Source organism: Saccostrea cucullata, unplaced genomic scaffold (assembly GCF_032062105.1).
Source record: "Saccostrea cucullata isolate Sc308-1 unplaced genomic scaffold, CSIRO_AGI_Scuc_v1 ctg749, whole genome shotgun sequence".
Lineage (NCBI taxonomy): Eukaryota > Metazoa > Mollusca > Bivalvia > Ostreida > Ostreidae > Saccostrea > Saccostrea cuccullata.
The window spans coordinates 120,001-184,273 of record NW_026921244.1 but is presented as its reverse complement, the minus strand read 5'-3'; the positions used below and the strand labels follow the sequence as shown (position 1 = coordinate 184,273).

General features: G+C 33.9%; 3 protein-coding genes across 11 annotated transcripts in view; 1 reads left to right on the top strand and 2 right to left on the bottom strand.

The window, feature by feature from the left end:
* Nucleotides 1-10,149: 10,149 nt before the first annotated feature.
* Nucleotides 10,150-14,984, bottom strand: LOC134259562 (uncharacterized). Of its 2 annotated transcripts, none has more exons than XM_062742148.1 (5): nucleotides 14,881-14,984; nucleotides 11,708-12,358; nucleotides 11,169-11,231; nucleotides 10,421-10,529; nucleotides 10,150-10,354 (listed from the first exon to the last, which is right to left on the bottom strand). In XM_062742148.1, exons 1-4 carry the CDS (start codon nucleotides 14,929-14,931, stop codon nucleotides 10,434-10,436), a joined length of 861 nt encoding a protein of 286 aa, XP_062598132.1. In that variant the 5' UTR covers nucleotides 14,932-14,984; the 3' UTR covers nucleotides 10,150-10,354; nucleotides 10,421-10,433. The 2 variants fall into 2 exon arrangements, with proteins under 2 accessions (XP_062598132.1, XP_062598133.1); XM_062742149.1 differs by lacking the exon at nucleotides 14,881-14,984 and adding an exon at nucleotides 13,354-13,437.
* Nucleotides 14,985-20,265: 5,281 nt separating this feature from the next.
* Nucleotides 20,266-47,694, bottom strand: LOC134259569 (uncharacterized). 7 transcript variants are annotated; one of them, XM_062742172.1, is made up of 20 exons: nucleotides 47,542-47,694; nucleotides 44,057-44,268; nucleotides 42,949-43,549; nucleotides 42,430-42,519; nucleotides 41,081-41,269; nucleotides 40,465-40,744; nucleotides 40,103-40,228; nucleotides 39,344-39,564; nucleotides 38,445-38,878; nucleotides 36,128-36,338; nucleotides 35,467-35,526; nucleotides 31,327-31,402; nucleotides 29,935-30,165; nucleotides 29,075-29,159; nucleotides 28,343-28,442; nucleotides 27,454-27,626; nucleotides 26,763-26,863; nucleotides 26,038-26,087; nucleotides 22,867-22,970; nucleotides 22,051-22,191 (listed from the first exon to the last, which is right to left on the bottom strand). In XM_062742172.1, exons 1-20 carry the CDS (start codon nucleotides 47,556-47,558, stop codon nucleotides 22,181-22,183), a joined length of 3,372 nt encoding a protein of 1,123 aa, XP_062598156.1. In that variant the 5' UTR covers nucleotides 47,559-47,694; the 3' UTR covers nucleotides 22,051-22,180. The 7 variants fall into 7 exon arrangements, with proteins under 7 accessions (XP_062598155.1, XP_062598159.1, XP_062598156.1 ...); XM_062742170.1 differs by lacking the exon at nucleotides 47,542-47,694 and adding an exon at nucleotides 45,977-46,135; XM_062742173.1 differs by lacking the exons at nucleotides 35,467-35,526; nucleotides 47,542-47,694 and adding an exon at nucleotides 45,977-46,134.
* A 6,198-nt stretch (nucleotides 47,695-53,892) lies between these two features.
* The window catches only part of LOC134259570 (uncharacterized), a 15,884-nt gene continuing 5,503 nt past the window's right edge, over nucleotides 53,893-64,273 (top strand). The window contains exons 1-9 of one of the 2 annotated variants that reach the window (XM_062742177.1): nucleotides 53,893-53,963; nucleotides 55,063-55,235; nucleotides 55,629-57,283; nucleotides 59,027-59,154; nucleotides 59,369-59,519; nucleotides 60,246-60,304; nucleotides 60,749-60,839; nucleotides 63,126-63,187; nucleotides 63,716-63,763. In XM_062742177.1, coding sequence (XP_062598161.1) covers nucleotides 55,093-55,235; nucleotides 55,629-57,283; nucleotides 59,027-59,154; nucleotides 59,369-59,519; nucleotides 60,246-60,304; nucleotides 60,749-60,839; nucleotides 63,126-63,187; nucleotides 63,716-63,763 — 2,337 coding nt within the window. In that variant the 5' untranslated portion in view covers nucleotides 53,893-53,963; nucleotides 55,063-55,092. Of the gene's footprint in view, nucleotides 53,964-55,054; nucleotides 55,236-55,628; nucleotides 57,284-59,026; nucleotides 59,155-59,368; nucleotides 59,520-60,245; nucleotides 60,305-60,748; nucleotides 60,840-63,125; nucleotides 63,188-63,715; nucleotides 63,764-64,273 lie in introns of those variants that run through there. The other variant, XM_062742178.1, reaches the window with a different exon arrangement.

Genomic DNA, 64,273 nt, shown 5'->3' with positions numbered 1-64,273 from the left:
AAGATGGCTTTTATATTTCAAACAACATTTCGAGACCGAGGAGGTTATTCTGCATCATTCACGACAACAAGGACTTTATTTCTATTCTACCAAGGGTGATAAATACGGCCGATTGTTTCCTCTTTCTTTAGCCCATTTTAGGAGTTAGGAAATATTTCTGCTGCGTGCTAATAGTTGGACTAGTAGCGGGAATATTTAAGGAATAACTGTCTTATTTTTCGAATTCATGAAGTGATCAATGGATTGGCTTGTGTGATAATTTGCATAAACGCCGAAGGCAGTTATTCCTTATATTTACATGCTTTGATTCCGCCAATCCACGGGCTCCAAGCCTGCTTCTCTATAGGTGTTGTCCCGCCCTGCACGTGGTTTTTTTTTTGGAACCGCGCCAAAACATTCATGAGGAAATCAATTACATTTACAATTGGTAATTTTATCTCAAACAAAGACATTGGAAATGTAAATATTTATTTGTAAATTAATTATAAGTCATTTATAGAGAGCCTTTACGTTTTATTTTGGTCGGGGGAATTTCTGCTTAAATCATAAATTACTGGAAATAGTGCCAGTTGCCCAGTTACTAGTATATCAGTAGTTGTACTGATTTTGCCTTTTGTTTCAAGGGTTGAGACTTGTGAATTTCAAACACTGTTATTTATTTTCGCTGTTGTATTACTGAATAAAATTATAAAACTTTACATCGGAGTTTTTGTTCTCAACACAAGGAAGGCGTTCCGAAGCGTTACAAGTGTATAACCATGGGAAAGTAATCTTTTTACAAGTCTTAAGATAGGACACAATAGATAGGCCAAATTTTTCCTCAAATTCAATTTGTCTGAAACTTTGATATTTTGTTCTAGGATACAAAATCTCTATTAATATATAATATGAACGAAATTCAACCGCACATATTTTGCCTACATTGTCTGAAATATGGCCTATCGGACCCCTGTAAGAAGATTGTTAAATCAGACACTCGACTTGAGAATGCGCCTTTTTTTAGAATAATCAATTGATCTATTGCAAGTTTGTGTTATAATTTTGATAAATATAACCTTTTTGTTACTTTAACTTAGTAAGTCATATTGATACTGGACCATTAATTTGAGAAAAATACTAAGTAAAAATAGAACATACATAGCGTCGGAATTGAAAATTTACATGTAAATATCCTACACTTAAAGTTTTCTAAAGAAAAAATGTATAATTCAATTTTTGCAAAAAATTAACAGAATGATTAAAATGGCTCCCATAATAAAATGTGTAAAAATAAAGAAAACTGAGTCGGTAGTGTCTGATATTTTATCGATTAAAACAATTAAAATGGCAAAAAATTAAGAGATTCAGTAGATGACGTCACAATATTTGACCTCTTGATATGACCTTGACCTTAATAGTACAGAAAGAGAGGAGACTCCTTTATATGTGTGTTCAAATATCAGCCCTCTACTATTTATTGAACAAAAGTTACACTGCATTATATATCAGAATGTTACACGCTTGTTAATTGCACTTAGATAGCGTAAACGCACTCCAAAATGTTAACTCCAAAGTGATCAACATATAGGATTCTCTGATTTTTTTTCATGAAATATGACGCAATCATGCCAAAGCTTGTTATTTTTCTTACAGGGGTCATCCATTGTTGTCAATTTAGTAATATTATACTTTTTTCTCCAGTATTTTAAAGAAATTATTAAAAATAGAATCCGGGGGTGTTTTGTACTACCTTAAGGCATTGAACAGATATTTTTTTTTTTGAAATACGAATGCCAATGGACATGTACTTTTACCTTGTTTCAAAACGAGAATATTGTTTTGTACCGTTACCCTCATTGTGATAAATTTTGCCTAGTCCCTAAAAGATGCCCTTATTTTTTTTCAAATCACAATAATCTCCTCTTTAAAGAGGGCGTAGCCCTTCCTTTGAAGAATCTTGAATCCCTTTTATTCAAGGATACTTTGTGGCAAGTTTGGTTGGAATTGGAAAAGTGGTTCCTGAGAAGAAGATGAAAATGTGAAAAGTTTACGACGACGACAACGACAGACAGCGGACAAATTTTGACTAGAAAAAAAAATCACTTGAGCCTTTGGTTCCGGTGAGCTAAAAAATTGTGATTTTTCGAAACATTTCATTTTTAATTTAAACTATTTCAAAACATGTAGATTGTTTTGTTAATTGTAGCGACCATTTACTTTTTTGTAATGACTTTAAACAAAACTGTGGATATCCTTGTACATTCAACTTATTTCCCAAGAGCCTGTGTCGTTTAAGAAGTTACACGTGCATAGAGTATGTTTTCGCATATCAAGTCAACTGTGAAACATACACTCAATAATTTGATGTGATGTTGGTATTAGCATTTCTTTGGGGGAAAATAATCGATCAAAACTTTTAAATACAAAACTTGAAATTTTATAAAGAACTGATAGTTTTTGAGAGTTATCTCTCTCAGAGGGTAAATGCATGAACCTGTCTAATTAAAATCAGACTTCTCCGATCCGCGCCGTTATCACTCTGTGTAAAGTATCAGTCACATTATCCAGCGATGGGGTATTCGATGAAAAACTGATGCGTTTTTTGATAAAAATGGCGTGGTTGCCGGCCGGACACCTATAGTTATCGGACGGTGACTGAGGAAATTTGGCAAATCGGTGGGGGTCTTCGGTAGAAAATAAGTTGTCGTTAAAAATCAGCGATGTCTCCACCAATGCCCCACATCGCTCCTCATCGGCAATCCATTATTAACGTTATGAAAATTATGAAAATTATAACCATTATGAAAAATCCAATCTTTCAAGGATTGGCCGATGTATTGCCGAGCATCGTCCAGTGTCCGTTGAATCTGAGGTCATCGGGTGGTTGATCATGGTTTATGCAAGCTATTCCCACTTTCTGAAAATCAGGTACAAAAAGGTGAAATTTCATGTGGGAGTAGGTGGAATTTTGTGTAAACAAATAATTAACTATGTTCTTAAATTTAGGTATTAAGTTGCTATTTCTTGTAAGATCTTTTTATTATTTCAATAATCCGAAATAAATCATATTTTTTCATTGATAAATTCATTATTTTCGGTCTTTAAATGTACAAAATACAGGTAAATCTAAACATCCATTGTTATTTGCAAGTGGGAATAGGTGGAATTGCGATTTCAAAAAGTGGGAATAGCTAGAAGACACCGTTGATCATGAGTGGTGGGCAATATACATCGGCCGATCATCGGCCAATTTCCCAGGAACATCGTTTTATGATTAGCAATGAATCGCTGGGCCTTTGTTAGTCCGGCGGCAACCACGCCATTTCTTATCATAAAACGCATTGGTTGCCCATCGTATACCCCATCGCTGAATAATGTGACTGATGAAGTGGACCGATGTTGGGACCGATATCGCTCACACGATGGATTTTCACCGATTACCGTCCGATGTTTGGGGCATCGCTCATACCACGAATTACCACCAATTACCACCGGTCTACGGCCACCGGCCGAGAAATGTGACTAAGGCATAAAGTATTAGTCACATTATCCAGCGATGGGTTACACGATGAGAAACCGATGCGTTTATAATAAAAATAGCATGGTTGCCGCCCGGACACCTATAGTTATCGGTCGGTGACTGAGGACATTTAACGAATCGATGGGAGTCATCGGTAGAAAATATAGTTAAAAAATCAGCGATGTCTCCACCGATGCCCCACATCGCTCCTCATCGGCAACCCATCATTTACACATCTTTCAACGATTGGCCGATGTATGACCGAACGTCGTCAAGTGTATACGTTGAATCTGAGGTCATCGGTGAGTTGTGGGCAACAGACATCGGACGATCATCGGTCGATGTTCGTACGTGGCCCATAGTCGACCAACGTACGAACGATGTTCACACATGTATAAGCGATGTAATATACATCGACCAATTACCCTGGAACATCGTTTTATGATGAGCAATGCATCGCTGGGCCTTTGTAAGTCCGGCCTGCAAACCACGCCATTTTTATAAAAAAAAAAAAAAAAAAAAACGCATTGGTTACCCATCGTATACCCCATTATTGTAAAGTATCAGTCACATTATCCAGCGATGGGGTATACAATGAGAAACCGATGCGTTTTTTGATGAAAATGGCGTGGTTGCCGACCGGGCACCACTAGTGATCGGACGGTGACTGAGGCCATTTTGCGAATCGGTGGGGTCATCGGTAGGGAATAATTCGTAGTTAAAATTCAGCGATGTCTCCAACGATGCCTCATATCGCTCCTCATCGGCAACCCATCGCTTACACATCTTTCAAGGATCGGCCGATGAATGGCCGAGCATCGTCAAGAGTCCGTTGAATCTGAGGTCATCGCTGGGTTGAGTGGTGTTCAACAGATAACGGCCGATCATCGGTCGATGTTCTACCAAACATTGTCCCATAGTCGACCGATGTTCCCCAATGTATGTGCGATGTAATATACATCGGCCGATTACCCTGAAACATCGTTTTATGATTAGCAATGCATCGCTGGGCCTTTGTAAGTCCGGCGGACAACCACGACAATTTTATCATAAAACGCATTTGGTTGCCCATTGTATACCCATCGCTGGATAATGTGACTGATACTTTTAGGACTACTTGGCCGATGTGGACCGATGTTGGAGCATCGTTAACACCACGGATTACCACCGGTCTACGGCTATCGGCCGGGAAATGTGACCTAGGCATAACTGATACTTTAAGGACTACTAGGCCGATGTGGACCGATGTTGGGGCATCGCTCACACGACGGATTACCACCGATCTACGGCCACCGGCCGGGAAATGTAACTTAGGCATAAGACGCATAGTGTATGCGGCGCGGATCTAAGAAGTCTGATTTCAATTAAATTGTACATGAACCCAAAGATATGCCTTTTTTTTAGACAGAAAGTGAACAATTTTCTTTATCTACCTATTGATCAAAAAGGTGTATTGCCAAGGGGAAATAAGTTTTTATTGTGGGTTCTTTTAAGAGAAAGCAAAAGACAGATAATGTAAAACTATATAGTTTATTCAAAAAATAATCATAATAATTTCATGTAACTATTTTATAATAATCAAAATATTTACAAGTAATTAAAGCATGCAGGACCAACTCTTAATGGCCACTTAGTTCAAAGTCAAACCAATCCAGTTTCAAAGGAAAATTAAAAAAAACATTTGGTGCCAAAATAATAAAGATAAAATCAAGATATAATAATAATTATAGAGACAAAAATCAAAATGATCCGAATGAATAGCACACAGTGCCTACTGTAGCTGTCTGCCAAAAAGATAAAATCAAGATATAACTAGTGCTAATTGTAACGGGAACCGTTACAGATGTTCCCCAAACGCTCCCCAGCTTCATTTTGGTGCCTCATTCCCTCTAAGCTTCAGCAAATAAACTCTATACATCTTAAACTTAAACAACGTTTTTTTTCTGAAATATACCAAGTATATAGCAAATTTTTGCATTATACGTGCGCACACTTGAAAGCATATGCGGAATGACCATATCATTGTATCTTCACTATTAATTCATTTAAATGTACTTAATATCAAGGCATCTAATCAAAAAGTATTCGAAAATACGCTAAATCAAGTGCGTTTGTAATTATACGTATTGCACGTGCATGCATATGCATGATGACCATAATCTCTTGTAAGGGTCTATTAAGACTATCTATGTTTTAAATCCAACCCTGTTTGGCTGAAAATCAAGGGAGTTACAGCCATTTAAAGTTTAAGCCAATCAGATTGCAGCACACGTGCATGCACGCGATTTCAGGAAAATTATTTTATATCATAACGTAGGATATCTTAATGCATGACTATGTTTTAAATTTCATCGTATTTCGTCTAAAAACGAATAAAATATTGAGATTTTTCTTTCAGCCAATCAGAGCGAAGCCCACGTGCATGCGCGTGAGTTCATGATAATTTGACCATGTCCTCTTGTCTATAATACTAATTTATTCTTATTTTCTGAGTTTCAACACATTTCATCAAAAAATAGAAAAGTTACGGCTATATCTATTATATTGGTCATTTCACGTGTTGCACGTGCGCGCTCTTGCAAGCACGTGCGCGCAAAATGACCTTGATTCCGCAAATCTACATGACATGTCTACTTACCCTAAAAAGGTTTTACCTACATCAGATGTACAGTTTACAAGATCATTCGCGGACAAATAAGTACCCAGGAAGAAGAAAAATAATAACTAGAAAGTCTGCTATTGCAAGCAATAGCATATGTCGCCCCGTACTGGACAAGACTTTCATTTTTATCATCACTAAAACAATGGTCCATTAGCTAAGCTTGGACAACCATCGAGTCGTATCAGTCCTTTCCGTTGGAAACGGAAGACCTTAATTGGGTACATCCCATTTTATTTTTAGAATCGGTAGGAGAAGAAAGTAGTGCAGGAAAAAATTACAAGTTCCTAAATTTGCAGACTTGCATAAAAGAAGTTGGGCAGATGTACTGAACTGAGCCTCATACTTGTTAATTGGCAGTATCTTTCCTACCAAAAAAGCTTGGCAAATGTATTTTTTTAAGAAGATCAGCCGAATCATTTTGTGTATTATAACGCCAGTTAGAACTCTGAAATTTCACTTTCATTTTTAGAGGTTCTGTCGGAAAACGAATCTGACATGCCACCTTCAATTCGAGCATTTCTGCATCGTACAGGGCTGATGTTTCTTATGAGATGATAAATCATGTGTAAACTTTCTCAGTTTAGCGGAATCGTGAACATTTTCGGCGAGATGAATGTTTTGTTTACAGTAGTGATCAAGGCTTAGCGCACTTGTAGGAGCGGATCCTAGGATTTATGAATGAATAAAAACTATGGAAATAACGTACCAATTTTCTAATTTATACTTGCACTATCTAATGAAATTAATAATATACAAGTTATAGATATACAAAAAAATGCGAAATGCTAATAAATGCAGTTGACAATCATTATTTTATATATAGATAAAATAAAATAATTATAAAATCTAGAGACAAGACAGAAGAAGAATGAAGGTTGGCAAACTATGAAATCACATCAGGAGAACTGAATTTTATGAATGAAACTTTTAAAACGTTACTTGTAAGTTGTATATGTTAGATATGTGTATTCTAACTGGCAGTGCGCTTCAAAAGGGGGGGGGGGGTCGTCTTGAACATAGTACCTTACGTTTGAACAGTAAGGGCTAGGGCTTTCGTATTTCAAATATGTAATCCTTGTGAAAAGAACTTTTATTGGACACGAAGAACTTTGACCCTTTGACCTAGACCTTGGAGAACACATGTGTACATCTTAACCTTTTTTCTGTTTCGTTTCTATGACAACTGTGAGCGACTCATTACAATTATTTTAAAAGTAAAAATCACTTTGACACATTGCAAGGAATTAACATTGAAAGTTTCATAACGATTGCTTGAGTAGTTATTGAGAAAATCGAAATTAAAGAATTTTAACATTCCCCTGGTTTCCATGGCAATAATCGAGTATTTGAAAATTTTAAATGCAAGGCGCACAACTACAGATACTAATCATTAAAATAAAAAGAGTTTCATTACGAACGTTTAAGGGACCAGAGAGAACACTCTCGGACAAAATTCGTCGTTTTTTACAGGTTTCCATGGCAACGGTAGACATATTGGAACTGAACGACCTCACTGCACAACTACAACCAGTGATCGTCCTTTGAGGAAAGTTTCAGGAAGATTGCCCCAGCCATCTCCGAGAAACAGCCTGGATAAAAAAAACATGCGTACAATATCAATATGTCGTCCCCGACTTCGTTCGGGGCGACATAATAACTCCTGAATTTTTCACATCAATAACTCCTGAATTTTCCCCTTCAGTTCGAGCATTTCTGCATCGTACAGGGCTGATGTTTCTTATGAGATGATAAATCATGTGTAAACTTTCTCAGTTTAGCGGAATCGTGAACATTTTCGGCGAGATGAATGTTTTGTTTACAGTAGTGATCAAGGCTTAGCGCACTTGTAGGAGCGGATCCTAGGATTTATGAATGAATAAAAACTATGGAAATAACGTACCAATTTTCTAATTTATACTTGCACTATCTAATGAAATTAATAATATACAAGTTATAGATATACAAAAAAATGCGAAATGCTAATAAATGCAGTTGACAATCGTTATTTTATATATAGATAAAATAAAATAATTATAAAATCTAGAGACAAGACAGAAGAAGAATGAAGGTTGGCAAACTATGAAATCACATCAGGAGAACTGAATTTTATGAATGAAACTTTTAAAACGTTACTTGTAAGTTGTATATGTTAGATATGTGTATTCTAACTGGCAGTGCGCTTCAAAAGGGGGGGGGGTCGTCTTGAACATAGTACCTTACGTATAAAAAAAATCATAACGATTGCTTGAGTAGTTATTGAGAAAATCGAAATTAAAGAATTTTAACATTCCCCTGGTTTCCATGGCAATAATCGAGTATTTGAAAATTTTAAATGCAAGGCGCACAACTACAGATACTAATCATTAAAATAAAAAGAGTTTCATTACGAACGTTTAAGGGACCAGAGAGAACACTCTCGGACAAAATTCGTCGTTTTTTACAGGTTTCCATGGCAACGGTAGACATATTGGAACTGAACGACCTCACTGCACAACTACAACCAGTGATCGTCCTTTAAGGAAAGTTTCAGGAAGATTGCCCCAGCCATCTCCGAGAAACAGCCTGGATAAAAAAAACATGCGTACAATATCAATATGTCGTCCCCGACTTCGTTCGGGGCGACATAATAACTCCTGAATTTTTCACATCAATAACTCCTGAATTTTCCCCTTCAGTTCGAGCATTTCTGCATCGTACAGGGCTGATGTTTCTTATGAGATGATAAATCATGTGTAAACTTTCTCAGTTTAGCGGAATCGTGAACATTTTCGGCGAGATGAATGTTTTGTTTACAGTAGTGATCAAGGCTTAGCGCACTTGTAGGAGCGGATCCTAGGATTTATGAATGAATAAAAACTATGGAAATAACGTACCAATTTTCTAATTTATACTTGCACTATCTAATGAAATTAATAATATACAAGTTATAGATATACAAAAAAATGCGAAATGCTAATAAATGCAGTTGACAATCGTTATTTTATATATAGATAAAATAAAATAATTATAAAATCTAGAGACAAGACAGAAGAAGAATGAAGGTTGGCAAACTATGAAATCACATCAGGAGAACTGAATTTTATGAATGAAACTTTTAAAACGTTACTTGTAAGTTGTATATGTTAGATATGTGTATTCTAACTGGCAGTGCGCTTCAAAAGGGGGGGGGGGGTCGTCTTGAACATAGTACCTTACGTTTGAACAGTAAGGGCTAGGGCTTTCGTATTTCAAATATGTAATCCTTGTGAAAAGAACTTTTATTGGACACGAAGAACTTTGACCCTTTGACCTAGACCTTGGAGAACACATGTGTACATCTTAACCTTTTTTCTGTTTCGTTTCTATGACAACTGTGAGCGACTCATTACAATTATTTTAAAAGTAAAAATCACTTTGACACATTGCAAGGAATTAACATTGAAAGTTTCATAACGATTGCTTGAGTAGTTATTGAGAAAATCGAAATTAAAGAATTTTAACATTCCCCTGGTTTCCATGGCAATAATCGAGTATTTGAAAATTTTAAATGCAAGGCGCACAACTACAGATACTAATCATTAAAATAAAAAGAGTTTCATTACGAACGTTTAAGGGACCAGAGAGAACACTCTCGGACAAAATTCGTCGCTTTTTACAGGTTTCCATGGCAACGGTAGACATATTGGAACTGAACGACCTCACTGCACAACTACAACCAGTGATCGTCCTTTGAGGAAAGTTTCAGGAAGATTGCCCCAGCCATCTCCGAGAAACAGCCTGGATAAAAAAAACATGCGTACAATATCAATATGTCGTCCCCGACTTCGTTCGGGGCGACATAATAAGAAACAGAGTAAAAACAATATGTTCCCCAACTTCGTTTGGGGAACATAATAATAATTATAGAGACAAAAATCAAAATGATACGAATGAATAGCACACAGTGCCTACTGTAGCTGTCTGCCAAAAATGTATCATCGCAAACATGATTTGCCAAGAAGAATTTGCCAAACAATAAATAATTTAAAAAGTAATGTGTCAGTGCATGTTCAAAAAGTCTTGAGAGAGACAAACGATGGGCTTGCATGGATTGTCACAAGGTGGCCCAGAGAGTTTATAACACCACAACACACAATAACTATCCCATTCATGAAAATATCACAGGGTGGCCCAGAGAGTTAATAGCACCACAACACATAATAACTGTCCCATTCCTGAAAATATCACAGGGTGGACCAACGAGTGTATAGCACCGCAACAAATAGTAACTGTCCCATAACCGGAAAATTTTCCTCAGACGAAATCCCATTCGCTGTACTTAGGCTCGTGGTATGTTAGCCTTTTCCACTTGCGCTGGTGACTGAATTTCACACGCTCAGACCATTCCAACTGAAAAAAAAACATTTACTTTTTATAGTGTATTAGCCAATGTTAAACAAAATCTACACAATAATGGCTGTCAAAGAGGGAGGGTCACAGGAGGACAATGCACCTCATCATCCCTTTAATTATTTGCGAATTGCAATTTTAAACTCCACCCCTGATTTACCCCCCCCCCAAAAAAAACAACTGTTTTTAACAATTTAGAACCATTCTGCGTGTAATAATGCTACAGATCTACATGTACATTTAAAATAAATAATAATGATCATATTCTTTTCATAATTTTTATGCGCCCGGATCGATAGATCCAAGGCGTATATTATTTTTGTCCAGTCTGTTTTTCTATTTATCTGTTTGTCTGTCTGTTGTCAACTTTAACCTTTTTGCACCATGAGAGATAGAGACTTCATATTTGGTATGCATACTCCAGGCCGCTAATATTAAGTTCTTTCAAATAACACCATGGTCAATGACCTTGTACCTTGACTGTGACCTATATGCTAAAAATAACTTTTTCAAACTTTGTTGCCGCATAGTGTTTCACAAACACATCTTGTTTTTGGTATAATTTTATTTTCATTATTAGTTAAAGTCTCTTGCCTTCATGTGCAAAATGAAAGAGAGTGGCGTAAATGAGACACCTACCAGGTGAGAGGGATATCTCAGTAGATCCGCCTCTCTCCGATCAACATCCATTGTCGCATCATACTGAAAAAAGAATCAAAATAAAGTAAGTTTTAATGATACGAAGATAATTCCAGGAAGAAAAAAGATTAATTTTTTAGTCATTTTCAAAAGTTATTTACAGTTTTGAAAGAAATAAGCAACTCAAGTGGGATCACCCTTTGGTTTGGAACACCCCATACCCCCCACCCCCCACCCCCACACACACATATTTCTAAGCCTTAAGACCATTACCTTGGAATACACATTCGCCCATGCAAAATAAGACAAAGACTTGGACAGAATGTCAAGACAATTATATCAAACCATTCTCTAAATGAACGGTTCTTACCCAGTAATCAAGCCTTTCCTTGATTCTCTCAGAAAAAGACTTGGAAATGAACCGCTGCTAAGAAAGAGAAGAAGACAGAATAGAAAATAGGTGGAACCTTGTTTGAAAAAGAGAGGGAGAGAGAGAGAGAGAGAGAAATATTTAGAAATAGATTTCATGACTGACTTACCGATTTGTTGATGTTGTCTGTGAGCTGGTTAGATTGGTTAGGGTTGTCGTGAACGGTACACACCATTTGAGAGTCTGTTGTGGTAGCAGCACTACTTCCAGTCGGTGGTACCAGTGACATGTAGACCTGATTTTGAGGACCCACCAGGTACATAGAGGAACCGTCTGACACAACATGAAAAGGTTGCTCCTGCGGAGACATCTCTGTTAGATTGTACGTGTTGCTCAGTCCTTGTAACAATCCAAGAATGTCTGCTTGTGAGAGAACACATGCATCATTGTTGCTTTCATTGGTTGCACTATCAACTGACCGAATGTCTTGTTGCAGCTCCGCTGCATCCTTTGTATCACACGCAACCTCATTGTTGACAAGAGTGTTTGTTGCACAATCTGTCTGCGAAATTTCACAAGCAGTTTCTAAGTCACGTATCTCCTCAGAAATTAATGCACAAGCAGCTTCAAAGTCACGTATCTCCTTAGAAATTAATGCATATTCCTCAGCAGCTGATAGTTTGCCTGCAGTTTCACTGTTGTGGCTAGAGGTATCTGATGCACACGACTCTGTCCTGGGAACTTTGGAGGAGTCAGAGGACGAACGAGGACCATGTTTCCTCCCGTCTTTCTTTCCTCCTCTGATCTTTCGTTTCTTTGCCTAGAATATAATAGTTTGTTTAATTTCTGAGTTATCCATTACAAATTCAGAATTTCAATATGTAAATTTAAAAGCAATTCGTTTTCTTTTTAATTTTACATAAATGTATGCAAAAGCATAATTGCACATTTTACAAGAAGTCTTATGACTGCTCTTCATTCATTCATGCATTCATTTATTTATCTACCGGTATTTAATTAATCAATTATTTTATTTGTCTGTTTAACTTTATTTATTGTCTATTTAATATTTAAAAACCTGAACTTTTCATCTTTCATTCATGATTTGTTGTATAATTTTGGACCGTTGGGATTTATTTCTGACGTACGAAATTGGAACATAACACCATTTTAAACCCAGAAGTAGAGACCCCCTCCCCACCCCTTCCCAGCAATTGATTTTTTAGAGTAAACTTTCTTAACTTGAAAATCCTATTTCGAGGTGAGGGACGTCCTGTAACGTTTTGCATTTTTTTTCAAATAATGAAATTTGCCATGATCGACCGTACAGGAACCGAAACTGGGGTGGGGGTGGGGGTTAAGCAATTTACTTCATAACTTCATAATGTCAATTAACATGGCGAGACGACATAAAAAAGACTTACATTAAAAAGCCAATCACTTGCGCTCTACGTGCATACGTTTCTTTTTCAAAACAAGAACGAACGAAAAAAAATCTGGTAAAATCTTAGTAAAACAGAAATGTCACTCAAGAAGTAAGCGTGAAAAGTATAGTTAGACTGTACATTTACATTTTACAGGAAGTTTTATAGCCTAACTGCTTTTTGTTAGTTAAGAAAGAAAATCTTTCTCATTCATTCGTTATTTATTGTGTAATTTCACAACCGTTGGTATTTTTTCTGGAAAAATTGATCCCCAGACATACTTCGCGTTTGAATTTCGGATGCCAAACATTCATAAAAAAACACTGTCATAAATATCTCCATTTTTAGAATAGTCTGTACATAAAAGAAAATTCATAAGGGTAATTTATACCATTATGTTCCCTTCAGTACAGAAATCCTCAGTTGAAAGTCGTCGTTTCATTGTCAAATTTCAGTTCTTTCGCTCTGAATTTTTTGCACGTCCGTTCGCTACGACTGATGCCGTTACTATGAGCTTGTTGTCACAACACAACGACTCACCCTGCATCATCACCCTTAGCAACGTCATATGCCAAGTATTGCTTTCGTAAAAAGAAACTTTTTTTTAAAAAAGTTATAAAATATCTTTTTAAGTCCGTTGTAACGTTGGCCCTCCAAAAATATGACAAGCCAAAAAAAATTAAAAAGGAAAACGTCCAAATTCGAAAACCCTAAGGGGGGGGGGGTGTTACACGTGTCTCTAACTCATTCTTTTCCGTAAAATATTTTTAAATGATGAAATTTAATTGCCGAGTTCGATCGTACGGGGAAAAAAGTGGGTGGGTAGGGAATGGGATAGGAGGGGATGGGGTTTCCAGCAGCTTTAAAATGTCAAATTTCAAATTAATACTACATCAGAAAGACTCAAAAATTAACCGCCGCTTCCGCGTTCCACGGATCTGTGTCTCTCTTTTATAGCAAGAAAAAACTCGGAAATTGTTCAAATAAAATGTAAGAAAATCAAAAATTTCACTCGAGATTTTCCCCACAGGATTTTAGTTTTGTAGGTATTATTAATTTAAAGATATTTGTCAATAATTTAATTTTGTTCGTATTCTCGCCTCTCATTGGTTGAATTCCAAAAAGGAACGCAAAACATTTTGTATAATCTGGTTTGGTATGGGGACACACCCCCTTGACGACCAGCTTAATCATCATATCCATGTAATCCCCTCATTTCCAGTCCTCGGAATCCATGGAAAATTCCAAATTTAATAAATGTACCTTCAACTTTAAACAATTACTCGTTCTTACCTCGTGTAAACAAACATCATGGCTGCTAGATCCTTGTATTATTTATTACCTCCCCTCGCTTCAAATCACTTCCGTTACTACGGTTGTATTATTGCGCGGTAAATTTGAACTTATAAAAAGCAACACAACTTTACATCAAAAGTTGTTTAATTGTTTTAAAATTAAATTATAAGAAATGACTTTAATTCTTGGCCATATTATCGAGTATAATCTGGTTTGGGTCAGTTTACGCTTTTTTATAATCCGCTTCGCGGATTATAAAGCGTAAACTGACCCAAACCAGATTATACTCGATAATATTGCCAAGAATTAGAGTCATTGAACTCATTCCTTAAATAAATCAACACATACATTTGCATCTTTTACAGAAAGTACGTGACTTTAAATCGTTCGTATTAATTAATGTTAAAAAATGTAATGGAAATTTTTAACATTCATTATTTTTTTTTCAATTTTTTGGTGGGATGTGTAATTTTGGAACCCTGTCTTTTTTTCTGGCAAAATTGAACCCTCGAACATTTCTTTCGAGTTTGATCTAGGATATTCATGAATTTTTACTTCATTGAATATTTCCATATTTGGGAAATTATGTAACTAAAAGAACATTCATAAAGGTAATTTATACCATTATGTTCCCTTCAGTACAGAAATCCTCAGATGAAAGTAGTCGTTTCATTGTCAATTTTCAGTTTTTTTCGCTCTGAAATTTTTGCACGTCCGTTCGCTACGACTGATGCCGTTACTATGAGCTTGTTGTCACAACACAACGACCTCATCCTGCATCACCCTTAGCAACGTCATCGAAAGTTTTCGTAAAATAAAAGAGAACTTAACCTTTTTTCCAAAGTAAGACACAACTCAAAAATAATTCTAAAAGAATCTAAGAAAAACTAGGAAAATTTTCATTCAGTGTTTTTTTTTTTCTCCTTTCAATAATTTAGCTTCGTAGTTTTACAAGTTCACTTCTTGCAGAACGCTGCAGTCCATTTTACAAAGATTTATTAAAAATATTCAATATTTCACTTACCTGATCAGATTTTATCAAATTTCCTTATGAATAATAATATTCCAAATGTATATGTAACGGACAAATAATATAACGTTACGAATAGATTCACCTTTACGTCATAATACTAAAGCGCGCCAAAATCTGTACACCCTTAAGCGGATTTTTAAAATCTAAACGTCAACATTAGAATTAGCTGCAGAACTGTAGCTTTCCCAAAAAAATATTGACAGACCTGAGAGCTACAGTGCCACCCATTGAAAAAAACTGGATATTTATTGCTCACAAAAATTTGCGTTTGGTTCTTGATTAATTCTTCCAAATTCTTACCTCAACTGCAAAAAAGCTAAATTTCAAAAATTCTTTACTTTTCTATCAAGTTCTAGACATCTGCATGAAGCGCGTTAGACCGAAATATCTTGCAAGCAAAAATGGCAGTATAAATACACGAAATTTTCGATCATCTCAATTTCAGGGCCAGGAGGGCTATTTTTTTTCTCCCAACATTACCTTTACTATTGAAAATGTCCATTGAAAGGTTGGTTGCCCCCCCCCCCCACTTCTTACCACAGTATATTAATATGAAGGAAATGTAATGTATAAAAAAAATTTGGAAGTGAAAGGAAGTTGGTCTTCAAAAAAGTTCCATGCAGAAAGGGCCCTTAAGGTTAAAATTATCAAAATTGACTTTTCAATGGATTATGACAGCACACAGTGTAAAATGACCAAATATCAAGTTTCATTCAAATATTCCAACTAATGACTGAGATACAGGCAATCAAAGTTTCAGAAAATATTGAAAAGACGCTAAAATTGACGTTAAAAAATGACGTTCTAAATGACGCTTAATAATTAAATCATTTTATATAGTTATCGGTTCACGGATTGAAAGGTCTTAAGCCGTTACTTTTGCTTTTGTTTTACATGCAATATTTGAAATAAATGTTTTCGTAAAATTAATTCTTAATCATGCACTAATTGTCACAACCGATCTAATGATAAATTTTAAATAGATATGATTGCATATAAAGCCATACAGGAAAAAAGACACATTTCAGACTCGATATCAGACAAGACTTGTAAGTACATTTAGGAAGTGTCAGCATTTTTGCAAGTTACAGAAATATTGTCTCTCTGGTAATTCAAAATACACATTAATTGGAAAAATTTGATTTTAAATAACCTTTATGAATAATTTTTTTTAATTAATAAAACACGGATAATGATTTTGCAGCGGTTAAGAGCTTTTGGTTTTTCCTAATAACGTTATAAGCTTTAAAAATATGACGTCATGTTTGGCAAGAATATTTAAACAGGGAAAAAGAATTTTTTAAAAAATGAAGAAAAGCTATTTGTTTAAATATTTTGACATACAATACATATTTTACATTCTTGTATTTTACTTACATAAAAATATTTCCTTTAAAAAAATAATCCATTACGATAAAACAGATAATACTATTATATACGATAGATGTTCATTGTACACGTTATGGTTCATAAGGTCATTATAAAAATATATCTAAGATTCTCATCTCCGCCCAGCCAGATTTTTTTTACTCCCGCCTCGACTTTTTATTTCCGTTTTTCTTAATTATGATCGGGATCGGTATTTTCTACCACTCAACTCTTGTGTTAAATCCCGCGAAAATCAGCATGGATTTTACAACTGGGTCATTGATTGAGAAAAAATGGTGATTATGTGAAGTAAGAGATAAATGAATCTCTGCTATGACTTTTATTCGGATTTTCTAGATAAATTTGCAACGATTGACCAGGTCAATAAAAAAAAATCTGCAAAATTTAAAAAAATATAAAACATAAGCCGCTCCCTGTCCTCAATTTTTTTTTCAAAAATTCAGATGAGAATCTAGGATTTCTTTTATTATGGACTAATCAGTATAATATTTTTGATTTTGTGACTTAGATAAATATATGAGGGGATGCTTCTAGAGTGAATCAGAAAATTTATTGATGGGAGGGGGTCCGTCTGCATTAATTAATAGTGACAAATCGAGGAACTTTGTAAAGGGGGGAGGGCGCAGCAGAAGGCAGGTGGTCTGGGGCTGCACTGAAGCCCCTAGTGGGTCTAAGCCAAGGCCATTGTGGGGGTCTGGGGGCGAAGCTCTCAGAAGGTGACATTTTTTTTTTTTTTACAAATAAGAGATGTTTTACCTTTTGACAGGGGGTAGCCAGGCGTATGTTTTTACGCACAAAAATCCACATCAATTTTGAAAAAAAAGGAGATACGTAATTTCCATGTATGCTTTTATGCCCTTAAAACAAACACATAATTTTGCAAAAATAAATACATAATTAATTTTTAAAATAAAAAAAAGATATTTCGAAACAAATTTGAATTACGGTAAAAAATAAATGAAAATTAACATAATCAGTTGAGGAGAAAATACAACTGCCTTTTCTATCATAGAAAATCTTTCATTTACTTGCCTTTATATTGTGACTTTCTGATTTGTACATGTCGTATTTTTCGAAAATTTACGTAAAAACATTTGGGAACACCAGCTTAAAACAGCCATTTCAGACTGCTTAAAAGTCTAACTTGTTATATCTCTGCAACGCCTCTGAGCTAAATTGTGATGAAATTGAATGGATAATCTTGTATAGATCTACATGTATATTGCATCAATTGAGTTATCTCTGGTGGTATCGCCGACATTAATGAACTGCTGTTTTTGGTCATTTTTAAATTGAAAATGGAGACTGGATTATCCCCCTGAAATACATTTTATTTGTGTCTTTTTCATTAAATCGTGGAATGTAACTTGTTATTTTTACCCCTCCCCCCCTCCCCCTCCTAGATCTGTGCATGCATGTTGTATACATGTATACGACTTGTTAAATCTGCCGGTATTCATTTCTGATAAATTTTGCGAGCATTTTTATGAGAATTAAAAAAAAAATTCAAAACGATATTGTATTCAATCTTTCAGATAAAATTTCCAGGATATTATGTTTGTTTTGAAATATGTTGAATATAATATCGCTTTCTTCATTTGTAAATTAATTTTGTAATTAGAAGCAGCCATTTGTTGAATTAGTCCGAGGATGTTTTCTAAAGAACCAGTTGCCACCCCCCCCCCTTTATAGCATCAACGTCCCTATTTTTTTTTAAAAAAAAAGTCTCTTTTTTTTTAATTTGAAGCATTATTTCTTTTATTTTGGAGGGGGGTCTCAAAAGGATTTTTTCATTTATTTTCCCGACTCTCCCCTAAATATTACAAAATTACACAATACATCTGTAATGTCAAATATTTCTGTACTTAAATAGAATTGACTCATGTCATATTGGCTGTTACGGAGGCAAATCATCATTTATGACGTTTATACAGACAAAATATATAGATCTAATTTCGCGTTGTAAAATCCTGTTACAAAATTCAGATGTTTACCTTGTTATGTATCTGCTTTACGAAGAATTGGTCATCAAACTTTTTCAAATTCCTTGGCCTCGCTAGACCTCAGCAAAATTTTAATCGTGAATGTGAACAAACTTGAACTTTTATTGCAGTAAAAGAATTTCTCTTGCAAAACAATTGACTTTGGTTATGATGTTTTAGCATTTAAAAGGAAGTGTACATGACAAATACGGAATTACATGCAGGTACAACCTCTATCAATACGTATAAACATTGGATATTAAAAAAATCTTATGATCGGAATAAGTATCATCTTTTAGCAAAATTTATGCTCATTATTGGAAATGTCCAAGTGAAACAAAGCTCTGAGCTAAATACAGATATTCCTTTTAAAAATATTTGATAGGCTTTAGTTCGTATGTACACAATAATGAAAAAAAATTGATTACGTTCATGTTAAAAAGTTGAGAAATGTCTCACTTGCAACTTGCATATTATGACGTTATCTTTACCGTCGTTTTTCTCATTATGACGTCAAAGTACATAAGGGCCCTTTTCGCATGGGACGGCTCATATATTATATAACAAAATTATGTATGTTTTTTAATACCAAGGAGAAATTTTCAAAGAATTAATGCATTTCACTATACATGCACAATCTATAGAACCCCATCCTATCACCAGAACCTGAGACAAGGGATCATGAAATTTACAATTTTTTAAAAAGGCACGTATGATCATTATGACCATGCATCTAGTTTATCAGATAAATAAACTGGGATTGAAAAGAATTTAAATATACATTTTCACAACACATTATTAGAGCTCCGCCTTAAAACAAACCCTAATCGTTGGGCAATATTTTTTTACAATTTTGATAAAGGTCTCAATGCTTATTACAATCATGCCAACATTTTGACTGTTGGATGTACTGGAGTAATGAATACAATCATGTTTTTAAGGTTCTATTTTGTTGCTTTGAGTACCATTCCTCAGGTCTTCGGGGGGGGGGGGGGGTAAAGGACCATGAAATTGATTTTTTGTACCCCTTTATTACCGTTCATGCTATGAACATGCAGCAAGCACTAATGATAAAAGATAATTGCTACAAGGCTTTATGCTAGAGATAATTAGTAATTTCTAAAATCCTTGTTCTGCTCTGCAAGACCTGTAATAAATGTCAAAGATCAAAAAGTAACATAGGAGGTGCACTATGGCACTGTCTGAGAAAGATTCTGTGAAAGTCTTAAATATCATTCAGTAGTATAAAAGGAGTTGCAAATAAGAGATGGGTACCCCAAAGTGTAATAGAAGAAGGGACGTACAGACAGACGTACAGCTAGACGGATGGACAAACATCCTGATCACTATATACCCTCTTGCTTTTTGAGCAGGGGTATAATTACTAGATTTACAATAAGCGAGTTTTGAAAAGCACTGCAGAGCATTTCACAATATGTTTTGTCATGTTCCAACTTAATTTCAGTGGAATTTTCATATAACTAAAACATCTTCATAAATACATTGTTTTAAAAATTTTCCACCATAATTCCTATGAAAACAAACTAGTCATTGTAAATTTCTACATATTTATTAAGCTCTCTGTATAAATATGTACTCTATCAAAATTAGCAAAAATTTGTTAAATGTGGTCTAGTCATTTCTATAATTTGAATATATAATAAAAATATAACATAATTATCACAGATAACAATCATGGATGGAACAAGCAGTAAAAGACAAAATAAAACATTTGATACAGCGCAGACTACATAAGATACATTCAGCATCACAAACGCTTGATTCAGACCAAAGATAATACAGTAAAACCCGACTATCAGGTAGCCTCTCAAACTTGGGGTTTCTCCTTATCTCGAACATGGCTGGAAAGTCAAATTTACTCTTTGATTTTTTGGGTCATTCATTTAAAAATGAATTCTTAAATCACAGTTCAATACAAAACAATGCATTCCCAATAACAAAAATATCATACATGCTACATGTAGTTCCATATTCTGAGGTGGAAAAAAATCTTAGCAAAACTAGTTAATAAGTCATAAACTCTGTTGACATCAAAGCCCTGAAAGGCAGCAAAAATTTCAGCAGATAAAATATATGGCATTGAGTTTCTATCACAGAAAAATGGATTACAAGTACTAAGCATTTTTACATGTATAAAAATAAATTTTCATAATCATTATGCATAATAGACAAGACACATAAATACAGCTCCCTATTTTTCCATGTGCATGTTTGCGATAATTAGTGCAAGCTCTGTGTCCTGGGTAATTAGATCATCAATTAATGTATGGCATAAATACATCATTTTCAGACAAACTTTATTTCCATGTAAGGTTACAAATAAAGTAAATTGTTGCAACTAAAATTAATTTCCTTAAAATTAATATCAAGGAGTCTTCATTGTTTCATTATCACTTTGCAATTAAAATATGTTCAAGAAAACATCAAAATACCTCTGTTTAAACTATTAACATACAGGTGAACTTTGGAGACTTGAAATTCATGTCTATTTCAAATTATACTGGAAGGTATCAACCAATTTTTCTTTAAATAAGCAAAAAACAACTCAAATCCTCTGAAATCTCAATTTTCCCTGGAGGTTGACATAAAGAGGTTTGACTGTAGTTAAAAAAACAACAAAGGATGAAAAGCATTTATATAACAATAAACTGGAATAGAGCAAAATTTCTGTGTTTTGTTAGCATTAAGACAAGCAAAACAGACCCTGTTGAATCAATTTATCGGGGGAAATCTGAGCAAATATTCAGGCTAGAAATGTCACAATGAAACACATACCCCTGCTTTCCATGCATGCCTGGCATTTTCTAATATAAACTAAAAAACATTCAAATAAAAAAAACAAAAACAAAAGAAATAATACTTTTAAAAATACACAGAACAACAAAATCAGTCAAACATTATTCACCTATGATTTAATTTGATGATACTACAGTATCTATTAATATGTATTTCATAATTTTAAAAAAATTGAAATTGATGAACTCTGCATAGCTTGTGTTCAAACACTCAAGAAAAAAGTGTTTTTCTTCAACATATATACTAGAGAAAATGTAAGCTAAATGTAAATGTGGCATGAATCCCACCCACCTCAATTGGCACAAAGAAAAAGGACAGAAATTCAAACCATCAGTTTTATCCCTCCTGCTGTTTTTCATTTGCTTTATTTCTAATTAAAAATTGCAAAATGTTTGAAAAAAGTAAGTTCCAGACTCCACTATACCACCCTAATGCTGAAAGTCATTGTTTCCCAGGCTGTATCAAATCCAACTTCCCTTGCAGAAAACATTCACACATTCATCAATCCATCACAGATTGGACACACAAAAATTAAGAGTAGGAGGAGCTAAACAGAAAGTAGGCGGAGCTACCATGATGAGAAGAGAGGTGGGCGGGGCATGGGAGGCATGAAGTCCTCATTGTGCTGGGAGCGGATCTGATCTAGGCCTGTCTGAAACTTGACATGCGGTGACATGAAAGGGTTAGGTGGACTTGAAGTTTTACCTACATCCTGCAAAAAAAAAAAAAAATTAAAAATTTCATAGATCAATATTATAAGCTTTTGAAAGAAAAATTATTTATGGGGACACATTTGTTGAAATGTTTTTCCATGTTAATTAAAAATTGATTTAGATTTTTGGTCTTGGATTGAGAACAATCACACATAGAGATTGAATGAGAAAGGTATAACAACAAACTGGCATGTTATATAGAGGATCAAATCACTTGTGTTAATGTTATATCTTCAAACATGTAAATCATTATTAATCAAATTTCAATCATGGTTATATAAACAAAATCACAAATTCTTGGAATTCTATTTCTTTGTGGAATTTCTGAATTAAAGGAAATAAATCCTAATGCACTACTTCAAAGTTTACTTGTCCATAAATAATGTCTATATCTTGATTTAATGACTAAATTTAACACAAAACATTTTCTCTTTCATAATGATAAAACATCTAAATCACTCAAATAGTTATAAATATGGTCAGAAAAAAATTATGTTCAAAATTACATAAAATCAAAGTTAAACCTATAATTTTTATTAATTAATGGGTTTGGCTCTAAGAGCAATAAAAACCTATAAACACTCTGTAATGCTACAGCAAGATTCTCAAATTGAACACAGAGGATTATTTATACTTCAGACTGGAAGAAAAACAAGCAGATGAAGACCACGCACCTCTAGGTAGAGAAGCGTACGAGTGAGGCGGGCCGACTGTTACTATACTCCTGCTGCAGGGGGGAGGAGAAGGGGGAGGCTGGGCCCACACGTATCGTACCGGCCTACAAACAAATAACCACAGCTCTAGCTAGACCTGCATCCCTCATACCTACCAAAATCCTGGATCCTCCTCATACACTACAAGACTACCACCAAAAATGAGGATGTATAAGGATGATGACATGAGAGTGAACTTTAACCTTTCCTATTAATTATGCACAAAAATATAGGTCAAAGGATCCAAGGACTTAGAGATGTACATGTTAACCCTTTTAATTTTACCATACCCCCTATTTATTTATACCAAGAATAATGGAGTTTATTATTAAAATTCTTTCAGCGACATCCATAAATAAGTTGTTTTTTTAATATAATTCATGGACTGCATTGAATTAAAAAATTTTGAGACCATTCCAAGAAATTTATCAATTAATATTTAGTGACCATCTGAACAATGTTAATATTGCCTTGGATTTTGTTAGACAGAGGGATGCAAGTCAGAGAACACACATTGATTAATTAATTAAAATCTTTTTCAGTTGCCATGGCAACATAAAAAAGATTCTTTCAATTTGACAAAAGTACATGGAAACATGTTTATATCTCAGATGCATGGGAAATATTGACATGAGTGAATTAAAGGATGAACAAATCACAGGGTAAATTGGGTATGTTAATGTTTGTCTCTGTTAATCAATCTTTAGTAAGCTCTGTACACCAAGTCTTGCATGAAAAATTATAATTTATCGCTCCACCCAAAGCTCTGTCATGCCTTAATTCACAAAAGACTTGATGTAAAAGTTACAGAGTTGGGGAAATTGGGCCCAAAATGTCCAGATCTTGTGTTTAATTGAGCACAAGCATGATGAAAAAAAATCAGCTTTTGAATGAATTAAAATAGCAGTTTATAATTGTATTTTATAAATTTCCCCCAACCCCTTTTAAAAATTCAATTAATAAACAAGATTTGAACATATTGGGATAGGTGGTGAGAGAACAAATTACATGTTCAGTGTTCAGGAGCTGATGCCAGAAGGTAGTTCAGGAAACTAGAATTCTGAAAATAAAACATCAGAGAACCAGTTCAGAGAACCAGTTAACATATAACCATCACCTCATATGTATTTAGAACATTGTAGAGAAATGATGTATATTAGTTTTGTGAAAGTTCCAACTTGCTTCAAGATAAAAACTTGTCCCTATCCTGGCCATTCCAGATTACTACAAATGTATTGTACAATATTTGGCAGAAATTGGGTTTTGAACAAGTTCGCGTAGATTTGATTTAGCGCATATCTTATCATTCTTATTTACATATATAAGTACAAAACATTTAGCATTGTACTTGAATTAGCAGTAGCGTCTTTCCGCCAACAGTGCTAAAAAGAATACACAGCAAAATATAATACGTTTACAGTATAGTTTGCTTTATAATACTTAGTTAGCTTTAATGCTTAGAAAACATATTAAAATTTGTTTGTGATCCTAAAGAATGTAAAAATAAACTGACCTTTTCTATGCATGAATAAATTATTCAATTAGAATTGCATGACTTACGCTTTTTAAGCTTTCAATTTGCGCAGTAATTTGAACATGCATGCAGCAACATTGAGACCAAATACACATCATGCACACATAAACTTTGTGATTATTTATTAAATGTTACAATGTTAGTTATTAAAATGATCGTCCAATACTTTAATTCCAATACATGTATATTTACCACTACATAGATAGTATGTGTAAATTTTAGGGATGTCAATTTACAAACTTACTAAAATCGGTACTCGGTTACTCGGATGTATATTTTTGAATATTTCTAAGCTTATTTATTAATGGATTAAACAATCTGTTTTAAAACGTAAAATACTCATTGCACTTGTACATACATTAATTAGGGTTTCCTACTCCACTAAATGACCGTTATCGCCCGTGGCAGTGTTTATACAGTAATTATCGTGACCAAGTACCTGTTACCTGGCTTTTCTCAACTTCGGCTGTCTTCTACCCTTTTTTTTGATTATCTTTAATTATTTGTTTTCACTGAACATCGTTTAAGGTCTGTTATGATTAAATATGATTATGATTAAATAAATTAGATAATTTTGTCAATTCTCCGAGAAGCCATAAATTCTCGGGAAAAGAGACAGATGATATTACACACACGACTGTTGATATGGTTGTGTTTGATTACATGCCAATTCATGTACAAATAGTTGAAGGCAAAGGTTTTAAAAAACTGATGTCCATCGTTGCACCAAACTAAAAAATACCGTCCCGTGATACTCTAAGATATATATATCATATCATATATATATGATATAATCTAAGATCGAAAAGTATACGAAAATCGTAAATCGACTCTGTCAGAACTTGGTCAAGTTTAAGTCAAACTGTACGACTGATATATACCTTGACGTCAAATGAACAAAGAGTTACGTATTACAATTACGGAGTAGCTAGATTATTTTTTTTTAAACAAAAACACCATGAACCACTCATATTTTATTTCTTGTGTTTATCAGATAAATAAATTGAACTTAAATAAATGTTGTATTAAATTTAGTTCTCATCATTGTTACAACAGAAATGCATTTACGTGTAAACCTCCTATCAGAGCATTTGGTTTTATATCTACAAGTGTTTACAATGTTTTACTTTCATCAATTTACTTGTTCTTATTTATTTACACTTATACCGAGTACCCGGGTACTCGATCGGAAAAACGTTCGAGTAACCGAGTATTAAAAAATGACCGATTTGACATCCCTAGTAAATTTACAAGCTTTGTTACACTAAGCCATTTTTATACTTGTCTTTTTTTCAAATGATTGCATGCTCAATGCTATGGAACCCCCATCCCCCTACCCCATCAGTCAAAAAAAAAAAAGAAACAAAACGAAAGATGCTATTTGAAATAATTTCTAGCTTTTTTTGCAAACAATCTGTTCTACAATCATATTTCCTTTCAATTTTTTTTTTTAAATTATACCCTGCACAGTGAACTGAAAATGAAAAAGTGCAATAACCATGCTCTGAGTTCTAAACATGTCACAGAAATTAATTTACATATCATGCATACTCAACATTATATTACGACAGACATGCATCCTTCATGTGAACTTTTACCGATTTTTATCCCTCATCGTTTTATTGTCAGGTTTGCATGACAGTGATGTCTGAGAGGTTGTAAAATAAATTTGAAAAGTTAAAAATAAGATAAAATTATTAATTAAAGAAGCAATTAAGAGCAATAGATAGAAAGATATATGATGAGTATGTACTTGGTTTTCAATTTTGTTTCCTAGTTCAAACTTAATCTTTTTTTTAAATGAATATGCATCTGACAGACCTCTTAAAATTTTTTATTCTTCTGTACGATGAACTTTAACTTTTAGATATTGTAACATCCAACAAAATAAATATTTGCATTGTAGATTATTATTTTGCTTACTGAAATTGCAAAGTACTTGAAATTAAGAAAGTTAGTTGAATCTGGGAAGGTGTTAAAATTAAAATAGGGGGGTTATATTTCAGAAGATGTGGTAATTAAGCATCAGCTCCAATAATCAATAATTAGTCACATTGTTATTTCATATTAATTAACAAACTCATATTTAGTCAATGACATATAAAACAATACAGATGTAAATTACACTTAATATCGCTTGTATGACGGAGCTGCCATGTGAAAAGTAAATATCACAAAATGCGCAAGTAAATGAATGATCAAAAAAATTACTCTAACAATTTCCCTTGCAAATCAAATGCTAAAGATTACAACAAAATAATATTCTATGTTTTAAAGCCTTGCCCTTAGATATCTTCACCTGAAATGTTATGTATGTACTTACTGCTTTGTTAACAATACAGCCATTCCCTCGTATATTGGTGGGGGTGTAACGTTTCAGTGGAGCACTACCCATCTTCTGGGCCGACCCTGCATAAGGCTGACCTGTAGAAACATGCACATATCAATTTCAAAGATGTGATGGAAAATCAAAACTTTCTCTATTTTTAACAACTTAAAAGCTAAATTTCTTTTCTAAAATTTTAATGGAAGCCAAATTGCAAAGAAAAATCTTTTAGAAAAAAAATCAGGTTATTTCATCGTGAACATTTCAATACTCTGTCTCAAAATCTCCTCTTTTGCTTCTCCTCATAGAAAATCATTCATTTACCTATTTTTGTGTACAAATAAATGCCTATTGCAGCTATTAGATGATAAATTTTTCGCAGGAGATATGTATTTGGTATGTATATAAGCAAGACAAAATTTTCATGCTTTTAATTTATAATTATATTTATTATATTCTAATAAAAACAAACAAAAGAATGGTAATTTTGTGCGAACACCATCTCTTGTAATAACACAAATATTAAAAACTTACAAATAACAAGATGTGTTTATAGAACACTATGCCACCAATGGTAACACAATTCTGGTGTGAAAAATTGTTTTACATTATATACCCCCAGGATCTTTCAATCCTGGGGCATAAAAAGTGTTTTACGGTATCTCTGTTGAATTTCTTTGCCCCTTACCATTGACTGGGTCAGGCCGTGTTGTCTGTGATCTGGACTGTCGGTTCACACTGCTGTTGTCATTCCCGTACGTATAGGGGCGGGGCTGACCTGTGTGGGGGTGGATTTCTTTCCCCGGGGAGGTACCATGGGGGTGCTTCTGAGGGGTTAACACGTTAGGTTGCTGTTTCTCCCTGTAAAACGGAAAATCAGCTTAGAATTCTACAAGTCTTAGTGCTTCCTGTGTATACTTTTGAAAATATAACTCATGTATTATGCAACATTTTGCAAGATTGAAAACTTTTCTTTTGGTGTACAAAAATAAATCTATGTTAGGTTAATGACCTTGACCTATTTGTTTAGGTACAAAAATCTGGTTTTCATTTGCTGATCTATATTTCATGTTGTCTGGTTTCGGTTGCTTGACGTACCTTTTGAGGTACACTGAGTCTGATTTGATTGGTTGACGTACCTTTTGAGGTACACTGAGTCTGGTTTTGATAGGTTGACCTACCTTTTGAGGTACACTGAGTCTGATTTGATTGGTTGACATACCTTTTGAGGTACACCGAGTCTGATTTGATTGGTTGACCTACCTTTTGAGGTACACTGAGTCTGATTTGATTGGTTACTTTTTGAACACTGGTATTTGATTGGTTGGACCTTCTGAGGTACACTGAGTCTGATTTGATTGGTTGACATACCTTTTGAGGTACACTGAGTCTGATTTGATTGGTTGACCTACCTTTTGAGGTACACTGAGTCTGATTTGATTGGTTGACGTACCTTTTGAGGTACACTGAGTCTGATTTGATTGATTGACGTACTTTTTGAGGTACACTGAGTATGATTTGATTGGTTGACGTACTTTTTGAGGTAAACTGAGTCTAGTTTTAATTGGTTAACCTACCTTTTGAGGTACACTGAGTCTGGTTTTGGTTCATTGATGTTGACTGTCATCTCTGTTAGACTGTCTGTGTCTATATTCTGATCATCGGGAATGGCTTCATCTGTTCAATGTTAAGTTTTTACATTAGTCAATTGGAAAGTGTTAAATATTTCATAAACTCATCATTTCTAAGAAAAATCAAGAAATCATACAATTTTTTCCTAACTTTTACGCCAAATCATCTCCAATGAAATACTACATGTACAATGTGTAATGTCAAAGTCTTGCTAATGTGTGGTACATGTAAATTAGGGAATAACTGCCTTCTAATTTGGTATCTGCAACCATTAATGCTGATTTAACGGTCGCAAACTGAGTTTTACCAGCGACGCATCAAGTCGGTAAAACGGATGTTTGCGATGGTTGAATCAGCATTAATGGTTGCAAATACCAAATTAGAAGACAGTTATTCCCATTCTAATGCAATCTATGCATTTTATTTGATGTTTATGTCTTATTTGTTGAATTTTATTATATGAAATACATCACAAAGCATTGTGTTTTAGCGTAGCTCTATTACGACGTCACTTTGAAAAGCTTTAAAACTCATAAATGCTCAATTTACTGGTTCAAACATCAGTGCATTATCCAATCAAAATGAGTTTTACAAAAAATTGCATTAAAATAGCCTATTCAATGCCACAATGGTACATGTACTCTTTTATTCTGGCCTATGTACATGAAAAAACCTACCTGCCACCACAGGTTGGGCAGTGGGTGAGGGCTCCTCAAATGCATTTTTTGTGAATCTATGTGCAGCTGTGGTCCAAGCTATTGCCTGCAATAAAAATCACAATTTCAGTTACATGTATGCTAACATTAAAATCTAAAATATTAAATTTGTATTCTTCTCTTAAAATACACATTTTAATCATTTCTGCTGCAATTCAATTTCACCTATATCATGTCATTTGAATGTTTATTATTGATGTAAACTAAATTAAACCATTTCTTAAGTAAACTAAATTAAACCATTTCTTAACATTTCAATATCTGAAAAAGTACCCAGGTACTTAAAATCTAAGAGGACTAGAAAAGCATCCCATAGGATAGTATCAACTAAGGTCTCATTTCCTTCAAGCCAGGGATTAATTCTTATCAGTAATTGATCTTAGAACTCTCACTTGAGACACTTAAATGGAGAAACTTATGAGTGCAGGTTTAAACCTTACAACTAATAAGGTGGCTGAGCTGTATAATTTATGGCCACAATTTTCTACTTTGGGGAGTCTATATCCGCCATAATTCAACACTGATCTGAATTTTTTCTCCCCGACAATCACAACTTTTGGTCTTATCAAAAAGAATATGCATTTATACAATATGCATCTATAATACTCTTGTAAGATTTTGTTATTAGCACCCAGCTATTCAGAATTGAAATCAAAGACAGAACAAATGGAAAAAAAATTCAAAATATTCCTACAGAGGCTTAATTTAAAATGCAAAAAAAATAAAGTGAAATGAATATTGAAAAACAATTGTACTAATGAAATTAATAAATATTATAATGATTAATTAATAAAATTAAGAAAATTATAAAATGTGCCCACCTGCCCATTGGGTTTACACAGAATGGTCGTGCACTCTGGTCCTGTACCCCATTTCTGCTGCTCTTTCCAAACATAATCTGAGGGGGGTTGGTGTAGAATGGGGTCATTTGTTCCCGCCCACACCGTGAGGGTACAGTTTGGGGGGAACTTCGTCCTGGGAGGAAATCGGTACACAGCCACGGGATGCCCTCCCACATTTTGTTGTATCATGTAACCTCCAAACTCTGCCTCCTAAAGCCAAGCAAAGGAAAAAAATTCATTGCAAAAGCCAATCATTGTATTGCTTTATCATCAGTTCTTTGTCTTGTTTGTTTATTTATGATGTAAGTAACTATAATCTTATACATGGTAAATAATCTTCTCAGTAAATTCATCTATAAATTTAAAACTTTCAAATTATCTGAAGATGAAATAAGTAAATTTCTAATCAAAATATGTATGTATACCCTTCAATTTTAATAATTAAATGCCTGCTGGCCTATTGAACATGTTAATCCCGGCTGTAAAAATTAATTAGTGCTTTTATATTTTAAACATATTTAAGAAGATTACAAGAAAAGATTTTTAAAAATATTTTAGACACAAGATTAATTTCAGTATAGTTTTTATTTTAATGTTTTTTTAAATACCAGATGATTCATTTTTCACCTAGGACTGCATCAAGCTTCCATTAAAAAAAAAGTCTCCCTTTTTTACAATGTTGACAGTACATGCCAATTTATTTGTATGCAGTGACCCTTGGTTGAAGCAATCAGATCAATGTAACAGGGCTTTTTAAAAGAGCTTATGGTTGCATGTAAATGCCGGCACATGTAAAAACAGTGGTTTAATGTTGCATTGAGTGACTTCTCAAAGCATTATTGACAGTCAGGGCAGATTGAACATGATAGCCATGTCCCAAGATATGCTAGAGTCTTTTGTTTTCAATTCATGTCTAAATATCAAACCCTAGCCAATATTATCATCATAATTATAAGCTTTAATTGTTCAGTTTATTCAAGCTGCAAGCTTGTATATTTTGGCAAATCAAAACAATTATACTGAAGAGATATATCAAAGATTTTTACTCTACATGCCATTTTAGAAATTGTTATGAGATGTCACTTTTGATAGAAAATTTTTGAATTGAAACAATTGATAAAAAATCCTGAATATATTTTTTGTCTTTTTAAAACAGATGATCAATTTTCTTTAAAATCACAACAGGTTTGTATAATAATCTTACCAAATTTTAGGTAGTAATTATAATCTAAGTAATGAGTTATTCTTTAACATATTTGCACAAAAATCAAAATTTGTTTGAACTCAGTGACTTTTCATCATCAATGTAATTAGTTTCATGTTACACATTCATTAAGCGTTACATTTATATATATGCCATTTATACCTTACCTGTTTGCTCTCATTCATTAATCGCACATATTTCCCTTCTTGATTGACTTCTAGAATTTTGATATCCCCAACAGCACTGTCAAAAGAATTAGAAGACTCCATTGTCAGTGAATATAAAGTCTCAAATCAGATTTCTTCAAAACTCCACCGGCACAATAAAAAAAAATCAAATCTGTCAACCATCAATATTTAAAGATCACCAAAGAAAATATTTAACAGAACACAAGAATAGATCCCTGAAAAAATTAACTGCCCCTGTTTTCAAAAAAGTAATGTGGGGTTTACAAGATTACAATGGTTACTAAGTGTAGCTAGTATTGATCAACCAGTAGCAGTAAGCCGGCACTGGATTTACTGAACGAAGACAATGCTTTAATCAACAGCGGGCCATTTAAATGTTCCTATCTTGCCATGGTACATATTAAAAGCATTATTTGCCCATGGCCGCTTATCAAGTTTCACCTACATACAAGTTCTTGGATCCACAGACAGTTGGCAAATAGTGCCCCGACGTCAAACAAGTTTAGGAGAAAGTTTTAAATTGATTTCCTGTGTATAAAGCTCTCAACGGTAGTGGTTTAATTTCCAATAGCTTGAGCATGGTAAATTATTAAACATTAATTATTGGTTTTTATAGTTTCTAATACTGTGTAAATAAACTTTATAGTTAATATCCTTTGTAAGAAACAAAGGAAAAAATTTAAAAATCAATTCCTCAATTTAATGCTTTATGTACATTTGGAAAGACATTTGTAGAACTTTTTAACTTGTGAGGTATGATGCAAACTCTAATAATAACTAGAATTCTTGGTTCTTAATCATGTTAATTGCATTGCATTGTTTTCTCAATTTAATAAAGAGTAGTCTTTTTTCACAAATTAATTAAGAGTTATCTTTCTTATTTAAATTTGGAAATAGTCATTTCTTTCTTTATTAAAAAAAAAATGGAAGTATTTAGCTGACATATCAAAATTATTCTGTCACTGAACCATAGTAAATTTTAGAAAGTTATTTGAAATATTAACTGTAACAGTTACATATTTCTTTGTAAGGAAAAAAAATGAAGCAGTTTTATTCCATTACAAATAGGACAGACTACAATACCTTTAAGTGTACAACTTATATTTTATTTTTTTTCAAAATGAATGATTACAACTAAAACAAAAAAAAGTTATAACAAGAGGCCCAGGGGCTACAGCGCTCACCTGAGCACATCGGGCTTGAATTTACTCACCCCCTCCCCTCTAGGAGTTCATCATTTGAACAAACTAGAATCTATACTACCTGAGGATGATTCCATATATATATCACTAATCATAGCTTTGAAGTACTTGAAAAGAAGATTTTAAAAGGTTTCCCTATATATCCCTATGTAAAACTTGGGTCGGCCATTTTGGCCCCACCCTTGCCCCGGGGGTCATGATTTGAACAAACTTGAATCTACACTACCTGGGGATGATTCCACATGAGTTTCATCTTTCCTGGCCCAGTGGTTCTTGAGAAGAAGATTTTTAAAGATTTTTCCTATATATTCCTATGTAAAACTTGGGTCGGCCATATTGGCCCCACCCTTGCCCCGGGGGTCATGATTTGATTAAACTTGAATCTACACTACCTGAGGATGCTTCCACATGAATTTCATCTTTCCTGGCTCAGTGGTTCTGGAGAAGAAGATTTTTTAAAGATTTTTCCTATGTATTCCTATGTAAAACTTGGGTCGGCCATTTTGGCCCCACCCTTGCCCCGGGGGTCATGATTTGAACAAACTTGAATCTACACTACCTGAGGATGCTTCCACATGAATTTCATCTTTCCTGGCCCAGCGGTTCTGGAGAAGATTTTTTAAAAATGCCATTAATTTTTAACAAATGCTTGATTATCTCCCCTTGGAAAAGGGCGTGGCCCTTCATTTGAACAAACTTGAATCCCCTTTACTCAAGGATACTTTGTGCCAAGTTTGGTTGAAATTGGCCCAGTGGTTCTTGAGAAGAAGATGAAAATGTGAAAAGTTTACGCCGACGACGACAACGACAGACGACGGACAAATTTTGATCAGAAAAGCTCACTTGAGCCTTCGGCTCAGGTGAGCTAAAAATCAGTGAATAAAAGAACTCCATTAATTACTTCACGCACACTAAAGAAAGACTTAAGTTTTTTAGCATAATTAGTGTGGGTGAGTTTAAGTGGGTTGTTCATATATGTCAAGGCAAGTTAACATTTCTGTGGTTTAAAGTGACAGACGGAAGAGGAAGTATCAAACAACCCAAAAAAGTTTGGTCCCTCAAAAATAGGTTTTTGTAATAGGTTTTACAGATGAACTAGGATCATTATGCTGCTTAAATATTTCATATCAAAATGAAGAAAATTTTGACAGTCATTTTTGAAGGGCCAAAAATATCTGTTACATTCAATGATTCTTTTGTTTTAAAAATATATATTTCAAACTCCTTCTAGATGTTGTGCTGGTGTTCTCTCTGTGACTGTTAAACTAAGAATTACATTTATGACCACTATACCTTAGTACGTGTGTACTAGATGGTCGAAGACGCCTGACCATTGGCCTCCTAAGAAATTTGATATTAACCTTTATTATCAATGGAAGTTAGTAATTACTCCTACATAATTCCACTATAATAGCATATATTTATGTCTTATTTTTAATTCTTTGATCAAATGATCAGTAAGTTTCATCAAGCTCTGATTTTTATAGGATGAACCCTGTAGTGACTCCGCTTAAATCAGAAAAAACTTTTATATTTTTATCAAAGTTTTTTAAATTTACCATCCAAACAAATGGAAAGGGATGTTGGGGACTATACACCTGAATACATTTTTTACAGAGATATATGCAAATGAGAAGCGTTGACAGATGCATAAAAAAAGAAAAATGAAGTTATATTTAGTTAATTATCATTAATAAAGAGAGAAGAAAATATTTTAGGCATTGGCAGATGCAGATTTGAAACAGTCAACTGGCAAAAGAAAATTTCTTTAGCAGTTTGAAACAGAGTTCCAAAGGTTTTAGATAAATACTCTCAGTCTGGCATCATAATCTGATATATCACTAATACATACTAATGCAGCTGCAGATCTAAAGCTCACTGGTCTGAAAAAAATTGGAATGGATACCATCCCAACTTGTCTGAGGCCAGTGAGCTAGAGATCTGCAGTTACTACGAACTTTATTTAAATTTATTCATGGAAACTTTTATCTTATCCATAATTTCATCAGGTTGCCAGAAATGCGAATATAAAGCAATAATGCAAAATAACAGGAATCGAACAGGAATTGAATCTTGCAGCAAGTTTTGCTTGTTAAAACCCATAAATCACTTTTTTCTCAAATTAATCCAATGCTACATTTCCCTAAAAAATTGCAGCCTTACAAAATTTGTGATTTACAATGGGGAATATCATAGAATATCCATGTCTGCCATACAATATTAACATCTATGACTCTGATATATAAGTATTTACATACTGTACGGTAATATGTCATATGCAAGCATACATTCTGCAATCATATTGTGCCTTTAAAAGATTCTCATTACTTAATGGTTACAACAAAACCTTGGCTTCATTTTTCAAATAATGTATTTCAAGAGACTTTTTCCAACAAATTGTGATTTACAGACCTGGATCCCTAAATTTCTCTTACTCCAAAGACCCATTGGTACATGTACAAGTATACATACAGTGTACTGTATATATTTTAACCTTGATTTAAACTTCAAAACAATAGCACACATCAGAAGTACAAAAGAATACACTTTGTCAAAAGAGTAAACCAGTTTCTGACCCTACATCCATAATGAAATAGTATTTGAGAAACAATCGTATTTAACATGAGGATGAATGAAGGCAGAATTTTTATCATTTTGCTTAAAATTTTCAAATTTAAAATGCTGACCAAATGATACAGTTACAGAAATTGGTTCACTCCACATACCAAGAACATAACACCCCCTGGCAATATACTAAGGTCAAACTGATGCATGCTGGGAAAACTAATAGCAGTGTGGGAACACACGCATCCATTATAATAGATTGCAAAAGCACTATATCTACATAGGGTGGGCAAATATGGAAGAAAAGATAAAAAAAAAGAATTTATAAGCAAGCAAAAGGTGGGAGGTGTACCTAAATACAAGAGCGTCCTTGGGCAGTAAGTGTTGTGGATACTCGGGGGTCTCGGAACGACTGCAAAAGGGCAGACTAATTACATCAAATTGTAGTCATTCATTTCTATTTGAAATTAAAATCATTTTGGTATTAATGCATGTATTTCCTATCAAAATACATGTATGTTGGGTTAGGAAGGAATTTTATTCTACAAGTTCTTGAAATAAATGCCTGATATTAAATAATTAATATTATGCTATAGAATAAAAGTTTAAACATTCATGTATCTTTTAGTTTTTTTAACTTTAAAGTTTTGTTTTGGCTGTCTTTTAAACATGATCTCACTTTCAAATTCTGAGATATGTGTGATTAACATTTTTTTCCCTGCAGTAACAAATATTTGGTATTTTGAGAGACCAAATGAAAACTTAGTAGAAATTAATTTTCTACTTGTATGTGACTTAATTCTGAATCATACATAAAATCAAAAGCTGGTACTACATGTATTATACACAATAGAAAAATATAACTGCATAATATCAAGCATACAGAAGATGAAAAAAATTGATAAACAAAGATAACTCAAACTTCTACTCTTCAATACGTACTATATTTGGGTTATATATATCAATAAATACACAATATGGTCATGTGACAGTCACATGACTGAAGGTCTTACCTGGATGTGGCAGTGTTGTAGTCATGGTACACTGAACTCTGATACTTCTCCATGCTTGATTTACTCCTCTGCTGTTTCTGTGGGGGCGGGGAGGGGGCGGTGTACAAGGTCTCCCGGGCAAGGTCACGGAACATCTCGTCAAAGTAATCCTGACCTTGACCCATGCTGGTGGGAATAAGAGGGACGTTCTGACCTCTGACATGAGCCCCAGCTGTTGCCAAAAACAAAATGTGATGAATGTGTTAATGCAAAAATTACAGTTGAACTTTGGTATTTCTAACACCAATGTGTCAAATACCATGGATATATCGAAAGTGACTTGGAAGTCCCTGCCACAAATCTTTTAAGTATTTTACCCTGAATTAATCTCGAATACTTGGATATCTCAAAATTTCTCATAGGTCCCATTGAGTTTAAGATATCGAAGTTTTTTTGATAGTAGTGAAAAGTCTCTGCAACTTTAATATATTACCCCTGCCTGGTACATGTAAAAACCAACTTGTCAATTGAATTATGAATGTTAATTAAGAGACGGATGTGTTTTTTAACTTCTAAACATAGCTGTTTATTAAATGTGTATGTAAAAAAACATGAGTGACAATGTAGCAAAATAGAATACAATTTACAAGTTTGTTTTGCAAGTCCAAAAAGAATGTGCTGCAATCAAGCCTTCCTTGCTAGCAAACAAAGACAGTGTGTTGTTGAGGATGCATGCTGTATTAACTCTTTTCTTAGAATTTGAAAATGAAATGATGACACACTCTAGAAATTAAGTTATTGCCAAGTCCAAAAAAGAAAAAGAAAAAGAAACAAATTGATCATTAATTTAACAATCCAATTTTTTTAGTCTAAGAGCAAAGAAGTTGAGGTGCCTTTAAACACAGCACTCGTGTGAGGATACCTTTATACTGTTGGGGGGAGGGGCATGGGCTGTCAGTGCTGTCACTCACAGTGATATCAGAGACCCGCCTACATATTGGTGAAGAGTAATATCTATCATTTTTTGGTCTCTCTGGGATTTTATAAATATTTCTAGCCGCCTCCCTTGATTCGGTATCTTTTGAGGAGGAGTATTTGGCACTCAGGGGCCTCCTTAAGGGGGGACTATTTGGCTCCTCTGTAATGTAATCAAATAACTGGAATATATCTATTACATCCACTCAATATTATCTTCTTTATTTCTTATAAACGAAAACCATTGCTGTTAATCATTCAGTGCACCCTATTAAGAAAGTCATCAGTTTAGATTTCTGAAGCAGTAGCTGTTTCATTAATGAAATATACCGTGATGTACATTTCATTTATAAGAAACTTTAAGTTAACATACTTAATCCTACTTTTATTATCATTATTATTTATATGGATATAAATGTAAACAAAAATTTTTCTTTCTATGTTAGTATTGCATGAAATTAACGTTCTAGCTTTTTCAGAAAATTTTTATAAAATTGAAATCAGGCCCGCGCGCATCCGTTTTGAGGTAGCCGCATTGCCGATTTTATTTTTTTTGATAAAATAAAAAGTTGGTGTTTCCCACAAGAAAATATTAATTATTATTACTGCTATTATTATATTAATACTGCAAAATTAATTCCCATATTAACAATCAAAGAAAGCATTATATTGTTTAAATATTCCCATAGGAAAAAAAATCTGGAAATCATTCAACATATGTAAAGGATCTAACAATTATGCAGCACATGCAAATTCAAAGCAGTGAACAATCTTTACAATGAAAACTTCAAATTTCTATATCTTTGAAAATATGAGTGCAGTTAGTTTCTCTCCCTCATTCTGTGAATATTTGCTTTTCTTTGTTCTGTTCTATTTTTTTTCCAACCAGTAAATAAATTCATGGTCTCTAAATGGACATGCATTATCAAGACAATATACAGATGTTGTACTATTACCAAATTGAAAATCATGCATTAATTCTGTAAAGTTTGCACATGCATTTATGTATCATAATACTTTATATTCAATGTAACTTAAACTACCAGACTTCCTATGTGCAATGTACCTGATTTGTTTTCAGCTATGGATTTTGGCAACTTTGCCTTCTTCACAATAATTGGCAACTTAAAGTTCCCTTTCAGACCCAAAATAATTTTTCCCTTAATTTCTGCAGGCAAAGTACAAAACATGTTATCTTAGCTTGTGTTCAGATATTGGGTAAAATTAGTATTATTGATGTAAATAAGAGTGACAATATTCAAAAATATCTTTCAGCTTATTCCGCATTAAAAAAAAAAAAAATACATGTATTTCTAAAAATATTTCTCAATACAAAAGATACAGCAGCAAACAATCTAATTACCTGGGGCAGACTTGGCTCTCATCACTGGCCCCACAGGCCGAGGGGTGGTGGGGGGTGAGGGCTCAATCTGCAGTTTGTTGTAACTGGGCGTTGTCTGGTATGTATATCGAGTCCCTCCCCCAAAATACTCCAGCCCCACACCGGCTGCGTCCAACTCTTCTGAGGTCACGGGGTCATACTGAGGAATGTACTCGTTGGTCAGATTTGGGGCGGTCAGTGGTGCGAAGGAGGGGGACATGGGAGGGGCAGACGGCTGGGTGTAGGCGGTCATGGACACAGCAGGTGGAGGGGCATAGGTCATCGTTTCTGCACAGGTGACAGCGGCAGTGTCTGCTTGAGTGGTGGACGTATAAGCTTGAGTGGGGGAGCTATAACCTTGAGTGGGGGAGCTATAGGACATAGTGTTTGTGACCTCCTCGGATGGTACTTGCAACCTGAAATGGTAAGATAATGTTCAGTTATTACCGTATTAAAGAATAACAAAATTCTTTTGAAATAATGGTCAGACAAAAAATTAGATTCTTTTATTCATCACGAAACTATTTGCTATCTACAGTACGGATTACTGTCTTGGTTTCATGTTCATGACTGAATAACCTAGTTGTCTTACTCATGAAACAATAAAAAGATATAATTATCAATTCTAAAAATAAATTCAAATTTTTATATTAAATATTACATAATTTACTAGACTCACACTAAATTTTATTTATTTGCTAAAACCTAATGATAAATTTTTTTATAACCAGATACTTAATTTCATCATTTTTGCTTTGAACAAATTAACAACTTTTACCATTTTTGAAAAATCCATACTAAGCATTGGAATTAGTAAGATCCCCCCCTTTTTATACCATATGATCCAAATAAATAATTCTAAGGCAGATTATTTTACTGACCTTTTTTCCTCCTCCTCCAGAAGAGCTTTCAAGGCACTGATCTCTGCCTTGAGTGGCATGTGACAGTCGTGTGTCTGGCTTGCCTCCCTTAGCTTTACAAACAGCATGTCCTGTACGTCCTTAAGTTTCTGTGACATGGCTGCCACCTGTTCTGTGGCCCGCCCTCTCTCCTGGGCCACCATCTCCTCTAGGGACTGCTTCTGGTGGTTCAGGTTCTGAATCTGTGCAAGATAAAAATTATTTTTTCCCTAAAATACTACTCAGGGTGAGTTACCATGGTATTGAAAATACTCTCTGCTTTTATAATTTAAAATGGCTGCAGATCTGTAGCTCTCTGGTCTAAAAAAAATTAGAATGGACAACCAGAGAGCTACAGTGCCACCCATTGAAAAAAAAGTACATTTATTGCACACAAAAAAATGAACCATTAACTTTTCTTGATTTTGTCCTTGAGCTGCAGATCAGCAGCTACTGTAAACCAACTTTCATTCACGTGCGAGTAATATTCGCGAGTTTCACGATCTACTTTATATCGCAAAAATTAATCGCCATGAACCAGTCATTCTGCTTAGTGTTTATAGAATATGTTTCCTCAGTCGCGAAAATTGATTGTTGTGGATAGATTTTAAACTGATGAATGGCGAATAAAAGATGATGCAAATAATAGTTGGTTTACAGTGTATATCTCAAGGACTACCGGCATATCAATGATTTATACATAACACATTATCTTATTGCTTGATGAAATCTAAAAGTTACCTGTCCTTCTAGGGAAGTAATCTTAGCTTTAAGTTCCACAATTTGCCCTAAGATCTGAGATTTCTCTGTATTTAGTCTATCAAATGTTTTGGCATCATTTTCCATTTGAGTTTTCAATGCAGTTATCTAAAATTAACACAAAATTAATGTGTTATCACATATATCATAGAAAAGGAATTAAATCATAAAAGAAACTTTGAAAGAATATACATTGTATTCAATGATTATGGTTGCCAGTGTAAATTTTCGAAGTCTACCAATGAAATATATCTCAATGTTACAAAGTTAGCATTAATTCCTTTCAAAATTCAGCAGCATTTAACAACATTTGTTTTTAGAAATTTACTAAGAGACCGACATACATTTCTGTTGTAGTTTTCCTCCAGCTCGGCCTTGAATCGGGCCATTTCCTCCTCTGCAGATTCCCTGACCTGCTGGAGCAGGGCCGACATGGATGTGTCGGATTTCCCGTACTGTCGGATGCGGGTCTCCAGACTGAGTATGGTAGCGTTGGCGTTCTCCAGTCGTTCTCTCATTTCTCTGATCTGCTGGCCCTGAACTTGATTATCAAACTCCATCTTTTGGGACATTAGGTGCGCCTTCTCTTCCGCTTCCTGTCTCATCAGCTGCTCCTTCTCGTATCTAAGGAAGCCAGCAAACAAATTTGGTTTAAAAAAAAAAGAAATGATCTGTTACCAAAATAATAAGATCTTTTTGAATTTTTTAAAAATGGGATAAAGTTATCTTTACTGCACTAGAATGAAAATAACCCAGGGAATTTTTTTCTCTTATATTACACAGGACAAAATGTAACCCCAAACACCTGTAAATTCTCAAAAATGGACCCGTGGTCAAGCTCTTTGAAAATGAGGCTATTAACGGTAACTAGGTCACAGTCGATCAGCACCAATCTTAGTATTAGAAGTAAATCCACGCCAGTGGAGAAACAATTTTTTTAATATTCCTACTTCAACAAACCTGCGCTTCAGGGTCTCAATCTCCCTTGCCATTTTTTCAGTGTCTCTGGTCAAAGTGTTGATGTCATCGAACGGTCGCCCTGAACTCCTCCTGGTTTCTGAAACTTCGTTTTCTAACGACTGGATTCGTTTATGACTGATGTTAACTTCCTCCATTAGTTTCCTATTTTTCTCTGTTTCCACCATTAATCTGTCAAAAAGAAAACGAAATTTTAAACACACATATTTTTCAAATTCTCACATCATTTTAAAAGTCATATACATGTACACTGTACATGTATGATATGAAATTCAGTAACATAATTTCTTAAAATTTAAAGTAAAAATATCTGAATTATGTGTACAACTGAATTTAGACATTTATAGCACAAACAAGATCAATAAAACAATTCATAGGGTACAATATACATTTATTACACCTGATAGTTAAATGACAAAAAATTAGGTCATGAATGACAATGGTTGAAACATTAAACAAGGTATTAAGTAGGTAGGTATGGGGTTTACAACACAAGGCCTGAAACATCATTAATTATGTCACACAATAAAGTAAGGGGGGAGGATTTCTCTGGATTCCTACCTTACATCTGGGTCTTGTTGGAAGTAACTGTTGAGACATATATTACATTAATTTTAAAAATAAAATAAGAAACCTTTTAAGATTTCTCTGACAGCCCTACTTTTTGAAACTTCACCAGCTAACTGCAGCATAGCTGTTGTTACTCTATAAAACATATTCCTTATTTTCATTCTGCTTTTTTGTTGTTGTCTTTTTCCTCTAAATTCTTTTTTTAAGCTCGACTTGTCTAATAACATTAAAAAAATCATGGGGGTGGTTGGGTGGGCAAGTGTTAAAATCTACAGTAATGTTCCTAGATGCTGTAAATTCAAATTTCATTGCTGGAGAGATACAATTACTCAATAGTGAATAGTGCATTGTAGTTTATGGGGAAATCTGCATGCACAGACTTTTTTTTAATTAAAGCAATAAATAATTAATTGCCATCTTCTTTATCATACTTTGAGGACACAGTACATGTATATATGTAATAACCTATGTACAGTGTACCTGTATATATATTGATATAGATAAATTATTTTAATCTACATCTATATGTTTATTTCATTTATATGTATCTTAAAAATTATTTAAAGATATAGGTTCATTCATTAAAGACAGTTAGACATAGATAAATATTTAAGAACAATTAAACCCATTTTAAATTTGCCAAGACAAAAATGTGTTACGTGTTTACATTAATGCTGTCTTTTTTTTTTTAATCTCCCTGGTTTTAAATTTACTCTGTAGTAAGAAGGTAAAAGGCCTGTTAGGTGCCAAAATAGAATTACCTGCTCTCTAGATCTAAGGCAAACTGTTTACTCTTGTTATACTGCATTTGATACGAGTTCCTTTCTTTTGTGACATCTTCCAATTGTTTCCTACAGAGAATGAATACTTTTATATGAAACAAGATTAAAAGGAAAGATGAGTGTAAAATTTTAACATTTTACTGAATTATTGATCCATATTTATGTTTAAATTAATTATTTTCTGCAAAGTTTTTTTTTCAGATTTCATATGGAAATTTTTTTTTACAATTATTCCATTGTAAATGTGTAAGTTCTAAATATGGCATTTATAGCACATCACAAACAGTATACATTCAGAGGATGGAACATTGATACTAAGTTAACTGAAAGGCGACTAAATATCTACTGAAAGGTGACTGAATGTTTACTGAGAAGCAGAGCTCTACCATTCAGTGATATTTCATTGACACTTCAGTTGACTGAATGGTGTAGGTTCCTTCTGTTACATGTACATGTATATATTATTTCTAATTCTCCAGACCTAAAATTTTGCACTACCTAACATTGTCCAGTTCTCGTTCATATAGATCCTTCAGGGTGGCCAGCTCATCCTCTAAGACCTTCGTAGACTTAATGAAAGATGTGGCGTCCACTTGGTGTCCACTCTGTTCTCGGAGATGACGGACCTTTGAGATGTACGCCGTGAAGCGGTCGTTAATCCGCTGTAACTCCTCGCGTTCCTGTGTGCGATTGCACGGTTGCTGGACGTGAGTATTTGAGTAATGCTCGGTCATTCCGTAGCTCATTTTGTTGGGGCTGGGAGTAACCTTGCGTACAGAACCTGCACTATAGCTCCTGTGGCTGTAACGACTCGAGTAGCCCGAGTCCACTCGAGCATATGGATTCTCCACTATGGGAGTTACGATCGGTTTGTCTGTCACGTTTGTGCAGCGACTCTCTGGTCGCAAATGAGGTTCAGAACTTGAAGACACAAAATACACTTGTTTGTTAAATGGTTTTGTGGAGGGTGAAGTCTTTTCCTTGAGGAAACTCCTTGAGGTAACAAATGAATGCCTGGATTGAGGTCTAAGTGGTTCTTCTACAGTGGCGGGGGGTTCGGGCTCAGGAACTGGTTCTTTTGTATCAACTTCCTTGGTTTCTGAAAGGAAGAAAATGTTATTTTCATCAAAAATGTTTCTTTGAAAGATGTCTTAGTACAACTTGATCAGAATAAATCTCAAATAAATGATCAAAATTATAAACAAATACAAAATTCAATACACACAAGTTTTACTGTTTGTTTACTAATATACTATTTTTCTTTTAGTCAAATTTATGTATACAGTAAATGAAGTAAAATTTATAATAAATGTATCTGTTGAACAAAATGTGATTTTTTTTTGTGAACATTGAGTAAACAAAAAAAATTTTGCTCCATTATGGCCATGGAGGAATTGCTAACCTATAAATACAGTAAAACTCGTTTAGTACAAACATGGATATTGTGAATTTATGGATATAACGAAGTTATCTTGGATCCCCAGCTATATAAATTTAACGAATTCCTTATACAGATATAACAAATTACGGATGTAGCAAAGTAATCTCACAGGTCCCAGTGACTTCGTTATAACTGAGTTTTACTGTACACCTTCCACAAACTGACCTGAGTGGTTATATTCCTTGTTGCTGCCTGAGTTGTTGAGTGAATGCTCCGCTGTCCCTGAATAGTCAAGTTCCGGGATTACCAGCTGGAGGGTCTGCTTCTCGTCGGGGGTGGAGGATCTAAGAAGGTGCTGGGGGTGGGGCTGTAGATTAGGGTCACCGTCCCCTAGGTGTGTGATAAAGGGATTATCCTGTGATGGACCCCCACTCAACCTATAAAACACATACCACACAGCTGTAAATTTATCAGATGATTTCTGTTCTTTTTTGTCATGGGGCAATTGATTGCAAAAAGAAAATCAATTGTATCAGGAGGCCTGGTAGACTGATTGATGTTTTCTCATTACAAGTTCATGATAAGACCTAACTTTGCTAAACGTCAGCTTTTCATGTGTCTTGCATGGTTCTAAGATAGAAAGTAGCTTATTTACTGAAAGTGAATCTGAAGTTGAATTCTTCTGATCAACATGTCCCTAGATCAAATATTGTAATTATATTCATAATAAATGAAATTCAAACCATTCTCTACTTCATTTTAATGTCATTAAAATATGCAGTGACAATTAAAATATCCTTAGAATCCCTTGCACTGCACTTAAACCTTTTAATAAGTGGTATAGAGTGTTTGACACAATACAAGAAGATCCACTTCAACATTAAAGCCATTGACATTACTTTTAAGAACAAAACTCTTCACGGCCACACCCCCAATGAATGTAACATATACACTACAATCACTGTATTTAAGGAAGAATGCTCTTATTTTATTTTCACAGACTAATTGAGTCGGCTAGACAGTTAGTGACCTTAGACTGGGTAAAAGGGACGATAAATATTTGGTAACTATACATATAAGCACTTCACGACTGGAGCACCCCATGTAATATAGAGTAATGGCTGTTGTTTATTTTAATGTTCCGTTTTATCCAAACATGGGACATTTAAATGCACCTCGCATTCCCCATATCAGCGATGAACACTTCCTTACCAAAACTTTGATTCCGAGTTACGATAACAATGTCAAACAAAAATGTCACAAATAAAATCTTCAATCATTGATGGACCCTATTTGAAGTACCTCAAGCAAATATTTTATTTGTTGGAAAAGGTAGATATATCATCTCAACAAAAATTGATTTTTCATCAAGTCTTACTCTTATCACTATATGAGACTAGCTTTTGATTAACTCTGACTTGCGGAAAAAACTCAGCATTAACTTGGTTTGAATTTTATACATTTTAAATTCACATAATTATTTTTTTTCTTTTTTAATTCATATGCAGGTTGTATACGTGTACTTAAAGATAATTTTTTAAACAATTCTTTTTTCAGTTTGACTGTTCTCTTTGAAATCGGCACTTCAATATCAAGAGAACAACAGAATAATGGAAAAATATGGATCTGCAAAATCAGATGTGCCAACCATATCCAAACACCATAATGGCATTATCTGTCAGCTAGTCCTAAGTCTACATGAATTATTCATCAAACGACAAAGCAGCTTCTTTTTTTCCTTTGTAGTACCCAGTCTGAGAAAATATTGATTCTATGATGAGAATAAAATAATATAAAATAAAGGACAACTCCTCATTATGTTGCATATATAAAAGTAGACTCTCATCTCAATTCATGGTTATTATTTGAAGGTTAATTCTTTCATGTCTAAACGGTTTGCTTGGAAGGATATTTGTAAAATGTCTGAATGAAATACAATAGATATTCAAACAATCAACTTTATTTGTCAAACTTCAAACATCACATGCAATGGAGTGGTCAAATAATGAAAAATTTATGACTGTGAAAACTTGAAAGAATTTGATTTTGCTTAAATAGCAGAATAAAAAGCTCAAGTCTCTAGTTATGAGTCAATATCATTCAATGGTTAACAGGAAAATCAACACAAAATTTCCCCCCACTTACTTTGACAACTGTTTAAAAGAATCCTTTTTCTTCTTGTGTTTTGGAGGCATTCTAACTCAAAAGATTTTCTCAAAAATTATTGCAATCTCATCCACTAGGCAAAAGAGTTAAGAACTTAAAAATACACAGATCATCAATCAATGCCGATTCCCATGTCTCTAATAGTAAAAACAATGTATCTATGTATAGCTAATAAATCCATACGAGTCTATGGATCTAATGTAATAGCCTTGTTTCTGTTAGACACGCTTCAGTTCTCAACAAGTTCTTGTCAGTGTTGCCAGTCCATTTGTAGTATTTTAAACATAAACCCATTTCCATAATCATATCTGACTAGTTTTAGATAAATCCTTCTATTTATCAAATGAAGATAATCCCCTGACTTTAATACAAACTCTAACAAAAACAGTAACTTGCTGGGTGTCTACCTTTAAATTTTTTTTCAAATTGAACAAATGTAAGATATTTCAAAGCTTAACACTTACAGGCGAGAGACAACTATTTTGAAATTTTGAAATTGTTGGAATACTGACTTGAGCAACCTTGTGTTTCTCAAATGAAACATTCCATTTTGTGTTGGAAAAAAAACTCACAAATTTGAAATTAAGATACAATCAGATGAATCTTAATCTGTTTAAAGTTACATATTTGTTATGTTTTTTATGACTAATACATAGCAATAAAAACACAAAACAGAAAAAACTGTCTCCATCCACAACAAGGTACAGTACATGAAAAACATGCTTACAATTAATATAAGGGCCAGGAAGGAAAGATTTTGCTTCCTCATAAGTGTAATTTGTTTAATCCATTAAGTTTTTTACTATATATTTTATATATTTTTAAATCACTTGCAGGAAATGAAAATCACTTCAATTATGTACCAGTAAGCCTCCATTTATTGTTCGCTATAAGACTGTTTTAATGCAAGAAGTACTGAATGATCTAGACAAGAAGTACTGAATGACCTTGACATGTGATGATGTCATGACCTATATGACCTCAGATCTTTCTCTCTGAATTGACTTAAATGGTATTTCTATAATATCACCTGAGTTCAACACTAATCTGACCAGGGTTAAACATCATAACTGAATCAAAAGCATAGCATTCTAAAAGGACAAACAGAGAAACATAGAGTTTTCCAGAATAATACAACCCCATCCTTTACCAAAGGCCAGAGAAATAAAGATACAGGTATGGGAAAAATTATCCGGGTAGTATTATATTACAGCTATTTGTCTTAATTTTTCTTTTTCAAATATACACTGTAAATTATGCTTTAAAGGCAGCTAGGGGGTGGGGGTTGGGGTATTATAAAAAATAATAGTTAGGGGCATGTGAAGTGATCAATTCTATTAAAGAAATTGACATCCTGCATAGATTACTACATCAAATGTAAAACCCACTAACTATGCACCAGTTGAATAAATCACCTTAATTCAAAGTTTATCATTGGCCTTGAGAATACACTGGCATGCTATGAATACCAACATGGAAAGATTTTTAAACAGTTTGAATACCATCCTCTCTACGCAAAGACTGAAAAAAAATCCATCTCTCACCTTAGCACCTGGGCCATTTAATACACAATTCAAGTGGAACAACTGCATTTAAAAAGAAAATCCACTTTCAATGAATATCCCTGCCTACATAACTTCACCTCATGCTTGTCAAAGATTTTTTTTGGCTGGCAACGAGGGACGTCCATGAGTAAACACTGTTACCAGCGGACTGCGGGGTAGTTTTGGGTCTGACAAGGTCTTTTGTCAAAAAGTCAATGGGTGTTTAGTTAAAGGGCCTTGATAAACGATCATCTTGAGATTCATGTCTAAAACAACGTTCCTGAGAACGGTAATGGAATTCCACCCCTGCCTTTTGTTTTTTTGGTAATGGGAGTTTAACACTTAGTATCAAATGTTTCAACAATGTACTCCCTGTACGACAGGTATAGGCGTAAAAAAAAAATCAATCTACTGCCTTGCTTTTGGTCTCTAGATCCTTAACGCAAATTTCATGTTACAGTCTAGAAATCTTCATCAACCACTGATATCTTACAAGTATTCATCTCTAATAGTAATCTAATATTAATATAGCTACTGACAGACTGCAAACACCCCCCTTCCCCCAATATCCATATCTATAAAAAAGCAGTGAACAAAAACATATTGCAAACTCTCACCCCCCCCCCCCAGGCGTTCATGATGATGATGATATAAAATATCACTAATCATAGTTTATCTTTTAACTATATATCCAGGTAATCATTGTATCATTTAATCATTATATTGTAAAATAAAGTCAAATGTCCAGCATAAAATTTTTAAAGATTTTTCATATTTTTGTAAAACTTGGGTTGGCTATTTTGGCCCCACCTTTGCCCCGGGGGTCATGTACAAACTTTACACCACATGCATCTTTCCTGATGTAAAGATTTTTCCTATTCCTAAAAAGATTATGAATGAAACGTTCTCCTTCTTAGTTAGTGTGGTTATATAGTAAAACTAGGGGCAACCATTTTGGCCCCACCCTTGCCCCGGGGGTCAAACGCAAACTAAAAAGTAAGTATAGTGGTTATGGTTTTTAAAGATTTTTCCATATATTCCTATTCTGGTTTGACAAACTAACTTCAACTGTTTGTACATTTTGTTATGAATATATTCCTATGTCTGGAATAAAAATTTAAATCTACACTACCTGAGGTTGCTTCCACATGAGTTTCATCTTTCCTGGCCACCATGAATTTTTAACAAATTCATGATTATAAAAGGGCGTGGCACCACCACCCATTTACCTCTCTTGAGAAGAACAACGACGACAACGACAGACGACGGACAAATTTTGATCAACTTTGACTTTGCTCAGTGAACAAAAAGTAACTTCTGATGATGATGATATAAGTTTATCAACTAATCATTGTCTCATTTAATCATTGTATTGTAAAATAAAGTCAAATGTTAGCATAAAATTCAATCAATTTTTGTCAGTACATGTACTTTACCCCTGCCCAGATGTACAAAAAAGATTATGAATAAAAGGTTCTCCTTCTTAGTTAGTGTGGTTATATAGAACAGGCAAACACAAACTAAAAAGTAAGTATAGTATGGTACCATAATTCTGGTTTGACACAAACTTCAACTGTTTGTATCAAGTCTGGAATAAATCTACATGGCCACCATGATAAGATGATAACACCACCACCATTTACCTCTCTGCAACTTTGACTTTGCTCTTAACTTCTGAAGCAAACAGCATGAAATAGGTGTAAAAGAAGGGGGTTGGGGTTGGAATCCTTATTCAAGGTTGCAGATTTGAAGCTTGCTGGTCGGTTGTGGTAGTGGTGGGGGGGGGGGGACCAGGGCACTAGGTCACTTGGACAAGGGAAAGGTTTAAAGACCTTGGCATGCAACATTATTAATCAGGTCAGGATGTGTCAGGATTCTGCTCTGAGTTATTTAGGCTAGGCCACAGTGACAAGGCTCAAAATATGTACCATAAAAATTCTATGAATCTCTAATGAAGAAATATTACAAGATTAAATCATCACTTTGATCTCCGCCACTAAGGTCAAGATTTGAACAAACTTGAATACACTACTTGTGGATGCTTCTGTATAAATATGAGTACTGACTGACCATGACTTTTCTGTCCTAAATAAAATTTTTCCTATTTATTTCTATGTACACTTCAGTCTTCTCTACATACTTGGATGCTCCAACAAAAATTATGAAGGATTTTGGTTTTGCTGTTTTTCATCAGATGATTTATTTAAGATTTATTTTAAAAATTCTTACAGATAACTTTGACCTTATTGTAGCCCGGGGTACCTTAGAGGGTCATACCTTGAACAAATTTGAATCTAAACTATCTGAGGAATCAGGGATTTATCAATGTTGTTTTAACTACTTGTAAAAAGTTCCTTTGCTCTTTGGAAAAAATGTCAAAAATTAATTCAAAATTTCATAATTAAATTCATATAAAGTTTGTGATATTTTCATATGCATCCCCCAAGATTTCAGAATGTATATTTTGGCAACATTTAACTGAGGGAGAGAGGGGGGAGGGGAGGGGGCATGCCTGAGACTCCCATAGTGTATTTACACCTCCAACCCTAATTTTCCGTTATCCTTACCCCCCCCCACCCCCTGAAAAGAGTAATCAAATAATCAAATAAAATTCATTGAAAATATCTTGGATACTTCCATAATAATAATACACTGTATATGAACAATCATGGCTTTTCTGCTCTTGGGATGAATATTTTTCATACAGATTTATCATGTTTATATCCAAGTAAAATTTTATCACCCATAGTTAAACAAATTTGAATCTATAACATCTATGGATACTAGTCTTCGATTCTGATCATAATTTTCCTTTCTAAAAAGAAGATTTTTCCTATTATACCCATCTAAAAACTCTAATTGTCCATAGTGGCACCATCCAAGCCCTGGAGGTTGTGAATTCAACAAAGTTGAATCTGTCTTTTTTAATTATGTATGTTTTCATATAAATATGACTGATCATGGCTTTGTTGTTCTTGAGAAGAAGAATTCTAAAGATTGTTTTTATATATATCCATGTAAAACTCATCACCCACAGTGGCCCAACCCTAGCCCAAGGATTCATGATTTGAATTTACACATCATTTCTGGCCCAGTGTTTCTATAGAAGAAGATTTTTAGATGACCTCTCCCATTTTTTTTCTTCATTATCTCCCAGAAGAAGGTGTGGCCCTTCGTTTCAACAAACTTGAATCACCATTTTTCCAAGGATACTCTGTGCCAAGTTTGGTTGAAATTGGTTCAGTAGTTCTGTTTATATTAACTAAAACAGATCATCTTTCAGTTATCCAAATGAATAATGCTACTAATACCACCTAAGGGACACATTTAAAAAAAAATCATGTTTAAAACAAGAACAAAATTCAAAATTTTCTACACTGTAAATTTCTCAGGCCATCAATGAGCTAGACTTGGAGTTTCTGTGTCAAAAAAATTTGAAATTTTGATTTAAAAGACTGCAGAAAACTCCATTGATTTACAAACTTGGTAAACCCTATTTAAAAATTCACCTAGAATTAATTGGATTAATTAAAATCATCACGGTTCAATGACGATTATATACAGTATTTTAATACCATTGCTTATTTAATTTGTATCTTTTTATCAAGTAAGTATGACCTTTTTATTTGTGGAATGGTTGATGAATTTTTAAAGTAAGAATAACAGAAATTTTGTCTTGAACGTGAACTACAGTCAAACCTGTTTTAAGAGGCCACTTGTGGGAGAATGACAAATTGGCCACATAAGACAGGTGGCCACTTATTCCAGGTTTCAAACCAAGGAATAAAAAATTGCGATCACAATTGTATATTTACTTTCAAACGTATCCAAATCCACAATTTCAACACATAAAAAATTAGGAAAAAAGTCACAAGAGATCCCTTTTGTTACAGTTCATTTTACATGAATTTAGGAAAGAAATCTATTAAAATTGTTTTTTATTGTTGTTTTGTGATGGTAATTTTAAAAGTTTCACATAGAATTTACATCACACGAAATCATGAAATGACAAAATTTCACTGTGTAAAGCTTTTTAAATATATATTATATAGCATGTTATAACAAAAACTTGGCTTGATAACAAATTGTAGTACAGTAAAATTTGTCAAAATTTTCTAAATTTAAGTCCCATGCATTTCTTTAACAAATTCATTAGAAAAAATTCTGTGTAGTCCGGATACTTTATTCTGTATTCCGAGGCCTTCAACATGATCAATGACACCTGCTTCAAAGCAATTAACACCTTTCGTGGTGGATTTTGTGTGACAAAAAAAATTGAAATTTTGAAAAAAATATATTATTTCATTACAATAAAAAAAAATTAACCCTGTTTTAACTCATTTTACCACATTCTAACATAAATACAAAAATATTTTATGTACGCGATTTACAAATCAAAATATATATCGGTTTCAAAATGGCGCCATAACAGTGTGGGAAGACGTAATTTTTTACATAAAAAATAAAAGTTAAATTCAATAATATCACATCGTAAATAATTGTGCATTACTGGTTATACATTGAATGAGCACTTTGACAAACAAAACCCTGTCTGCTTACATATAGTAGGCCTATAATACGCGTGCCTGTAGATTTTGATTTAGGTAACATTTCACTCCGACTTTCAAACAAGAAAATACAGAAGTCATGCGAGACTATTTTATAATTTCTAGACTCCAAATTATTGATTGATTTAATCATTTAATTATATTTTATATTATGTATATGATGTACTTGTTAATAAACAATGAAATTTCAAAACTAATATTTTCCTGCATTTTCCCAGCACTCCGGATTCTGTCTAAACCGGCCAAATTTTATGGAACCAGTGGTAGCCGGTTTGGTCAAATTATACTGTATATTTTAACGTATTGATAAACGTATTCAACAGCTGTGTAACAACTTACTTTCGTACATAAAGAATTTAAAAAGTAAATTATTTAATCATATTAATTAAATCATTAAATCTTGAATGAATTCAAATTACACCCGCAATTATCGAATTACTCATTATCAGCTGTTCAATTTTGTCTTGGAAGTCATGTGACTAAACAGACAAAATGGCCGCTAATATGTCTAATCACCAAACAAATAAATATATTGAAGCAAACAAACAAATTAATCATTAGTAGAAATAAAGTACACATTATACATGTTCTGTAACACTTCTTTTGGATTAAATTAACCAAAACATACTTTTCTGAAAGAAAAAAATGTAGCCCCTCTGCTAATTTGTTCCAAATTGTAAAAGTTCTTGATTATTCCACCTTCCATAAGATATGTTGTCATTTTAAGATAAATCCTCACAGATATATATAAACTTAAACATACATTCTATTCCTATATGGTACATTAAGCAATGTAAATCAATAGTATTATGTGTCACAGCATGATACTTTTAATTTTCTGACACATGCTGGAATCACTTCTTAAAGTATCTTATTTAATAATCATAGTATCTCAAAACTAAATACAATCCAACACAAGTTTCTCTGTAAAACTTCACAAATTTCAACACGAGTTCCTTTGAAATTCTAGCATTAACAATTTCTTTATCTCTTGATTATCAAAACGATACTATCAGATAATCATCCATGACAATATTAACATTTGTTGTACTTGAGTTGCTAAAAACAATGGTATCATATTATCACAGACTTACTGAATAAAAAGACAAGATCCAGATTAAAAAGCCAGGACCTCTTCTTAAGTTGCTAAGCCCTGTCAGTAAATACCATCCCGACACAATAGAACTAGTACCATATCATCAGTCTGTACAACCATTGAACCTGTTGACATGTAACTAAGGAGAGTTGGGGGCGTGGCCTTCTCGAAATTCTGCGCGGGAAGTCTGAAAACAATATTAACACAGAGTACCAAGATTTCCTTCTGAGATTAATCATGAACTACTATATTTCACTGAAAATTTTAGCATTCTTTTCATTTTTTCTTTTATTACAAGAGCAAGGTTCAATTAAATCGGACTAAAACAAAATGAAATGTCAAAAAGACCATTATCACAGTAAACATTTTTCCTTAATTCATTGCTTTTTGATAAAAATACGTGTTTATGAATTAAAAAGATGCAAAGTTATTTTCCAGTCATCAAACTGGAGAAATAGTTTATCTCGGTGAATTTAATCCGCGTGTATTTTACCCAATGGCCTGTCTCCGACAGGCGATACATGCACACAATGACAACCGGAAGCAGCAAAAATTAAAAATCTGGGTAGAGAACATGTTTCAATTTTGATTGCCTCCCTCTTCGTATCCACAAACGTTTGCACACCTTTGATGAAATCGAGACATATAATTGGTTGTTGAATAGTTCAAAGGTCGGACGAAGAAAAAAAAACTGACCTGAAGAACAAGATAGGATATCAAGTGTTCTCGTCTATTTCAGGTATAAAATCAAAGAATTAGTAAGTTGGGGAAGTTTATAAATATCAAAGCATATTTGAACAATATATATCTTTCTTATTTTAGCGTGTTTTTATACAGATGGAGTTGAAACGCGATGCTTTTTGCCTGAGAACAGTAGACAAAAGTCGGTCGATGGGACATAATAATGCGTGTCTGAGATAACTTGGTATTCACGTACAACAGGAAGTTGTATCTTTAGATGTATTAACTAAATTGTATGAACAGATTGATTTTACAAGCAATATTTCATGCTCATTTATCATTCTTTAGAATTGTCTATCATTGTCTCTGGACAGGCCCTTTCCACCATGTCCATTATAAAGAATGAACCATATCCTAGCAATGTAGATAAAATTAGCTCTGTTCATGATAACTGCAGTACTACTCTTTTGCAGTGCAAAGCAATAATACTTAGTGATGTTTTTGTTGACAGATAATAAAACGAACAATTGTTCTTTACGTCTTTTTTTCACCGAAATACATTGTTTTGTCCCTGAAAGTTGTGGTTACTAAACTTATAATGCTTAATTGCTCTGAAACGATTTTTGAGAAAAGAAATAAAGTTGCATTTAAGTAATAAAAAAAACCTTTTTGGGGATCCTGGATACCTTTAATCTAGAATTTCAACCCATAATATGTTGACGGTGCGACCGTTATGGCGAGCGCAGATATTTATTTTGTTATAATTTAGATCGGGCTCGTCAAACTGCAAGTGACATTTGGTGCGTCTAGACTCTGACGTCACATGACGTATGTAAGTTACATTTCCAAAAAGAAGCCTGAAGAGTGCTGAAATTAAATGAAGAACGTTTCGTTTACTATTTATCTTCAATATTTATCCATTAAATCAGGGTATGCTTACTTTTAGTTTAACTTTTGCTGATATTCTCGCGAGAACGTAGCTTTAACAAGTGATGCATTGCAGTAGCCCGAATTTTCTCTTCGCCCAGGCATTGTCGTTAGAGCACGCAGTTACGAGCGTCGTTTTGCCATGCTCGCTGCGCTAGCTATAATGGAAGAATTGAACTTTTTTTCAATTTTGTTTTACTAAACTGAACTCTAGCTGGAATTTATGTCAAACTTAATGAATAATTTTAGGTCTGAAAGGCTCAAAAAGAAAATTATATAATGGCATCACAAAGAGAATCGGACAAAGAACAGGCCAACTCTAATATGAAAGACGAAAGTGCAAGATTATTCACATTTTCAAAAACCACTCCAAACTTTTCCTCTGATGATGAAGGTGATGAAGACAATTTCATTGCCCCCAGGTAAATAGAAGATAGTTATTCGTTGACTAATTTTGTGGTCATCTAAGATGCTTAAGTAATCAATATGATCAAGCTACTGAATGTTTGCATATCTGACATACTATAAACCAACATATATGCGACGGTTAAGGTGGTCGCAGATACTAAGTAACTTGTATAGTTTTAATTTGAATCGGGCTGATCAAGACCGCACATGAAACAAATAAAACATGTAAAAAGTGATTTAAGGTAATTGAACAATAAAAGTTTTCGAAACAAGTTCATTTTCAAGTAACTTTAAGTCCAGACATGAATTATATATGTAAGGATGCATGATATTTTATATGAGACTTTCCCGACTACATGTATTTGATAATATTTGATCAGTTGAGGTTAATTTTTTTTACTTTCTAGCCCAGTGTTTGTGAAGTTCTCAAGACCTAGAAAGAAACCTCTTTATTCTCAGGGGAGTGAAAGCAACACAAATGCTAAGTACAAAAACAACCCTACCCATGAGGCTTCCTCTAAACAGGCTTCTCAATCCAGTCGAGTGAAAAATGTCCTCAAATTCTCCTCATTCATGGATGAATCATTCCCAGAGGAGGTCAAATTCTCCCCAATATTTAAATCCAGGTCCATCATTGATGAGTCTTTTCCTGAAGAATTCAATTCATATGCACTGCCAAAAACCAATCAGAATTGCGAATTAGGTGCAACTAAAGTTAGTAAAAAGAAGGGCGTAATCCAATCTCCAGAAAGTTTAAGCAGCAGTGATAGCCAACCTAATTCTAATATCATGGAGAAAGCTAGAAAATACTCTCAGAAAATTGGAAGCCAAATGAGGGCCGAAAAGAAGGCCATTGCAAAACAGTATTTTCATGAATTGTTACATTCTTGTGATGGGGAAATGGAAGAAGAAGAGGAGTTTAAGGACTCAGCCCAAGGGAAAGTTCACAGAAAGAAGAAAAAGAGGAAAGCAGAAGTGGTAGGAGACATTTCATCTAGTAAACAGGAGGAACAAGAATATCTCAGCCAGGCAGAGAAACGACACAAGAAGAGGTCAAAGGTGGCTCAAAAGTCTTTCTTGGATGGGGAAGAGGCCTTGAAGAAAGAACAAGGACGAAAGAAAGACCAGTCAAGCACAGTAAGCAGTGTGACTAAAAGTTCTGATATGCTAGCTGATAACAGCAGGGGTGCTGGAAGAGAGATCTTGGATGGGGATAAAATTCTCAGAGAAATGCTGTCCATGGATGGTCTGGCACAAAGACATGAAAAACCCCAGCGGAGGTGTAGACAAAATTTGTACTCAAATATTCCCAAGGAATTGCAATGGCCATCTTCGTCAGAGTCGGGAAGTGAAGATGACGATTTAGATCTGAGTATCAGTTGTTCTTTCAAAGGCCACCATATACCCACAAGATGTTCCCCAAGTCACAGTCAATCAGAAAAAGATATGCATTCTAACAGAAGAAGAAATGTGACCAAAAATGTTTCTTCCCCTAAATGTAGAAGAAATTTGGATATACAGGCCCAAAGTGCAGGTGTGTCAAAAGGAGTCAGGGAGAATGTTAGGGATCTTTACAACGAGCAGATGTGGTTGCATAACAATACCGACTTGTCCGAAGGAGCCACCGCTATGCATTCCAGCCCGGTGAGAATTATCAGTAAAAACAGGCACGCTCACCCTGAGGATAGGAAACAACCGGCAGACTTACACTGTACAGAGAAATATCACATGCTTCAACCTGAACATGAATCAAATTCACAGAATAAAGCTGCGGAGAGTTTTTCCACTGTGATATCTATATCAGATGACGAGTCGATATCGGGGGAGTCATTTTCAGACAGGCGCGATGTAGAGGTTTTGGAGGGGAATACATTACCTACACGAAGGAGTCAACGATTTGCCAGGAAAACTCGACAGTCCAGCTCGGAGAGGGGAGAAGCTGAGAATCCGCTCGTCCCCTCCCCAACTTTTCTGCACCCTTACAGAAATTCTGGGTTGTCTGCACGCTTGACTGCTGCAGATAGTTCGAGTCAACGGACGCCATCTAGAAGTAGTGTAAAAGGTAGATAAATTTTAACATTTATCTTTATTTTTGAATTCTTTACTTTTGAGATGATAAAGGTGTCAGTAATTCATCTGTGTTGTCTGTGCAAACATCTTTTCAAAATCTTCATTATTCAAAAACTTCTCCTACATGTTTGTTTTGTTGGACATATTTGCCATGATTTATACTTAAGATTCAATCACATTGAATATATAGAAAATAAATATATTTTAGAATTTTTATGCTCGGCGCACATCTAGCTATGAAGAAATCGCTGACTGTTCACCGCTTTCTTTATGCGCCAAATAATATAGTACTCGAACCAAGACCTTCATGTATCTGGCGTAGGAATATACTTGCCAATTTTTGCGTTTATTCCATAAATTGCTTGAAAATCATACAATTTCAACAGTCCTATATATAGTTGCCAACTCACCTACTTTCGTCGGGTAACTTTTCCACCCTTAACCTGATTATTTTTTATGACACGGCGGGTCATGCTTATCGCTTGAATCTCCGATTTCCGGATTTGGTTCGTAAATTAGGTTGTACTTGTAAGGCTATCTAAATTTAATTCCCTGGTTCTCAGGCCAATTTTCTCCAAAACAGATGCGGGAGGGCGGCGATTTATTTTTCATTTTATTGGCAATAAAGTAGACGAGGGAGGTATTTTTTTTAATTTTAATTTCCGAATTTTCTTTAACATAAAGATAATTTTTTTAATCACAGATATACTTTCCATTTCTGGTCAAAATTTCTGCTTTATCCATTGCTTAACAGCGTGTAAACATCGTAGGTAATGTCCTCAAATGTATTTTCAAACGAAGTAGCCAAAATCTCATTGTAAATGGCTACCAGAAGTGATATTTGAATACTAAACTACGAAACAAATGAGGTCGGAAATTTTTTTCCCGGATTGGACTCCGCAAAACCAACTTTTCATTTTATTAAAAATACAATAAAATCGGCAATGCGGCTACCTCAAAACGGATGCGCGCGGGCCTGAGAACCAAGATTTCAATTTTATATGGCCTAACTATAACACAAGCATGATCTACGTCAACAATGCCGATGACTATGTAACGTATGTTCAGTAGGCCAGTAAATTATCAGTGCAGGTGTAAACAGTTAACTGGGATTGTTTTGGAAAATCAAAATTTAAAATGGCTTCCAATAAATCAAGATTGTTATCAGGACCGGCAAGCGGTAAATCTAGTCTTCCCGACTCCCAACTCCCGACAGTCCCGGTTTTTGGATTTTTAGCGATTTCTTTTTTACCAGTGCACAGAATTTATTCAGACTTTTCATGAACATTTTCCATGTTTAATTGAATTCATTAATGCATAAAAACTGTAGGAAACATGCGTTTTTATTACTGAATCAGCAGTATCACCTGCCAAAAAGCGGTAAATCTAGTACTCTGTTATAAATGTTAAAACCAAAAACGGACATTGATGTTTTCGTAGATTTGCGATTAAAAACAATAAAATGAAGCATATTTAAAAAAAAAAATAAAAGGAAAACCTGTTGTTTATTTCATAAATGCTTAAATCGGGTTATTTTATCTAGATATACAACTAAGCTATATAATTCTGTAGACATATGCATACTTTTAAACATGCTTTGAAATCCAATAATTTCACAGTATCACTGCCATATCTAAAGCGCGGCGCCATTGTGGCCCTTCAGGCCTTTGATTTTGTATTTACAATGTATTTTTTATTACTACATGTGTGAAGAAATTGTTGATTTTTTTTCAAGGGAGACCATTGAGGCCCAACAGGAATTGTCGTCAGCGCGTTGAGATACTAGCCTCCCCGAGATCTCAGAGTGTTTTCCAGGCGGTCAATGAGATGGAGATGGACGAAGAAATGGCAAGACGACTACAGGTTAGAGAACCTTTAAAATAAACACAGTGGTTTCACCAAACTTTCAGCAAGAATTTTGTTTATATAAATGTAACTCCAAGTAGTTCTTATTATTACTAATGAATAAAAGAATAGTATTGTTACACTTAACCACCAATTTTGGGGGAATAAAGCAAGGTGCGACATTTTAAAATTTTTAGGTAATAATGCAATGTCTGACATTTTTTTTTTAAAGGAGGAGATGGATTTTGAGTATGCCATGACCCTACACAATGCTGAGAGTCAGGCCCCACCCCCACCCTGTCCCAGGCTGACGGAGTACCACACCCACGATAGTGACTCCCCCACAACGATGCTGACCCGGGGGATGAGGCAGTCCACGAGGGGTGAGTTTGGTGGACAGGTGGTAACTACAGTAAATGGGAACTGGAGAACAGAGCCATGAACTGAATTACTTAAATGACAGAATTCATCCTTATATTTTTACATTTCCAAATAATTTTCTTTAAGATTCTTTGCAAAAAGGAACACTGTTCATTTTCTCATGAACTACCTACCATGGATGAGCATGAATATATCAGAAAAATAATGTAAATATCAGAAAAGAATTTATTTTTTGAAGATTCATGAGATACATGAACTTCAACACTTCACGCCTGCATATTTATCATGAAGGGTTATCATGCTTTATGAAATTGGCCAGCATGAAGCATTGTAGTTCATAACCCCATGAATCTTCAAAACTTAAATTCATTTCTTAAATTATGTTTGTAGCAGAGTAACAAGGCAGGTAACTCATTCTTAACAGGTGCTCTGAATCCTGAAAAGGAAAAAGTATTCAATTGAGAAAATTTGTTGTCATTATTTGGATTCATTTTATTTTTCAGAGGCAGAAGAATGCACAGAAAAATTAGTGTGTTATTTCAAAATTGTGCTGGAGCAGATTTATTCTGTTGCTTTATTATAGCCTTATCAGAGCACTTTGGTATAAAAAGTGTGTAATGTACATTAATTTTCAGTGTCTCAAGTGGTTCCCTGTAGGCATGTTTCCATAAAAATGTCTTCTTTTTTTTATGTTTGGAAATGAGAAATTTTTTTGTTTGTGTTTACAGACATGGATATTGTTCTAGAGTCTTTGTTCCATGACGAGTCAGAGGATAGTTCTGTGGAGGTCAGTTGAATGTTTGGCAGTAATGATTACATTATATCTGTGTTAGTTGAATGTTTGACAGTAATGATAACAGGATAATCCTCTCCCAACAGGAAAGAATGTTTATTCAGATTATGTCAAAATATCAGAAATACAGCTGTATATTTTAATTATTAAAATGCAATGTTTAACTTATGTTTTTCTGTTAATTTTCTAAATAAAACAATTTTTTTAATGTGTCAGATGTCAAATTTCTATTCGTTAATTTAAATGTCATTTCCATCACGTCTCTAAAAGTAAAAAAATAAACTGCTCAAAATATTACCTGGTTCATCATGACCATTGGGTTGAAATGCTGTAATGATCTTGTGTCTGTAGCACCTTTAATTGAAAATTGATTAAATCAAATGCTAAGCGTGATATTTACAATTAAGTTTCTAATATTGATAAATTGAACCTTGACAGAATTCAATGGTGGACTTTCCGTTTGGTTCACACATGCTGGTACCACATGGCGTAAATCGACGAGGGAACCGAAATAGAGGTCGTCGTCATGGTAAGAAACAAAATCTTCACTTCCATCATGAAATTGGAAAGATTCAATAATTTTAGACACTTAGAACATGTAATTGGAACCATTTTTGGATAAACTAGATATATTGATATTTATTGAAAGTTGTTTGAAATGCAGCTTTTATGGTACTTGAGACCTAGATAATTATACCCCCGCAAACGAAGTTTAGGGGGGTATATTGGAATCACCATGTCCGTCTGTCCGTCTGTCCGTCTGTCTGTCTGTCTGTAGACAAGATTTTGTCCAGACCGTTTCTCAGAAACTATTGGATGGATTTGTCTGAAAATTTGTACACTTATTATTCACCATATGAAGGTGTGCACCTGGTATTTTCATCATGATTGGATGATTTTTCTGCATTTTACAGGCATTTTTTCGTTTTTATTTTGTTGTTTTGTTTGGCTCATAACTAGAAAACTATTAGACTTACAATCATCAAACTTGACCAATTTATGCATCTTGGGTAGAAGGTGTGCCATGACCTATTTCAAGGTCACTGTGACCTTTAATTAAAGTGAAATTTAAAAAAATAACTGTCTTTTACTTTTGAATTAAACAATCCCAAAATATGTAAGAATGTTGCAGTATCCCTATTCAAAACATGTTAAATTAAGAAATTTTTTTTATTTATTATATACTTTACAGCAATCCATAACAAATGTTATTTTATAAGAGAAAAATCTACCTCTCCCAAGGGTATAATTATGAAGCACTGGTCAAGGAGAATTTTGATAACATAAAATTGCATGTCAAATTAGAGAGAAATTAATTAGTTTAGTGTAAGGAGCTAACTTGAAGAACATTTCTGATCAAGAACTTGTTATCTGTCTCTTGGGAATTGGGCTAAGGAATCAGCCTTAAATAGTTTTAGTGACTAGCCTAACTTATTTAATGAATTTGAGAAAAGGCAACTTCAATCTAATTTGATATTGTATAATAAACTAATTTGAAATTGTATAAAAAACTTAATTGATATTGTATAATATAATTAAAACTAATTATATTGTTTGTGTATGTGGGGGTGGGGTGGGGGGATTGGAATCAGCATGCTCATTCTCCACATTAATTTCAGATTGAAACTTTTAGTATGATATAAAATCCAAATAAATCAAGTATTTAAAAAAAAAAAAATTGTTAGATAGTCCCTACAAATCTTAAGAATCATGCAAGAACCTTATTCAAAATGATGATCAAGATTACACAATTTTTTTTTTCAGTATAAATCTTTGTAACAAATTTATACAAAATCTTTGTTTTCAAATTTAATTTCAGAATAACACATGCAGTAATGCATTTTGCAATAATGCATTTTGTTTGCACTACAAAGGAAAAGGTTAAGATCCATTCATCCCTTGATAGCAATTAGTGGGCATGCATCCAGTATAAGATTAATTAATGAGTTCTATGTAGGGAAGCTTAAGCTGTCTTAATCATTTCTGTTAGAGCATATCTCTGATCAAGGAGCTTTTATCTGTGTCCTTTGGGAATTAGACAGAAGAGCTGCTGGTCATTTTACATAGCATTTGTCATTTGATGGCCAGTCTCCTATTTCTAAAATCAATTTGGTATAGATCAAGTTTTTAAGACATATTAGTTAAATTGATATTCTTTTTTTTTATTTGAAAATATCAAGTGACCAATTTCAGATCATCATGTCCCACATGAAAGACATGTGCATATGTGTATTTTTGTGGAGTAGGGGCATTTGTCAAGCTATAATGCAACCAGTTGATGATTATTTGTTATAATTAAAGCTTGCACCACAGGAGATGTTTAAACAATTGTTATAAGGAATGGAAAAATTACGCAAATTCCCTTTAAAGGTTGACATAATTTTCTTGCACTCTAAACTGTTTATAATAATTGAATGAACAATATTTGATGGGAGTATCATGCTGAGGCTGACTGCACTTTATTATTTTTAAAATGAATTTGATATAAATTTATATAGATTAATTTGATTCTCTATAATGTTTTTTCAAAAATCAATTTGCAGTGTATCATGACAAATAATTGCAATTTATTTTTTCAGTGAAATAAAAAAACTGTTACAATGTATTAGTATTGATGTTTTATTTGGTTGCACCTCAGTTTCATTAATTAAAAAAAAAATATGTAATGAGCTCTTGAATTGTTTCTAAGAAAATAGTGAACACCTCTTAATAGGTCCATAAATATTTGTGAATTTGCACCTACTCTGAAAAACTCAGCGGGGGTATTTGTCCCTATTGGACAGTTCTAGTTGGAACTAATTTGAATTACTTTTAGTTTTAGACTGGACAGAGCGGTTTCTGCAGGATGATGTACATCAAGGAAGAAATAATATACCAGTAATTAATGACTTTTTTAATTAAAATGTTTTTTTTAAATAAGATTGATATTGTAAGACAGATAGCGTACGTAAGTAATAATAGTTACATTGTTTTTTTTAAAACATATAATGTTTATAATAGAAAGGTTTTTTATATATCTAAAATATAAGTAATTGAAAACATTATTATATAAATTTTACAATCAACAGATAAGAGGAGTATATGAATACACATTCCCATTTAGAATTAATTTTTGTAATTGTATTTAGATGGAGTTTAGTCAGGGCCCCATCTCTGGCAACTGCCATAAATATTTGAGTAGGGAATTCTTATGTTATAGCATAGGTCTGGGAAATAAAATTTATATTAAAAAAAAAAAAAAGAAAAAAAAAAAATAAGATTGATAAGAATTTTACATTTATTTTAAACTTTAAATTATGATTAATATTTTTATGATTACTACACTTATATATTAAAAAGAAAGAAATTAATGCTTTGAGAAATGCACACATTTTTCTTTAATTAATTAATTTAATTTATTTACAGAGAAGATTACTCACTCACAACAGAACATTCTCCTCCAATGACTTTGAGGTAATTAAGTTTTTACAAACAGATTCATACAGTAATTAAAGAAATTCATGTGTTTTGAAGAACACTTTTGTATTAACATTTTAAGTTTCTAAGATCAGAATTTCAGAAAAGTATTTATTTTTACATTTCTTGAGGTTTTAGGGGACATTACGATACTAATTTCATTCAAGTAAAGAAATGGGAAGTTAAAAACAAGAGGCCCAGGGGCCACAGCGCTCACCTGAGCACATCGGGCTTGAATTTACTCCCCTCCCCCCCCCCCCCTCCAGGCGGTCATCATTTGAACAAACTAGAATCTACACTACCTGAGGATGATTCCATATAAATATCACTAATCATATTAAGCTTTGAAGTACTTGAAAGGTTTCCCTATATATCCTTATGTAAAACTTGGGTCGGCCATTTTGGCCCCACCCTAGCCCCGGGGGTCATGATTTGAACAAATTTGAATCTGCACTATATGAGGATGATTCCACATGAGTTTCATCTTTCCTGGCCCAGAGGTTCTGG

Coding starts and splice junctions, on each gene's coding strand:
- LOC134259569 (XM_062742170.1), bottom strand. CDS start 46,026: ATGCCTCCAAAACACAAGAAGAAAAAGGATTCTTTTAAACAGTTGTCA. Junction 30,166..31,326: donor TAATGAATGAGAGCAAACAG/GTAAGGTATAAA, acceptor GCTTGGCTTTAG/GAGGCAGAGTTTGGAGGTTA. Junction 26,088..26,762: donor GCTGTATTGTTAACAAAGCA/GTAAGTACATAC, acceptor ACAACCTCTCAG/ACATCACTGTCATGCAAACC.
- LOC134259562 (XM_062742148.1), bottom strand. CDS start 14,931: ATGAAACGACTACTTTCATCTGAGGATTTCTGTACTGAAGGGAACATA. Junction 12,359..14,880: donor GTACTGAAGGGAACATAATG/GTATAAATTACC, acceptor ATTATATTCTAG/GCAAAGAAACGAAAGATCAG. Junction 11,232..11,707: donor CAGACAACATCAACAAATCG/GTAAGTCAGTCA, acceptor TTCTTTTTTCAG/TATGATGCGACAATGGATGT.